The 72089-nt window shown below is 38.3% G+C and overlaps 1 pseudogene; it reads right to left on the reverse strand.

Moving 5' to 3' along the window:
- Positions 1 to 12531: 12531 nt before the first annotated feature.
- On the reverse strand, positions 12532 to 13601 carry LOC149154786 (protein trichome birefringence-like 36 pseudogene; annotated as a pseudogene).
- Positions 13602 to 72089: the final 58488 nt, after the last annotated feature.

The following is a 72089-nucleotide window of genomic DNA, read 5'->3' on the forward strand; positions in this document are numbered from 1 at the left end:
TTCCTTGTCCATAGTTTCCCTTTTGGATCACCATTTTCTACAGTGTTTTGTCTCACCTGTAGAAAGCCAAGAATTTTGATTCTTTTTTATAAGCACAGGCTTCTTTTTTATAAGCAGAGGCTTGGCTCTATTATTTACGGATCAGTTTCTTCTAGTAATTACATGGATCAAAAAATATATTGTGCTCGCTCAAAATTAGCCAAAAAAAAACATATATATCGATTTCAAAATGACTATTGATTGAACTACTCGATGATATGTAGCATCACGAATCCAATTTAAATTATTAAGTCATTATTTTTCACCTTTGGTGCGTACTCTAAATTATGATCAAATCCTATCAAGGCAACAATCTTATTTCCAAAAAAAAACAAAAAAACATTGAAAGTGCGGAAAAACTTAGCAGCTCTATGACTAGCAATTGTCCCAAAAGGTACAAAGAGAGGCCGATAAGATTATTTAATTGGAATTTTTGAATTTTTCTAGAAGAGTTAATTGGTTTGTGGAAAACCTTGTTTTCTTGGACTAGATCATTGTGCAATTACTTTTCTTTAGATGTTTTTTTATATCTATATTACAAGGAACACATTGAATGTCTTATTTCATTTCTGTTATCCTTACTAATATCCTTTTCATGCTTTTTCTTGATCAATTTGATGAAATGTTCCATTATCCTTTGGTCAAAGTCCTCACTTGCATATTAGTGTACATCCTGGTAAGTTAAAAGCTCGAAATCCAACCAAAAAAGTCAATCATAACCACCATGTGTTATAGACATTTTTGTGCCTTACAGCATGAAGCATGAAATGTCCATAATCTAAGGGATCCAAATTCCCTAAACATGTTGTTCCTACCCCTAGAGGAACAAGGCCAGCAAACCACAACACTGAACAAAAGTTCTCCACCTGAAAACACTCAAAAACAAGGCAATTCTGGATCATGTCAACTGCTCCACTGAGCATCTGCGCTGAATGTCAACTGCTCCACTGTCTACCTGCATTGAATGTCAACTGCAAAGAAGGCTACCTGCGTTGGGCGAGTTTGGACATGTGGCAGAGTCATTCCTCAACGTGTCAATGCCCAGGAAGCTTCCAAAATGACACTTGGATCAAGGAATTCGACTGGTGATGAGTAAGAGGTTCTAGATCTCCAAGTGGAAGCAAGAACCTCCAAGTGGACTCAAGAACTGAAGAAGAACTGGAGTGGGAGAGGACACTAGTCACATCTCAGCCTGACTCATCCTCTCTCCAAACTCCTATATATGGATCTCTCTCCCATGAGATCTAGAGGCTGGAATCTTGTGAATGTAAAGAATTGTTGTTGGTTTGAGTTTATAACTATTGGGTGATTTGCTTTGAAGGAGGTGAAGAGGAGATTTCTTTCTGCTGGGAAGGTGATGCTGGATTGGGCCTCTTATGGTTGTATCACTTCCTGAACCTTACTTCTTCCATTAATAAAGCATTTGAGGTTCTTCTATATGCATGTGTCTCAATGGTGTATTGTTATACTTGTGTATTTGATTTATTCTAATCCTTGAATCAATTATGAATGTATGCTTCTTGTAGTTTCCCTCTCTTGCCATTTTGCAGGATCTTGGTGTAGCTGGGCCAGTGAAAGAGCAAGGAGCTGGGGGCAAGCAGCAAGGAGAGAAGATTGGATCAACCATTAGCGAAAGACATCGGAGCTGAAGAAGGAAGTCCATTCTGTTGGGAAGGAGATGCTGGGTTGGAGCCCTATGGGTTGTATCTCTTCCTGAACACTGTTACTTTCAATAAAGCTATCTTGATTCTTTCCTATATGCTGGTATATTTTGTGTAATTGCATTAGTATATTTGATTTACTTCTAATCCTGAATCGTTTATGAATATGTATATTTGCCTTTGTATTGTGTTCTTCTCTTGTTGCAAGTAGTTGTTCTCTTGTCACAGGTAGCTGTTCTCTTGTGATCTCGTGGGATTCAAGTAGTTGTTCTCTTGATCAAGCGAGGGGGCAAGTAGCCATGGACACACAAGGAGAAGAGGATCTAGTTCGAGGGACAACCGGAATATAACGGTAAGTCTGCCGATCTCCTCTCTTTCATATTTCATAAAGGAAGAAATCATGATAGATGCATTCGTTTGTTGCTAAGGCGCTATCACACCTTAGGTGGATAGGATCGTCCTAAATAGGAATTTTTCCCGTCAACAAATTGGCGACCATACAGGGGAAGAACTTGTTTAGTGGATCTCTTTCTCCCTTCTTTTACATCTCATAAAGAAGTAATCTCAGATAGCTTTGCTTTGATTGTTGCTAAGGAACTATCACCCTTAGAGTGGGATAGGGTCATTCCATATTGGATACTTTTCCCAACAACAAATTGGCGACTCCGGTGGGGAAGAACTTGTTTATTCATTTTGTTTGTGTTTCCTTCATTTGTTTACTTCATAGACTTGGCAGCAACTTTGAACTGCAAAGTAAAAAGTTGCTGCTTTGATCCAGTAAGTTGGACTTGTCTATGATCTAAACTAGATCCACAAACGATTTGATTGATCCTTGTGATAGTCTTTAGTACCCTATCAAAGCATCCCTCTGTTTATACCTTGCTTGAGTTTCTGGTTTGGCCTGAAACAGTTGATTTTTGAGCATTTTATGACCCAGAAACCAAGGGAAACGAGAGTTTCTCTCTTCATTGTAGGCACTATGAAGGCAGTCTGCATTTCATCGCAGGTCCCGAAGGGGCTACCTGCGCTGAATGTCAAACTAACAGTGTTCTACCTGCGCTGAACCAGTGTGGCCTTGTGCAGCTGGGTTTCTTTGTCCTTTCTTGCCCTGTTTGATCTCTGTTTTTGCAGCCTTTAACCAAGTATAGGTGCTGGTCTGATAACCCTTTTCTTTGCCTGAATTCCGCCCCAATTTTTGTACAAAAAGATTGTGAATGTTTTTATGTGTTTGTGGCGTCATTTACAATCTTCCTTTGCATGAGTAAAGCAGTCTTTCTGTAGCCTTTGTTTCAGATCTGATTGAGATTGATCTTAGAAGAGAGTTCATTGGCTATTTGTTTAGATTGACTATAGTTTTACTTTTTCTTATTGGTTTGAATTTGTTCTTTTCAAAGTATCAAAAACGAGTCTTTATTTCAAAAATCGCAAAGTGATTGTAATCTCTTCTACCCTTGTTGATTTCGAAGAAAGTGAACTTGTTTATTTTGATCATTGTAAAAGAGAATTGAAATTTGTGCAAAAAGCTTTCTTTGTAGGCATTTATACTAAGAAAGTGAAAACAAACACCTGCATTGTGCATTTTGCATTTGATAAGTTTGCATGTTGGATTTAGGGAAAGTGCATTAGAGTGTGCTGATTGCTCTTCGAGAAAAGATAGTCGCTCTCTTTTCCCTTAGTAGCTAGGATTTTCAAAGTTGAAAGATTATAAAGCTTGCTTATCATCTTAGACTGCATTTAGGAATTTGTATCATACATCTCGTGGTGAACCTTGAAAGGCAAACTTTAAAAAGATCAACTTAAAATATATTGAATGAACCTAACAACACTTTGCAACATAATGCTCATCGTAGAGGTCTAGGTAGAGACATGTTCCGGCGTCGTTAAACGTAGTGACTGTCGATCTCTAAGAAGGTGGGTGATTCCTCCTGAGGGACGATTGCACTAATACGGACTTGTGCTCCCACGTACCGTCGCGTATATATTGGGAGACCCCTATAGGCATATATCTTTTATCCTTAGGAAGCCGTGTCGGCCGCCCTACTGATCGCAATGCAGTGAACACAGCATTCACGAAGACCGACCACTCGTACCGTAAAACGTATTCTGTGGTTTTGTGAAAGGTTTGGCACACCCTCTGCCTAGATCTACAGAGCAGTTCCTTTTGGCCTTTTTCAGACTCTATAACAGAAAAAGTCCATCCGAGCATTTGTCACTTCAGGCTCGTTAAAACATCGAAGGAGACTAGAGTCATCTTTAGCTTTTTCTCGACTCTTTAAAACTGAAAAAGCAAGTTGTGTCTAAAAAGCGTCGTTAACAATTTATTTTAAACGGAACAATCACCCTTTATTCCTGCGTTGATCTTCGAAGTTAGTCTACCTTCATCACAGAGTTCTTGTAGAATCGCTAGGAAATCTTTTGGATAGACTAAATATGTCTGAACAACCATCGACATCCAGGACTGTGTCATCCGACACAACAGCGGCAGAGCCTCCTGCTGCTACTCCAACGATGTTCGTCGGTATACCATCTGTCCTGGCAAATTGTCAACAACAAGCTGGAGTCCAATCAGAGACTGTTTCGACGACATGGTTAGTTCCTATTTCTTCATTCGGATTATCATCTGGTATTTCTTATGTTGAAACTCAACAAATTTATCTAATGTGTCTTCAAAGGCCAATCTACCCTTTAAGCATTGGATTGCCACCATATGGAGGGCAGTATGCTTTTTCATTGTTCCCCCCCGGAGAACAACCATATGGGAGTTTACAACAAAGTTCAGGTCAAACTGGAATTACATCCAGCGGATGGGTACCAATATTGCCTCAGCAACCAAGGGTTTCATATTCAATGCAACCAGTCCACCCTGTGTCGAATGTTGCCACTATACTTGGTATGTTGATTGCGTCGCAAGTACAAGCGCTACCTGTTGTATGTCAACCCCAAGTTTCTCAGGTTTCCATACAACAGCCTCTTGTCTCGACAACTCAATCACAACCTCCGCTTAGTGCCTCCTTATCTGGAGCGACTCAGGCTCAAACAAGTACTATGACTCCTCATCTTGGTCAATCATCTAGTATTCGACAACAGCAAATGGTCCAACTACCGGAGCTGGTTCAAACTCAACAACCGCAATTCCAGCAATCATATCAAGGACCCGAGCAACAAGTCTTTGTAAGTAATGGGCAACCGTATAATAACGGTTATGCCCATCAAACTTGTCAAAGTTTCCAGCATCAAATACATTATGCTGGTATGCAAAGACCCATTGCTCAGGCGATTCCATCTTATCCTGGGTATGCTCCGCCTAACCTGAATCAACAGTTGCCCTTTGTAGCAACTCTAGAATTACCAGATCTAAACCGGCTGACGAATGATCCAATTGCTTATGCCCCTTGGTGACCAGCGATTCCGCATAAACTTCCATCAGACATTCCTAAACTCAATGGAAATCCAGGTGAAGACCCATCGAATCACGTCATGACTTTTCATCTGTGGTGTTTGTCGAACACCCTAAACGATGATTCGATAAGGCTTCGCCTTTTTCAGAGGACATTGACGGGTCCAGCGGCTAAATGGTATATTGAATTACCTAGAGCCTCTTTCGACAATTTCACTTCCCTAGCCATGACTTTCTTAACCAATTTTCAATTACCGATAAGGTATGAAACTGGAACAGAAATCTTAACCAACTTCAAGCAGACGACGGCCACACATATATCCGATCATATACATGAGTGGCATCGTCGTCGCAGGATGGTAAAGACTTACGTTCCAGATCAGCTGTTAGTTGAATGGTTTATAAAGTCATTACTTCCTGCCATAACGGAAGATGTGGCCAAGGGGGGAGTCGTAACGGAGGAGCAAGTTATTGCTCGTGCACAATATCTAGACTTAGTATATACTCAGTCCGGCACGCTCTATGATAAAATACCTGACGCCCCTAGACTGGAATTTTCAATTCCTCCTCCTCCTAAATCAAATAGTGACTCTCATGCCGGCGATGGCGTGATTGGCGCAACAAACATGAAATCGACAAAGGCTATATCTAAAAAGGCCCGTATGATTTCCGATCAAAATGCAAATGGGGAACTTCTTGCCTCGGAAGTAAGTGCCGTGTCAAACGACAAGGGAAAACGACTGAAGCAACCAGGCGGCAAGAAGAAAAAGAAAGGGAGAAAAAGGAAACCCCCTACGGGGTGTCATATATGCGATGAGGATCATTGGACAGCAGATTGTCCATACAAAGCTGAGCTCAAAAGATTCTTTAAGAGTTCGAAAACCTCAGTTGTGTTGACTGATCCATTTCCAAGCCCGAGAACCGAACTGGTTGCTAATCAAAATGCTTCCCGATCCCAAGTGCTTATGTTGTCTATATCAAAGCAGCAAAATGATGCTTTGACGAGGAATAAGGATTACAGGAATCCAAAGTTGTCGAACAACAAGGCTAATGAACAACCTAGTAGTTCGACAACAACTTTGACCGAAGTTGTGCCACCCATCGTCCCTGAGCCAATGATAAATTCGCAAAAGGGAGTAGTACACAAATTTACATTTAATCCTTGTGCGAAAATAGCATAGATAGAGGACCTGGCCCAATCGCCGTCCGTTATGTCGACACTTGAGGTACCGCAAAATTGCTTCTCCCAAGAGCAAGCTTTATTATTAGCAATAGGTGGAATTGACCCAATGGATTCCAATCTTGTGGCCTTTGATCATAAAGGATATGACCCTCAGTTACCAGCTCAACTAGCTTTCCTTATTCAAGTGAAAGCCCTCAACAAAACTGTTCATCGAACAATTATTGATGAGGGGGCATCTACATGCATTATGTCGATGAGTTGCTGGAAAACTTTAGGATCTCCAACCTTGTCGAGGTCTGCGACGACGTTAAAAGCATTCGACGGAATGACATATACCCCATATGGTATACTAAATAACTTGAAAGTTGAACTAGAGGGAAAAACGGTAGAAATAGATGTTGAAGTCATCGATGGGAATCTTGATTACAACATCCTACTAGGAAGACCATGGATATATGCCATGGCAGCTGTTGTGTCGACCTATTTTAGGAAGATTGCATTTCCCTTCCAAGGAGGAATTACAATCGTTAACCAACAAACTTTTCTCCCCAACAGTTCGCAAGTTACGGGAAGCATTCCAATGATCCATGGAAGGAATCATTCGCTCCAAAATATCGGAGTAGGTCTCCTAAAAGACCCTGCCTTAATGGGTACTTTTTCCCTACCGCCTCCGAGTAATCTGGCGGAAGTGGCCACAGTGGAATATGAAACCTTCTACATCTAATGGATTTGGACGCCGAGGACGGTTCTTATCTTGTGTCAACCTCATTAAAAAATGAAACAAATCCCCTTTCTCAAAGGTAAACCTTCATTCCAACCACCGAGTTGAATGCAATGAAGCTTGGGGGGCGTGCACCTCGATTTGCGTTATTATGCTGGGGGCATGCAAACTTATCATCGAGCAGTTTTAGCATAAAGTTCATGCTCGTTAAAAAATAAACGCAAGATCCGAGCAGTTTTAACGCGGTCTTCATGCTCGTTAAAAAATAAATATAAGCAGTGAGCAGAGTTTCCTCCAGTGTTTAAGCTCATTTTTAACTAAAAAATGAACCTATCCCGGTAAAAAACCACTGTGATCGTAAATTTATCAGCCATAAAATCCTTGGTCGTGTTTGCACCTGCCACCTCCACTTTCATTTGGCCAATCGTTCACCTCCATATGATTGTTTACCTATTTTGAGGAACAGCTGCGAAGAGTGATTTCACCTAGCCATCCTTGTGACACTGTCGTGATTGGAAAATTCCAACCTGTACCTGGAATCAATTGCTATCCCTGTTTATCACTCGTTCCTCAAAAGACGAGTCTTCTTTAAGCTCTTTTCAACTGACTCGTAAAATATGAAAAGATTGCCGAGTTTTGGCCTTCCATCTCGTTAAAAGGACCGGAAGAGCTATCCCCCCTCTAGATTTTAATCTTTTTGGACCAGAGGGATTATTGCACAAAAAGGTCGAGCGCTTGTTTTATTCGGCTCGTTAAAGTTATCGAAAACTCATCCCTTCTGTATTATTTTATACTTTTTCGGACTTAAGGGATTAGATGACGAAAAAGGACCTTTGGAGTTAACTTTACGTACCTTTTCAGACTCTCTAAAAATGAAAAGGACCGAGTTGTCTTTGTCGCTAGACTTGTTAAAATGCATTAAATAGCGACAAACTTGTCTTTAGACGAGAACGAGTTTCCCTATCGCTAGGCTCGTTAAAACATAGCGATGGGCTTGCCCGAAGGGCAGGTTATAGAACAAGCATATGTTATCCTCCTCAAGCTTGACAAAAATAAAGAGGTACTGGTCAGAAATGACTGGGGAAAAATTGGGAGAACCTCAAAGCTTTAATGGTAGCAAGTCGCTCTTGAACATGACACTTTTCCTCCGTACCACATCGGGTTGGGTTGTTTCATTCACCGGTCTCATCACCATGGTCTCGCCAAATCATCCACATTTCGGGTAATGCTACCGATCCATCGCATCAGTGTCATTATATGTTCAAGAGATGTTGTTCAGAAAGAGTCAACCGTGTCCCATCCACTACCATACATCATCTTTCATCCTTTCATGACCGCCACCCTGAATCATATTTCACAGATCGTTTTCACCTTCATCACAATCATTAGCTCCATTCCGTGTCACTGATGTGGGATTCATTAAGGCCCTCCTTTGACAGATCGCTTCTTGTCGACTTCAGCTCATTATCCAAGAAGTTGATCTAGGAACAACCCCCTCAGTACTTTGAAGCTTGCATGCCTCAATGGCAAGTTTCTCACTTCCGGCGACAAGTATACATCAATGACCTTCGACCGAAAGATTTTGCGTGGTGTTTGACGCCAAGTCCCTTTATTCACACCACGTCAATTGTACTGTCGTACCTTGAGGGTCATCATCATTATCGGTGATTCCTCTCGCGCTTGTTAACAGTTTACATCATTGACTGGTAATCAAGCGATGTCTTTCCATGTTCGACTCCAAGAAATTCTCACATGGATCGACTTGTACTTAGAGTGAAGATCGGACGAGTTTGAAGACCCCGGATCTAGTTTCATCCATCCGGGCTGCGATATATATTCAGGAAATAAAGACATTAACATGTACAGCAGATGATCATCCTAATCAAAGGATGATAATTTCAACAGAGAATTATCAGTCTACCATCAGACGATTGTCCGTTCTATGTACAGAAAAATGTATTTATAAAGCTGAGCATGGGAATGCCCGCCTCAGCTAGATCATGAAAGCAGTATGAAAAATAATGTATTGTATTGTATCTTATTACAGGTCACCTCTCAGCGATTGAATGAACTTCGGATCCTCCTGATAAAGCATTTCACCCGATAAACGACCTCATACTTTAGGGGGCAACTGTTATAGACATTTATGTGCCTTACAACATGAAGCATGAAATGTCCATAATCTAAGGGATCCAAAGTCCCTAAACATGTTGTTCCTACCCCTAGAGGAACAAGGCCAGCAAACCACAACACTGAACAAAAGTTCTCCACCTGAAAACACTCAAAAACAAGGCAATTCTGGATCATGTCAACTGCTCCACTGAGCATCTGCGCTGAATGTCAACTGCTCCACTGTCTACCTGCGTTGAATGTCAACTACAAAGAAGGCTACCTGCGCTGAGCGAGTTTGGACATGTGGCAGAGTCATTCCTCAAGGTGTCAATGCCCAGGAAGCTTCCAAAATGACACTTGGATCAAGGAATTCGACTGGTGATGAGTAAGAGGTTCTAGATCTCCAAGTGGAAGCAAGAACCTCCAAGTGGACTCAAGAACTGAAGAAGAACTGGAGTGGGAGAGGACACTAGTCACATCTCAGGCTGACTCATCCTCTCTCCAAACTCCTATATATGGATCTCTCTCCCATGAGATCCAGAGGCTGGAATCTTGTGAATGTAAAGAATTGTTGTTGGTTTGAGTTTAGAACTATTGGGTGATTTGCTTTGAAGGAGGTGAAGAGGAGATTTCTTTCTGCTGGGAAGGTGATGCTGGATTGGGCCTCTTATGGTTGTATCACTTTTTGAACCTTACTTCTTCCATTAATAAAGCATTTGAGGTTCTTCTATATGCATGTGTCTCAATGGTGTATTGTTATACTTGTGCATTTGATTTATTCTAATCCTTGAATCAATTATGAATGTATGCTTCTTGTAGTTTCCCTCTCTTGCCATTTTGCAGGATCTTGGTGTAGCTGGGCCAGTGAAAGAGCAAGGAGCTGAGGGCAAGCAGCAAGGAGAGAAGATTGGATCAACCATTAGCTAAAGACATCAGAGCTGAAGAAGGAAGTCCATTCTGCTGGGAAGGAGATGCTGGGTTGGAGCCCTATGGGTTGTATCTCTTCCTGAACACTGTTACTTTCAATAAAGCTATCTTGATTCTTTCCTATATGCTGGTGTATTTTGTGTAATTGCATTAGTATATTTGATTTACTTCTAATCCTGAATCGTTTATGAATATGTATATTTGCCTTTGTATTGTGTTCTTCTCTTGTTGCAAGTAGCTGTTCTCTTGTCACAGGTAGCTGTTCTCTTGTGATCTCGTGGGATTCAAGTAGTTGTTCTCTTGATCAAGCGAGGGGGCAAGTAGCCGTGGACACACAAGGTGAAGAGGATCTAGTTCGAGGGACAACCGGAAGATAACGGTAAGTCTGCCGATCTCCTCTCTTTCATATTTCATAAAGGAAGAAATCATGATAGCTGCATTCGTTTGTTGCTAAGGCGCTATCACACCTTAGGTGGATAGGATCGTCCTAAATAGGCATTTTTTCCCTCAACACCATGCACGTTTTCAAATTCATAATGTAAAATTGTCAGACAGAGTTCAGACAAAGTACCTCCAAGATGGGTATCACCGTTTGTAGCCAAAACCTCAAAAGCTCTGTTGTCAATAGTCAGAACACTGACATCAAACGTGCCACCGCCAAGATCAAAAACAACAATATTTTCCTCTCCACCCTTCTTGTCGAAGCCATAAGCTATTTCTAAGGAAAAATATTTACAAAGCTAATAGTAAAACTGTACTTGCAGAGTGATAGTTCTACGTGATACAGAATGAAAGTTCTACATCATAAAAATTATGAAAGGCAAACCAAATTGCAAAAGGCCTGAGACCCAGTACTCTGAAAACCAACCAGATCGATACAACCTGAGACCAAGTACTCTCAATACCAACCAGATCAATACAAGCTTTTGTATGAGCTGAATATCCATGTATAAGCAATGAAACAATAAAGTAATAATTGTCCAACAAGGCTGCAATTTTTCTTATAAAAATATCTCCCACTGCAATGATTTCATAACAGAAATTTAATGGCACTCCCCTGCACTAAAAAATTGAGAGGTATGTGGTAAAAACAATACCCCTCGTGATTTTTAATTTTTCATTATTAAACATATACAATACAATTAAATCTGGTACAACCTGCCCCATACAATGAAACTCTCTTCAACTAAAATTGATATTTTGTCCATCAAATTTCTACAATCTACAGGCAAGTGAACCTTTCACAAAATTCTGCAGTTGCATTCACAAGTACACCCTCTAGTTATCCACAGAAATTTCCTAGCTCATGAGCTCTGGGTAGTTACTATATTCATGGATAATATTTAGCTTCAGAATAAGTGACAGGACATACCTGAGTTTAATCTGGCCTCAATCATTTGGGATATCTAATTTCTTTTCTAGTTTATAACAAGGGAAACCTCAACACCTGCCATACGAGACAAGTAGTAGCCAAAAACAGCAGTCGGAGTTGCTAGAATGCCTTAGTGTTCCATTTAAAGAATTAAAGGCTCAGTGAAGGCATTCGAGGTCGTTGGTGTATGTGGGCTGGTCGATGTATGTATAAAAATTAATCCCAATTCAACAAGTCCATTTTAACAAGTCGGTGTGCTATGCAAAAACACTAAAACCCAATAAAGAAATCCACAGAAGACCAAGCTAAATCACCACAATGAAATGTTAAAACTTCAAGCCTAGAAAAATACCAGAGTACTTTATTCAAATTCATAGCACCGGTATGCATGATTCTATATATAAACCTAGCCCAAAGGAACATAGTCGTCCATAGTCTCAAGTAGTAGAAGAAACTACAAATTTTCCAAACCTAGAATCTCCCTACAAAACTCTTATTCCTAAACAGAAAACCAGACTTAACCAAAATCTACACAAAAAATGTTAACCAAACACATTCAAATGTGTGAGCATGTAAAGTCAACACAACAACTAAGGTGAAAATTTTGCAGAATAGCCAAATCAAAACGTTGATAGTCATCATAAACCCATATGGTAACGAATACAAGTGAATAACAACTCATTCCAGAAATCTTCAATCTAGAGCAACCCAACAAGTAAATTTTTGTTTCCATCATAACCCAATACAGGAATAAGCATAATTTTGTGATTTTTTTCTTTCACGTTTTACTAAAATAAGTTCAAATCAATGTTTGCGATGACCAAGAAAGCTCAAGCTAGACTTGGAGTGCAAGCCAAGGAAGAGGCAAGGGAAGAGGAATGATGTGGCATGGGACAATTTCAAGGGGTAGCGGGGAATCGCAGGATCAAAGGCTTTAGGCTTTCATCCAGGTATGGTTTCTGGTGATACTTATGGCTTTGACAGGATTGGAATGGGCCCTATGGATGGGTTTGCAATGCCAGATATGTTTACTTCTCCAGCGAGTCAAGGCGGAGGATTTCCTCTTTATGGCCAACCAGGTCCCAGATTTGGCCCAGCTTCAGGGATCAATAAGAATTATCAATTCCCTACACCCTTGGAAAGCAAAGTGACATATAGAAGCTCATTCCATGTATCAAGGATGCCTGGTAAACACCAATGGCTACAATCTGCAAACTGCTCAGGATGCTGCTTCTCATCACTAGTAACAGTACTACTGTAAATTGAAGGGTGACCATCTCTGCGAAATTGGGATAGTCCTGTGATAGCTAGCAAAGTAACAAGAAAAATAATAGTCCCTATAACTTCCTTCACTATGGCCACCTGAGGAATCACTGGAGGTGAGTATCCTTCAAATTGCACTGGTTCAGTCTGACCATAGCATTTCTGCCCGTTCTTCTGATTCCAATAAATTGGGCTGCACATTTACATCAATTTTATGAGGAAAACCATTTCGTATACCTAAAATAAGAGCCATAGCTACTTGAATATATTTCATGAATATCTTGGAATTTGATCTATCATAACAACAATTATATTTTTTTAAAGCTTAAACTTCCAATTCCAAAATATTCATGAAAACTGCAATCCACATCAAAAATGCCCTATAATATATACAATGTGTGTTTGTATAAAGATTTACTTGTAATGTGTAGGGGACGAGGTGCTAAAGAAGACAAGTGATTTTTTGGGATCGATATTTGTAGGTATCCAGTTTGCCCACGTCGTCAATGCCCTCTTGTAAGCCACAAGTGGATCCATGTTTGTGTAAAGCTTATTGTTAGCCATGATCAGGTCCCATCTGTCCAACCACATTCCAAACTATTACATTTTTAATATCATTTACAACACTAAATTTGGTTGCCCCTTGTTGAAAATTTTAATCAGAAAGTTCAGAGTTTTGATACTTCCCACCTTTGATCTTGCCACCAATGGGATGACTCAAAAACCAATACATAACCTCCTTTCCAGTAAACACCATTATCCGCAAGAGTGTCCAGATTGAGAATTCTCTGGTTCTGACTGTTATTGTGCAGATCAACCAGAAGTGGAGCCCAGAAAAACTCCATAGAAGCATCATAATCCTTTTCAGAGAAAGAAGATTGTAAGACTTCATTACTCACCATATAATCAAATGCATAACTATCCATGGAAACTACATTTATTAGCTTACCAAGGCCTTGAATATTGAAGCTTGTTGACTAACAGTTTTCTTATTGCTAGGAATCACTACTTGAAGCATGCAGACCATGGATTCCCATTGGTTTTGACTTATTGAGTCTCCAACAAACATTAATCGCTTTCCTCTTAACTGCTCTAACAGATTTTTGGCATTGAAACTAAAACACCATATACAAAAAAGTCCAAATCCTTTTATTCTCATATATAATATCACCCTTTTTTTATCCATTTATTTTCATATGCAATATCACCCTATTTTTTTGCATTTCATTTCCTTTTAGCATAAGTGCAATGCAAAAGAGAACATACTTCTAGGTAGGCTAATTTGTTTGCATTTTTATTTGCGGGGTTTATTTTGATTTCTGAAATATTTTGGAATAGAAATGATTGAGGTAAAAAACTGATATTTTTTATTTTGAAATGGGATAAATAAGAGGAGATGTAGCACCGAAACTCTTGGCAATCCCCATAGACCCTTTGGAATTTCTCCACTGAACTTATTGTTTGCCAGTCTAAACCGAAGAAGACTTGTACAATTCCCATATACCTATGATATGCTACCATTTAGCCTATTGTTGATCACATTAGAATTTGAAACTTTCCCCCATTACAGAGCTGGGTTGGCAATGGCCCACTTAACTGGTTTTTAGATAAATCCAAAACCTCAAACTGGTTCTTGCTTCCAAGCTTCTGAGGAATTTGCCCAGTGAGCGAATTGCGAAACAATTTCAGAGTTTTCAACAAGGTCAGCTCAGCAATCCCTGGAGGAATCTCGTCGGACAATCTATTTTCAAACAAATTCAAAGATTTTAGCCTAGTTAAATTGCCTAAACCCTTTGGAAGTATTCCTGAGAGCATATTATCCAAAGCATCTAAAAATTCCAATGCCATTGTACCAATATTCTTAAGAATCTCACCCTCAAGTTTATTCTGGTAAAGCTGCAAACTAATCAACTTTCGAAGCCTGTTGAAATTATGAAAATCTATTACAGTCAATTTGTAGGTTAGATAAATTTCTAGCATTGCCAATATCTTTAGAAATGCTTCCTTCAAAGCTGTTAGAACTGAGATGTAGCACCGAAACTCTTGGCAATCCCCCTAGACCCTTTGGAATTTCTCCACTGAACTTATTGTTTGCCAGTCTAAACCGAAGAAGACTTGTACAATTCCCATATACCTCTGATATGCTACCATTTAGCCTATTGTTGATCACTACTAGAATTTGAAGCTTTCCCCCATTACAGAGCTGGGTTGAAAATAAATACAAAAACAAACAACTGTTACAGGCCTAAAACATCAGAAAGGCAATTTGTCCATCAAGTCAACCAAATTTAGAGATTTTTGGTTTGCCATACTCCTGTGACTGAAAATGAAGCGTTAAACTAAAATATCAGAAAGGAAATTTGTCCCTCAAATCAACCAAATTTAAAGATTTTTGGTTTCATATACTCCTATGACCGAAAATGAAGCGTTATAGTTTAACGCATAGCAACGCGTTTGGGAAAATCCCAAAATATGGTTGGTCTAACTCGTAGCCCTTGCGATTAGAGAATTTATGTATGGTTAGCATGCCATTCCATTCTTCTCATTGGGTATTGAGTGCCATAGATTTGTTTTTGTTGTTCTTAATTAGATTTGTTTTCTTTGAAACCCTCCCCATTTTTATTTTCATATCAACAGAGAAAAAGGTTTAAAAATAGATTTCAGGAAATCGATCTCTCATAACTGGGAGTATGGAAATCCGCGGCTCGAATGCTACATCCATTCAACATTTTCCAGTATTTAAGCCATAAAAATCAATGAAAAAAGCAATAGAAATCGTTGAACTAACACTAAGATTGCATTTAAACCAAAAAGAACATAAGCATTCCCAAATATTATGCTCTCCAATATCATGCATAACAAGATTATATGGAAAAAGGATGAAATAATAATTGATCAAAAATTGGGGAGAGGGGACAGTCTCTGTCACATTGTCTTTCTTGCAGAAGGAGATAAAGAAATTGCAGCCTAAACAACAATATAGAGTATCTCAAACATTGCATCGGCGTTAGATGCAGAAACTTGCAGGGTACGAAACGAGGCGCCATGTACCTGATTTTTGGGGCAAGTTATATCAGAGTGAGTGTTGCTGTTGGAAGTTGGATGATAATACATACATGATGTCTGAGGGCAGTGAGAATTGAACCTGGCAGCGATCCTTATACCCGCGTCCACCATTTCCATATATTTTGTCATCTCGGCCGATCCCGCAATAAATGATGCTGCTACTTCGATTACAAACAGACTGTAAGTAATCAGCAGGAGGAGGTGCCAAAGAGTGTAATAGGGATCTGAACAGAACGAAAACCGCAGTTCAGGATGTGACTAATTAATAGCAAATAGGCATCCACCACCAACAATGGCAGCCGGAGAAAGATGACTATTTGTGCATGAGAACATATGAAATGCAATCACATGTTGAGAGTGTGGAGATCGTCGAAGCTATATAAGGTTAAAGAAGGAATTGGCATAACAGTTTTCGGTTGAGGTTTCCAAATCCTTTTATTCTCATATACAATATCACCTTGTTTTTTATCCATTTATTTTCATATGCAATATCACCCTATTTTTTTGCATTTCATTTCCTTTTAGCATAAGTGCAATGTAAAAGAGAACATACTTCTAGGTAGGCTAATTTGTTTGCATTTTTATTTGTGGGGTTTATTTTGATTTCTGAAATATTTTGGAATAGAAATGATTGAGGTAAAAAACTGATATTTTTTATTTTGGAATGGGATAAATAAGAGGAGATGTAGCACCGAAATTCTTGGCAATCTCCATAGACCCTTTGGAATTTCTCCACTGAACTTATTGTTTTCCAGTCTAAACCGAAGAAGACTTGTACAATTCCCATATACCTCTGATATGCTACCATTTAGCCTATTGTTGATCACATTAGAATTTGAAGCTTTCCCCCATTACAGAGATGGGTTGGCAATGTCCCACTTAATTGGTTTTTAGATAAATCCAAAACCTCAAACTGGTTCTTGCTTCCAAGCTTCTGAGGAATTTGCCCAGTGAGCGAATTGCGAAACAATTTCAGAGTTTTCAACAAGGTCAGCTCAGCAATCCCTGGAGGAATCTCGCCAGACAATCTATTTTCAAACAAATTCAAATATTTTAGCCTAGTTAAATTGCCTAAACCCTTTGGAAGTATTCCTGAGAGCATATTATCCGAAGCATCTAAAAATTCCAATGCCATTGTACCAATATTCTTAAGAATCTCACCCTCAAGTTTATTCTGGTAAAGCTGCAAACTAATCAACTTTCGAAGCCTGTTGAAATTATGAAAATCTATTATAGTCAATTTGTAGGTTAGATAAATTTCTAGCATTGCCAATATCTTTAGAAATGCTTCCTTCAAAGTTGTTAGAACTGAGATGTAGCACCGAAACTCTTGGAAATCCCCCTAGACCCTTTGGAATTTCTCCACTGAACTTATTGTTTGCCAGTCTAAACCGAAGAAGACTTGTACAATTCCCATATACCTCTGATATTCTACCATTTAGCCTATTGTTGATCACTACTAGAATTTGAAGCTTTCCCCATTACAGAGCTGGGTTGAAAATAAATACAAAAACAAGCAACTGTTACAGGCCTAAAACATCAAAAAGGCAATCTGTCCATCAAATCAACCAAATTTAGAGATTTTTGGTTTGCCATACTCCTGTGACCGAAAATGAAGCGTTAAACTAAAATATCAGAAAGGCAATCTATCCATCAAATCAACCAAATTTAAAGATTTTTGGTTTCCTATACTCCTATGACCGAAAATGAAGCGTTATAGTTTAACGCATAGCAACGCGTTTGGGAAAATCCCAAAATATGGTTGGTCTAACTCGTAGCCCTTGCGATTAGAGAATTTATGTATGGTTAGCATGCCATTCCATTCTTCTCAGTGGGTATTGAGTGCCATAGATTTATTTTTGTTGTTCTTAATTAGATTTGTTTTCTTTGTAACCCTCCCCATTTTTATTTTCATATCAACAGGGAAAAAGGTTTAAAAATAGATTTTAGGAAATCGATCTGTCATAACTGGGAGTATGGAAATCCGAGGCTCGAATGCTACAACCATTCAACATTTTCCAGTATTTAAGCCATAAAAATCAATGAAAAAAACAATAGAAATCGCTGAACTAACACTAAGATTGCATTTAAACCAAAAAGAACAGAAGGATGCCCAGATATTATGCTCTCCGATATCATGCATAACAAGATTATATGGAAAAAGGATGAAATAATAATTGATTAAAAATTGGGGAGAGGGGACAGTCTCCGTCACATTGTCTTTCTTGCAGAAGGAGATAAAGAAATTGCAACCTAAAAAGCAATACAGAGTATCTCAAACATTGCATCGGCATTAGATGCAGAAACTTGCAGGGCACGAGACGAGGCGCCCTGTACCTCATTTTTGGGGCAAGTTATATCAGAGTGAGTGTTGTTGTTGGAAGTTGGATGATAATACATACATGATGTCTGAGGGCAATGAGAATTGAACCTGGCAGCGATCCTTATACCCGCGTCCACCATTTCCATATATTTCGCCATCTCGGCCAATCCCACAATAAATGATGCTGCTACTTCGATTACAAACGGACTGTAAGTAATCAGCAGGAGGAGGTGCCAAAGAGTGTAATAGGGATCTGAACGGAACGACAATAGCAGTTCAGGATGTGACTAATTAATAACAAATAGGCGTCCACCACCAGCAATGGCAGCCGGAGGAAGACGACTATTTGAGCATGAGAACATATGAAATGCAATCACATGTTGAGAGTGTGGAGATCGTCGAAGCTATATAAGGTTAAAGTAGGAATTGGCATAACAGTTTTCCGTTGAGGTTTTGCGAGACCCGGGCAATAGAACTCGCGCCAGCTGCAAAGATTCTCGGTTGAGACCATGCCAAGTAATTGAAGGAGACGCTGAATGCCCGCTGAAAAATATTAAAAAGAGGCCTAATACGAAAATTGTTTGCCCGCTGAATGTGGCTGACACGTGTCAACTGTAGAGACAAAAGGACGACGAAAGTCTCTTTCAAAGGAAGGCCTATCGGCCTAATTAACAAACAAAAACACTGAAAGTAGGGCATTTCGAGCAATCAACCTAATTTCATAAGTTATACAAAATGATTGCAAATCAAATCCATCACCAAATTAGATCCAGAACATGAGAAAATAGTGGATCAAATCAAGTGAATCCTAAAACAAAGGTGTTTAAAAAATCCTTGCAAGTCAACTTATTGAATCTATTCTGAGAAAAACCCATGTTTCCGATTTCTCATATCCATCCATGTTTGCCCAAGAAACTAAACCCAAAATCAGTGACTTGATTATGGTTTTGCCCAATAACCATTACTTGTAATAAGTGCAAATCAAAAAAATTTAAATGAAATAAACCACCAAAATTCGAAATCAATGGATGACCCATTGAGCATGAAGTGGCGAGCATTACCCATTTTTTAATATAATATAAATAAAATATTCTCTAGAGGAGAAGTCGGTTTGGTGATACATAGTGTTAAAATTATTACAATATAATCAATGGATTAAAAACATCCTGACCATGTTGGAATATATATATATATATAAAAAAAAAGGTTAACCTGTGATTTTCCATCATTAACATGCTGACCATGTTGCAGCATGTTGGAATATATATATAAAGGTTAATTTTCCATCATTAGGTAATTACCATTGATCGCTTTTCAACGGTAATAAGACACCATTTATACACCATTCCACCATGAGATAAGAATCGACAAAAGAGAAGACATAATGTTATGATAACCATTTATGAGCAACATAAACATAAGATAGGGCTACTACAAAATCATAGGTTCTGTAGCAACCCTTACACATTAAAATCATTGTGTTGAAAAGAGTGATAGTGTGTAAATAAGTTATTAAAAATAGCTCAAAAGAGATGATCTTCATGTTTTCCCATAAATAAGAAAATAATCGAGTAATTATCAAAAACACACGTTCATCAAAACTAATTAATACAACAATAAAGATAAGTGAGGTTATTAGTAAAAGTAAAGGTGTTTACATCAAACCACTTCCAATCTCATGAAAAGTATGTCCTAAGCAAATGTAAAGTTTGGGAGAAGGGCCCTTATGATTTTTTCCAAAATAATGTTACTTCTCTATGCTGAAGATTCTCCATGTACAAGAAAGAAAATTAACCAAAATTATATTAAAAAGTCTTATGGAAGCTTAAATATTATATCATTTTTCTTATTATTTAGAATGAATCAATAATAAATAAGTTCTTATATAAGTTCTTATACAAGTCATGTTTATAAAGGTTGAATATTGATTAAGTTCTTATATAAGTCATGTTTATAAAGGTTGAATATTGAGATCATGACTTGATGAAATAAGGAAGGTTATTATATCATTCAAATTATGCACATTTCTTTAGGATGTTTGAAAAATTGATTTTCATATAAGGGTAATTTTATTGTCTTACCTCATTTCTGAATATGCAAAACCTTATTGCACATGAACTTTTATTATGGTTGAGGAATGAAATTCATTCAATATGTAATAAAACAAATTGATTATTTAAAGATACAAAATTAGTACAAAAAGTTCAAACTTTACTCTCTTTTCTCTTTTTTTGTTTTTTATTAATTAATTACAAGTTCTTCACAGAGCATTAATTTCACATGTTTTCAAGTTTTGAAAATGTCACATGAAATCGAAACTAACCAATATCAAAGGAACTCAAAGGAAGAGCGCATTGAAGCAAGGAGCCATGAATAATCCACGACGTGAGCAATTGCATCCATTAAGGAATTGGCGAAAAATGTGAGGGTAGTAAAGAAACCAAAAATGGCATGCAAACTCACTCTATACCAAGCACTCATAACAACAACGAATAGGATATCACTTTGAGATCATGGTAACCTCATGAAAGCTAAACATGTAGACAGAAGAAATCCTTGATTGATTAAGTGCAAAAAGGAGGATTTTTTCCAAAAAAAATAAAAATTATTTTGGGCCCCTTCATTTGGTGAAAAATGCAAGGGGGTGTTGGTAGGCTAACACCAACTTAGATAAAGTATCTCTTAAGCTAAACCCTTTGTAGTAATGAGGTAGCTAATATCTCATTACCACACATCTTCCCTAGGGATATTTTTGTTTCTAAGATACAAGAATCAAATTTCTATGTTTTGTACTTATAATCCTCGAATACCCTAACCCAAAAGATGTTAAAGACTAGGGTTGAACTAATTATTTTATGTATTATTGAAATTCTAAAAAACAATTAAAGGGATATTTTGCTTCTAAGATACAAGAATCGAATTTCTATGTTTTGTACTTATAATCTTGGAATACCCTAACCCACAAGATGTTAAAGACTAGGGTTGAACTAATTATTTTATGTATTATTGAAATTATAAAAAATAATTAAAGTCTAATAACACCTCAAATTTTACTTCCACTATGTGAGGTACTAGGAATCTGAATATTATCAAACATCCTGAAATGGGCGTCCCACTATTACCTTTTAATGTTAAACATTACATATGTTGGTATTTATAAATTAGGATAAATGTTAAATACTAAGGTTGAATACAATCCTAGAATTCCCCTACTCACAAGATGTAAAATATCAGGGTTGCACTATTTATTTTATGCAGTGTTGAAATGCTAAAAAACAATTAGTATCTACTAGAATTGGAAAAACACCTCAATTTCTACTTTATTTTGTGAGGCCCTAGGAATCTCAAGATCAAACATCCTGAGATTGGGGATCCCACTTTTAATTTTTAATGTTAAACAATTATAAAATAGGGTAAATATTACATACTAAGGTTGAATAAAAATCCAATGAGAAAGATTATCTGGATCAACTTGACTTAGAGGTGGGCATGCAAGCATTAAATTATAGTTTGGGGGGCACCTCTAATTATTATTTTTTACTCTTTTTTTTTTGTTTTGATTTTGTGTTCTGGGGCTGTATTTTGGAGTGGTTTAGATTTTGGTTCAATTTGTTTAAATTCTCATGACCAAACCAACCCCATTTCTGTCTCTTGATCAGAACCAAACTGGTTTTTTACCAAACGAATCTGAACATAACTCTTTGAACCAAAACCAACTAATTTTGATAACAATGTTTTTCATTGATCCATAAGTTTAATTTGTTTTGACCATCTTCAAAGCTATGGAATATCGTATTGTATCAACTTTTTGTAAGAGGTTGGAAAATCATTGTCTTTCCTTCAAAGGAATGTGAAGGATATTTAAAGGAGGTTCATGGTTTTCAAAAAACATTGCATTATCCATATGCATTGGACCTTAATGTTTAAAGAGGAGGAGAAATGGAGAAATATCCCATTTGGGTTAGTCTACCCTTTTTTCCTTTTTCAATCAAACATTCATTGCACTTGGTGAGCACATTTTTATCCAAGGCTTCTAAATCTTCACCATAACAGTTGCTTATGGAATTTTCACAACCATACTAAGAGTTGTTTAGACCCCAAGATAGACCTTACAATCCAAAGCCCTAGCAAGGGATAAAATGTATCAACAATTATTTTTTTAGGGCATGCACCAATATCATTCAACTTACAAATATTATTAACAAAAACCCCAACATACAATATAGTCTTAAACATATTTGTCTCCATAGTCTTGACTTTAGAAGACTTAGTTAGGAATCCCTTCATTCTGAATAGGAATTTCAAAATTCAACGTAAGCTAGGAAAGCCAACACTCCAACTTTAGCTCCTATTGCCAAAGAGTCTAAAGTTTAAACCTTTTTGATAAATATCGATCCTAAATTTCAACTAATATAGTAGCTCAAGCCTCGGCCCTTAAGGGAGCCATATCTTGTTATGATGTCTTAAATCGTTTAAAATGTTATCCCAAGGAAGTTATCCCTCCAAGCCGGTATTGAAATTAAATCACACATAAACATGTCAATAGTGTTAACTGAGATATTGCTTCCCATAATTTTACGATTTTCAAATGAATGCATATTGCACAACATGTTGGACTTAAGCCTTAAGTAAGCAATACCCCAACAAGCATGGATTGCTTTTTCTCCAGTGCCAACAAAATCAAATGAATTACAATTCAACTAGCCTTGGGGAAAGGTGATGTGGATATGTTAAGATTAAAATCAAGTGAAAAATGGTCAACATCCCTAGCCATGGTGAGACAATCAGTGCCACATTTAACTTCTTGATCTCAATATCAAAATCAATGAATATCGAGATTCATGCTTTCAAAAAATTTAGCAAATTTTTAATATTGTCCAAGTAATTGAAGCTTCTACTATAACTCATATAATTCATCCATTTCTCTCGCTCAACTATGATACATTGGTAGAAATGGTGCTTTCTCTTATGATATGAAAGTGGAATAGGTGATTTCTACCTCTCTTTCCAAAATCAAATGAAACAAAAACTATTAGGACCATGTTTACACTTTGAAAGCATGGAAATGGGTCTTCAAAAGTAACATGTTTGCTTAGTGTCCCTTCAGGCATGAATTATTCCTCATATGCAAGTTAATAATAATTAACATAATACATATAATTCATGTTAGAATAGAGAAGAGAAACACAAGGTTTGCTAATGGAGTCCACCCCTCCTAGGCTACATCTTTGGGTATGTCAACGTGACTAGACCACTCATATTTCAGTGTAAAATTGAAGTACGTAAAGTATGTTGATGACCATGTGGCTATTTCCCTTTTAAGAAAATGTTCTCCTTTAGAGAACTCTTACATAAAAACAACATGACAACCTACAATCACCATGTAAACTACAACAATACAAGGATTCTTCTGTAAAGACCCTAGACCTCATTTGAAAAAGAGCATGCATGCAAAAAGAAAGGACATAATCCAAGCTTCCCTCAACTTAAGATAGAGAGAAAAATGTCCAAGAGCTTAATATTTCAAGTATTAGCTACTAGAAATGAATTATGAAGGTGAATAAACCCCTACAAGGTCTTCTTCATGCTCAATGCCCTCACAAAATGCTACCAATCCTTATTTCATCCATACACTCCTTAGCCTCCAACCTACAAAAACTCCATTTATATGTGCTCAAAACATAAAACAAAAGTCACCAATGGATTCAGAGCACCCATAAACCCCTAGGTAGCCTCTTTCTAAGCTCTAATTGGTGAAAAAATCAAAAAGTTATGAGTTCCAAGCTCATCCATGAACTTGACTGTTAACCATCCTACAATTTCGCCCTTTTTGATAACAATCCTACAATTCAGCCCTAAAAATCACTAACTTAGTGACAAATTTTCCCTTTGTAGGTGTAATTTGTTGGACCATTAATTCTCCCTCTAACACCTAATAGCCGAAAAATGTGGACATATGGGCCAAAGGGTCAAGGGCCAGGCTAACGTCCGTCCTTCCCATCAGGACCCTTTTCCTTCATCGCTAGGTCGTGTTGTGATGCATGTGCCTTGGGGATAGGCCTTTAGGGTTTGTCCCCCTTTTCACTACGCGCATTTGGTCACATAAAGGGTCATACAACTCAGGGTTGACCCCCAACTTTTTGCATCTGGTCGTTGGTGTTGGCTCTGAATTGTATTATGGATTGAGCCATGACCATGGGTTGGGCTAAGGCCTAACGCCTTGGTCCCCTGCCTACGGTCATGTAGCACTGGGGTGGCTAGGAGCTAAGTCTTAGCCTGATCCCCTCCCCCATATGTGCATTATGCAACATTTAAATAAGATATTTCGCCCATAGTTTAACAAGTAATACCTGTGGTGGATTGGTGTGGGCCTGTTGTTGTTCGGTGGGAGGTCACGAGTTCAACTCTTTTGGGGTGGATGTTTGACCCATATAAAATTTTGACCTATGTGGGGAGGCCACATGGCTTCCTCCCATTGGCCCATGTGGCTCCCTGTTATTGGTCCACCCAATACACACCATCGACCAATGGAAAACCTGAAAAGTTTTAACCAATGGAGAGAGGCCAAGTGGTAGCTTATCACTGGTCCTCAAAAACCCAAAAAACATAGTCAAAACCCAAATTTTTCCATTTTTTGCCTATTTGGGAAAACGCTCAGTGGGATACTTGAGCTCATGTTGTTGGATTGAGGTGAAATGAACGTTGTTGGATTCATAACAATGGAAAAATCGATTTGGTGTTGGTTACAACAAGTTCTGGTAATTTCATTTTCAAGCATAAATTTGATCACCTGATCACACCTCCCCACTAGGAACTTTTGGACTCCAAAAGTTTACTTCCCTAGTTCATATAAAGAGGTTGCAACTCAAAAATACCCAAAAACTCAATCCGAATTGCAAAATTTTCAATTGACAATATTGGCCTTGTCTACAAGCATAGTCATCTTATACAATCTTGAAAACAAAGATTTGATTCACACAAGTTTCATCTTGAATACTTGTATTAGTGAACATGTGACAATTTGTAGACAAACTTGAATGACAAACTTTGTACATTCACTAAAAATTCCTTGAACATGTGGACTTATAAAAAGCCAATACATACATCAATGAAAACATCTACTTGTTGAACATAGTGACAATGATGTTCACTTTACAAAAGTACCTAAATAGGTAATGACAACAAGTATTTACAAACAATTTACAAAACATCTTTACAACAAGTCTACCCAAATCTTGCCTCTCCTAGGCTTTTGGGTTCTCTTCTTGCACCATCTTGTTTTGAAGGTCGCTTAGGATTGTGGAGAGTCCTCTTTGCCACCTTTTGCATTATGCAACATAATTTCCTTACCTTTCCTTGCCATGTCCATGCACTTTGAAATGAGTGCAGAAAAGCTTATTCTTGTTTGCAGACATAGAAGCTCCCTCATACAAAAGAAATTTGGTATGTTTGATACCTAGAATTTCATTTGTTCTTTTAACCATTACTATGTGTTGCTCGCACACAGCTACACAATGGTCAAAAGCATCACAAAATGTACAAGGGTACTGATTCCACAAGTATTCAAAATTTCCATGCATTGGAAAAACTCTTGATAGTTATACATGTCTTTAGAGTTTCAACTTCAATGATTGTCACAAGGCGGTGACATCTCATGCTCAAATTTTTGATGTACCTCAAGCCTTTTGGAGCATTCTCCAAACTCCTTTCAGCTATATCCCAATCCCTGGTAATTTGATCTTTCTTCAACCATAATTAAATTGGTAATTCCTTGACCATTTTTTCCAAGACCTCCACCTTCACATCCCATCTTCGAAAGAAATCTCATACTTATACCCCTGGTATGTTGTTCAAATTCTTCAAATGAGTGATTATGAAAATGAATGGAAGGAGTAGTACTTGATATATTGATTACCTCTTTAAACTTTTCATGCATCCTTTCTGTTTTTCATGATGTCGATGACGGTCAACTTGTAGATGAATCTCACCACCCACTCATGTACATTGCAATAGGTTGTGCTTCTTGGAGATGCTTGCAAAACTCACATGCATCATCTTCTACATATGGTCCAAAACCACTATTTGAACCATGAGCACATATTGGCTTCATCTTAGAGGTCTCTTTTTCTAGTGCAGGAGTAGCACTTTCTATAACTTTCTCATCAAGCACTTGTTGCAACATAAATTGCATGGCATCTTCTCCTCTTTATTTATCTCCAACATCCTTCTCAACTCTATATTCTCCATCCGAAGAGCCAAATTTATCTCTTCAAGCTCTTGGATACTCTATTTGTTTCCCATCTTTCAACTTGGTCAACTTGCTTTTGATACCAAACTAATCTAAAAGTGGAATAGGTGATTTATTCCTCTCTTTCCAAAATCAAATGAAACAAAAACTATTAGGACCATGTTGACACTTTGCAAGCATGAAAATAGTTCTTCATAAGAAACATGTTTGTTTAGTGTCCCTTCATGCATGAATTAGTTCTCATATGCAAGTTAATTATAATGAACATAACACATATAATTCATGTAAGCATAGAGAAGAGCAACACAAGGTTTGATGACGGAATTCACCCCTCCTGGGCTACATCTCCAAGTTTGTCAACATGACTAGACCACTCATATTTTAGTGTAAAATTGAAGTACATAAAGTATGTTGATGTCCATGTGGTTATTTCCCTTTTAAGGAAATGTTCTCCTTCAGAGAACTCTCACATAAAAACAACATGACAACCTGCAATCACCATGTAAACTACAGCAATACAAGGAGTCTTCTTCAAATACCCTTGACCTCATATGAAAAAGACCATACTTGAAAAAACAAGGACACAATCCATGCTTCCCTCAACTTTAAATAGAGATAAAAATATCCAAGAGCTAAACCTTACAAGTATCAGTTGATGCAAATGAATTCTAAAGGTGAAGAAACCCCTACAGGTCTTATTCATGCTCAACACCCTAAAAAAATGCTACCAATCCTTGTTTGATCCATACATCCCTTAACCTCCAACCTGCAAACATTCCATCTAGATGTGCTCATAACATAAAAAGTAGTCCCCAATGGATTCAGAGCATCCAAAAACAATCAAGTAGCCTCTTTCTAAGCTCTAATTGGTGAAAAAATAAAAAATTTATGAGCTCCAAGCTCATCCATGAACTTGACTATTAACCATCCTACAATTTCACCCTTTTTGCTAACGATCCTACAATTCTGCCCTAAAATTCGCTAACTGAGTGACAAATTTTCCCTCTACATGTGTAACTTGTTGGACCATTAATTCACCCTCTAATGCCTAATGACTGAAAAAGGTGGACATATGGGCCACAAGGTCAAGGATTGGGCTAACTGCTCACCCTTCCTATCAGGCCACTTTCCCTTTATCACTGGGTCACATTGTGGTGCATGTGCCTTGGGGCTAGGCCCTTAGGGGTTGGCCCCCTTTGTGCTCTGCGCACTTGGTCACATAAAGGGTCATACGACCCAGTGTTCGCCCCCAACTTTCCACCTTCGATTGTTAGTGTTGGCTCCGACATGTGTTGTGGCTTGGGCCATAGCTGTGGGCTAGGCTAAGTCCTAGCTCATTGGCCCCCCACCTACGGTCACGTGGTGCTGGGGTGGCCAAGGGCTAGGTCTTAGCCCAGCCCCCTCCCTGATATGTGCATTATGCAACATTTAAATAAGATATTTCTCCCATAGTTTAACAAGTAATACATGTGGCATATTGGTGCAAGCCTGTTGTTTTTTGGTGGGAGATCATGAGTTCGACTCCCGTGCGGTGGTTATTCAACCCATATAAAATTTTGACTTGTGTAGGAGGCCACATGGTTGCCTCCCATTGGCCCACATGGCTCCCTGCTATTGGTCCACCCAATACACACCATCCACCAATGGAAAACCTGCGAATTTTTAACCAATGGAGAGAGGTCAAGTGGCAACCTGTCAATAGTCCTCAAAAACCCAAAAAACACAGTCAAAACCCAAATTTTGCCATTTTTTCCCTGTTTGGGAAAACGGTCAATGGGCTATAACTTGAGCTCCCGGTGTCGGATTGAGGTGAAATGAACGTTGTTGGATTCAGAATGATGGACACTTCTATTTGGCGCTGGTTGCAACAAGTTCCAGAGACTTTAATTTTTGAGCATAAATTTGATCACCTAATCATCTTATTCTTCAAAAATTATAAAAATATGAATATATAGAGAAATTTGTTTGTGAATAGATAGTATAATATATAAATCATATTAACTAATATAACAAAGTATTAAGATTAACAAAGTTTCATTCTTAAGCTTCCTGTCCAAGTACTTGAACACCAAAAAAAATAACAATGGCTTTTAACTTCAAGAAATCCAAGCCCTAGCATAAAGTTGGGACTTTTACCCTAAATCTTGAAAACCCAACTGATATTCAAACCCTAAAATAATCCTAAACCCTGAAATGATGCTTAAACCTTGAACTAATCCTAAATCCCTAACCCATTAATTTCATAATCTTATAGTAGTGAAATGTAATCTACCCATGAAAAATGCCTATTTACAAAATCATCTAGTGTATGTATTGAAGCAATAAGAACAAATCCAAACATGGTTCATATTAACCGAAATAAGGTGAATTATATGCTTGCTTCTTGAGATTCGATGGCTGCCCTGACCTACTCATGATGCCCCTTAAGAAGGGAAAGTAAAAATAAAAAACTTAAAAAGAGTGGATACATATAAAATGAAACTCTGGTAGCGCACTCAAGATAGCAATGTTGGTGCATATATAGCTATTTATCTTCAAAATTTTAGAAAGTGTTGGCATTATATAGTTACAAGAGAGAATATTTTTTTAATGATAAAAACATGGAGGTTTAGCATAAACATGGAGGGTAATCACAATATGCTCACCCCGCATACACTTTCATGTTGAAAACCCCCACCTTCCATACAAAGAGTTTTAGCCCAATGGTGAAAATAGGGTGAAGATGGAGTAGAGGGTGAGTAGAACATGCTCATCTCTCTGACATTGTGATCGGATATCTTTATCTTAGAACCTCATAAAAGTAATTTCTCCCTTTTTTAAAGATTTATTATTATTTTAAAAACGTAATTTTATTAAATAAAATTATGTTTTAGCTTCGTTAGAAATACTTTTGAACTTGAAATAAATCATCATAATTGTGTGAGATGTTGTGGAAAATCATAGAAATCTTAATGAATTCACGTAAAACTCTAGATTGAAGAGGCACTCTTTTATGGATTAGTAGTAGGGGGTATGGTGCCAATGGAATTTCTTGCAATGATCCAAGTATAATATGAAACTCTAATGATCAATGCTCTTTGTTTGTCAAATGCTTGGAAGAAATTCCTACAATGAAGTTGTAGCTTTCAACCTCTGGAAAGAAAGCATTACCCCTTTCTGAAAGAGGATTAATGGTCAAATCATTAGATACTAGCCATCCCCCGAAATGGTTGCTCTATGGATCCATAAATATTGGAAACCTTGTCTTAAAGGGAAAATCTAGCAATTTATTTATGGAATGGATTTATATGATTTTCTCTTTTAGCTGAAAGATGACTAAGATTTGATATTAAAAAGTGGCCCTTATTTTCTTAGAGCCAGAGGCATGTATATAAACAAATGGACTCTTAGCTTTAATCTAAAAAATGGTATTCCTTTTGTATACCCTATGTGAGTAATAATACTCCATCCTCCACCCTTCAATATTCTAATGACGACACTATAAAATGCATCGAGAATGCCTTAGGGAAGTGCATAGATAAATCATGGCCAAGAAAAACGAATGTTTTTATGTTCTTGAATCTATGTGGAAGTTAATTTGGAAAGGGGATTGCCAAAAGGAGTGTGATCTCGGTGGACATATAGAAGTACCTCCAACAACTATATTATGAAAAACTCCCCTTCAAGTGCAATATCTCTCATGAGTATGGGTATTTTTCTAAAAAATAATTAAAATCACAACAAACAATTGGGTTTTGAAAAGAAGATCTATGGACTCAAGTTAATAGGAAATTCTCAACATCTACAAATATGGGGGCAAGCTACCATGCGCCTTCCAATCCTAGCCCTTTTTTACTTATCGAGATAATTCATTGGAGTCAAACTAAGGGAGAACCTTCTAAACAAGCTATGATCCATCAACATAAAGAAATAAACAGAATAATCATGGAACCATTATATTTGATGTTATGGTTCAAGAGGATATGGAATCATCTTTAGTGTTAGAAATATGTTGTCATTGATGGCAAAGGTGATGATAATAATGGCAAAGGGAAAGAAGAATGAATATATATAGAGTATGGATGAATAAGATGCAGAGACTTTGAATACATTTCTAGTATAATGATAACACTCATAATAAATTGGGACCCACTTATATGGAAAGAGCTATGAAAGATATTTTCAATTGTATATGGAAGACTAGAAATGGTCTCCTGGATTGAAAGTTATGGTCAGTCAAAGGCAGGACCCCTAGAAGTCAAATATTGTAGAGCTAAAGTAGTTGGAGGACCTCTAGAGTTGATATCAAAGTTAAGATTGGCACATTGCAAAATACAGTAGTATTTATCTGAGCAGCCAAACCCAAGAGCTAGGCAAACATGGCATCAGAGAAAAGTGCAGTGGGAAGAGTTTTAATTAGCTCATGGTGGAGCCTTTACATAACACATAATCCTGGCAGGAGGATTTCCCAGAAGATCCAAAGAGAACAAGTAATGGAGGCTCAGGATGACGCAAGCCTAGCCCAAGAGGACTTCCCTGGAAGTGCAAAGGCGTGCATAAAATTTTGAAGGCACAATATGATTCAGAGTCGGGCTAGCGTAGCAAAGTAAGAGTCAATGGAATCACAACCGAGAAAATATAGAGTACAAGTGCAGTGTTAAGAAATGGACGGGACCATTAGAATATTTAACAAAGGAAATGGTTGCAAAAAATAAGCCCAAGCCCCTTTCTCTCTCCTCTCGGGGAGGACATGTGGCAACATTGGGCTGGTCAATGATGGTGTCAGCATGATGTATAGGGGGACATGTGTGTTATAGACATTTTTGGGCACTGCAACCCCAATCATAAATGTCCATAAATCAAGGGATCTTAAGTCCCTAAAAGTGTTGTTCCAACCTCTAAAAGAACAAGGTCAACTGATTACATCTTCTCCCAGAAGTTCTCCATGAAAAACTGCTCAGAACCGGTCAAAACTGGACCATCTCACCTGCTCCATGGTCAAAGTGCGTTGCATCCCACCTAAATACACATGGGAGGTGCGATGCATCTTGAAAAGCCCTTCTATGGGGTGCGATGGGCGAGAGTGGACAAATGGCAGGGTCAATCTGCAAGGTGGAGGATCATGGAATCTTCTAGAAACTTCTCTTGTGACACTTGCCTCTCTGCATTCACCCAGGGATGAGTAAGAGATCATTAATATCCAAGTGGAATCAAGAACTATCAGAGAGAGGACACTAATCAAATCTCAAAAGCTGACTCACCCCCCTTGAAAACATCTATATATGGATCCCTCATCCCAGAGATCCATAGGTTGGAATTTTGTATCTTGTAAGGAAATGTTGCTGGTTTCTTGGTGCAACATCATAGTTTTGGGTGATCTAAGCTTTTCATGAGGTGAAGAAGGGATTTCTTGCTAAGAGGATGATGCTGGGTCAGAACAATTGGTTGTAATCCTCTTTGCTATTCTTGATTATCAATAAAGCTACTCAAATTTTCCTCCACATTCTTGTATGATTGATGATATATGCATTTGTGTGGTCAATATATATCTGGTCCTATATTGTTTATGATAATAGATCTATGTTCTTGTATAGTGTTATGCTGCTTTGATTCTACAGGTGCTCTTTGAAGCTGGGTAGACGAGGAAGCTAGTGGCAAAGAACTATCAGAAGGGAGAGGAATCAAGCAAGGAACCAAGCTCAAGACAAAGGTTGGTCTCCTTTATTCCCCTCTTATCTATTTCTCATAAAGGAAAACGAAAGTGGTTTTAGTTTGTTTTTTTCTAAGGTAGCTACCAGCCTTAGTGGGACTAGCAGCTCTGCATAGACACTAGATTTCCCGATAACAAAATGGTGACTCCACTGGGGAGCAAATAGAATGTTTGTTTGTCTACATTTGTTTGCTTTATAAACTCACAGATGGAGCCTGAAGTCAAGCCAGCTAGCCTTCGAACTGCATTTTCTATGAAAGTGCAAAGTAGATCAATGTTGCTTCAGTCTATCTCCGGGTTTTGTTTATGAACTGAACAATCGATTTACAAGCTCTCTAATTGCCCTTGTGGTGGCTCTAGTAACCTCCTTAGATCTACCCCTATGATCGATTTACTGATTACCACTTTCTTGGCCTAAATCCCTGAACTAAGCTGCAAACTGTGACCCGGAACCCAGTTAAAGTCTCATCCCTGGTCCATCGCACTGTCTCTTCTATGGATTTTGGATGCATCGCACTTCCCGAGTGTAGTAGGGGCGCTGCATCTCTTTTCCCCTGTGTTATAGGTGCGCTGATCAGACAAGGCCTTTTCTGCTCTTAGATTTTGGTTTCTGTGTTCACTCTTTTCAGCTCTATTCAGGAGTTTTGCTGCCTGTAGTCAGTACACCTCCATTGAAACCCCCTTCCTTGCCATTATTCCGCCTCCATTGTGCAAATAACTGTAAATGTTTTTATGTATTTTGAGCCATTTTCAGTTCTCTTTTACAAATAAGTACCGTAATTGAACTGTCGTTTCTTGATTTGAAAGTGTCGCAAGTGTCGTTTTCAGTCATAGAAGAGAATCCGATTGTTCTTGATAGTCGATTACACTATTACTCTTGTATTCGATTTGAATTAGTAGTTTTTCAAGTGTCGAAAGCAAGTTTTCAATTCCAAATCATGAAATGTCGTCATTGTCTTCATTTTGTCTTGAAAAGAAACTTGTTAGTAATGTCGCTTTGAAAAATAATTTAGATTTGCACTTGGCTTTCTTTTTATCATTCACACACTAAGAAGGCTGAAAACAAATACATGCATGTGCATTTGCATTTAGACTGTTTGTTGGCTTCATTTAGGACAGTTCATATAGTGTGTGCTCTCTGCTCTATGTTGAAAGAATATCATCTCTCTTTCCTTAGTAGCTAGGATTCTCATTGCAAAAAGAAGATTAAACAATTGTTTATCATCTTAGATTGAATTTTAGGAATTGTACATCTACATCACGCGGTGAACCTGAAAGGCAAATTTATTAAGCAAGATCAACTATAAAATAAATTTAATGAATCTAAAAACACTTTGGAACCTAATGCACAACATTTAGAAGTCTAGGCTAGAGACGTGTTCCGGCGTCGTAAAGCCTGGTAATTTTTGTTTTCACTGATGGTTGGGTGATTCCTCCACTTTGAGACGATAAGTGCCAGTACGGACTTGTGCTCCCACGTACCGTCGACTATATATTGCGAGACCACAATAGGATTTATCCTTTATCCATAGGAAGCCGTGTCTACCGCCCTATCGATCGCAATGCACTGAACACAGCATTCAGGAAGATTGACTGTCGTACCATAAAAAGTATTCTGCAGTTTTGTGATTGGTTTGGTAATTCCTCTGTCTAGATTTCGATAGTAGTCTCTTTCATTCCTTTTCAGAATCCTTAAAGGAAAAGGTCCATCTGAGCACTTGTCACCTCAGGCTCATTAAAAATCTAAGGCAACTATAGTCATCTTTTGTTTTTTCTCGACTCTTAAAATTGAAAAAACAAGTTGTGTCAAAGCGTCTAAAATTCATTTAATCCGGAAACATATTTCCCCTTTATTTTTAGTTGATCGAGTAATCCGCAATCATGGAAGAAAGTCAATTGAAACCCCGTTGTTCGCGGAGGCTTACGAGTCAACCGTCTTTGTCTCCAGAATCGAAATTGTTATGAATAAAGTGAACTCGTTTAACTGGTTCCAAATCCCCTAGTAAAGTTAGAACAAGTGTTTCAACACCTTCAGAGATTCCGGTTACTCCAAACATTTCTGATATCCCTGCCTTTACAGAAGAAGTTCAACAGCCACCAAAGGACAGTAGAACTGATCCTAGTGTGAAGGTAAACACTTGTATTACTGAACCAGCTCCATCTACAGCTGATTCGGAAGGTGTTATTCCCCAAACATTTGTCGCTGCAGATTCTATACCTTCTTCGGCACCAGAAATATTTTACGAACCTGACGATCTACCTCTTCCACCTGGTCTGATTGCTATAGAAGAGATTGTGGAGGATCCTCCATCTAATACTCCATCTCGATTTGGAGTCGAGATCACTCTATATCCTTCTTCATCAGAAATTAGTCTACCGTCATCAGAAGCTCCTGTAGAATCGCTAGGCAATCTTTTGGATAGACTAGAAATGTCTGAACAACCATCGACATCTAGGACTGTGTCATCCGACACAGTGACGACAAAACTTCTTGCTGTCACTCCAACAATGTTCGCCGGCATACCATCTGTCCCAACTAGCTCTCAATCGCTAGAAGGGGCCCACTCAAGGGCTATTTCGACAGTATGGTTCGTTCCTGTTTGTTCATCCAGAATAGTATCCGGGAACTCTTATGTTGAGTCTCAGCAAATCGATCCTTCAGGGTGTCAATTTGGGCAGTCCAGTTCTCAGGGACAAACAATTCCTTTGAGTACTGGATTACCGCCGTATGGGGGGCAATATACCCTTTCATTGTCTCCTCCGGGAGGACAACCATACGAGAGTTCACAACAAAATTCAGGTTATGTTGGAATTACATCTAGCGGTTGGGTGCCGATACTGCCTCAACAACCAAGAGTTGTATATTCGATGCAAAAATGTTTACCTATGTCAAATATACCAACTACGCCAGCTATTGTGACGGTGTCGCAAGTACAAGCGTTGCTTGTTGTATTCCAACCTCAGGTTTCTCAGGTTGTAATGCAACAGCCTCTTGTCCCTACGACTCAACCACAATCGCCAACTAGTGGAATGACACAGACCCAAACGGGTACAATTACCCCTCATCTTGGTCAAACGGTCAGTATTGGACAACAACACATGGCTTCACAACCATGGCTGGTGCAATACCAACAACCGAAATTTCAACAAGTATACCAAGGATCTGAGCAACAAATCTTTGCAAATAGTGGGCAGCCGTATATTCAAAACGGTCAAAATCAACCTTACCAAAGTTACCAGCATCAAATGCATTATGCTGGTATGCAAAGACCAACTGCTCAGGCCATTCCATCTTATCCTGGGTATGCTTCGCCAAATTTGAATCAATAGTTACCCTTCGAGGCAACTTTAGAGTTACCAGATCTAAATCAGCTAACGAACGATCCAATTACTTACGCCCCTTGGTGGCCAGCGATTCCGCATAAACTTCCGTCATATATTCCTAAATTTAATGGAAATCTGGGTGAAGACCCGTCGAATCATGTGATGACATTTCATCTGTGGTGTTCATCAAACACCCTAAATGATGATTCGATTAGGCTTCGCCCTTTTCAGAGGACGTTAACTGGTCCGGAAGCAAAATGGTATATCGAGTTACCCAGAGCTTCGTTTGACAACTTCAGTGCCCTAGCCACAACCTTTTAAACCCATTTTCAGTTACCAATAAGGTACGAAACGGGAACAAAACTTCTTACCAATTTCAAGCAAACAACAGCCACTCACATATCCGATCATATTCATGAGTGGCGACGTCATCGTAGAATGGTAAAAACGTATGTTCCTGATCAATGTTTAGCTGAATGGTTTATTAAGTCATTATTACCTTCCATTACAAAAGATGTGGCAAAAGGAGGAGTCGTCACTGAAGAGCAAGTTATTGCTCGTGCACAATATTTAGACTTCATTTATACTCAGTCTGGCACGCTCTACGATAAAATCCCTAATGCTCCCAGACCGGAATTTTCCGTCCCTCCTCCTCCTAAATCAAACAATGACTCTCATGCCGGCGATGGTGTGATTGGTGCGATAGACACAAAATCGACAAAGGCTACATCTAAAAAGGCCCGTAAGATTTCCAGTCAAAATGCAAAAGAAGAACTTCTCGCCTCGGAAGTAAATGTTGTCTGGACTGATAAAGGCAAAGAAACCAAGCAACCAGGAGGCAAGAAGAAAAACAAAGGGAAGAAGAAGAAACAGGAGGAATCATCACCTGAAAATTCTTCTGCAAACCCTCCTGGAGATAGGAAACCAAAAAGTCCATGCTTAATATGTGATGAGGATCATTGGACAAGAGATTGTCCATATAAAGTTGAGCTTAGAAAATTCTTCAAGAATTCAAAAACCTTGGTGGTATTGACTAATCCGTTTCCAAATCCAGGGACAAATCTGGTTGCTAGTGAAAATGCTTCCCCATCCCAAGTGTTGATGTTGTCGGTTTCGAAACAGCAAAATGATGCTTTGATATCGACAAGGAATAAAGATTACGGGAATCCACAGCTGTCGAACAACAAGGATAAAGGTCGACCTAGTAGTTTGAGAACAACTTCGACAGAATTTGCGCCACCCATCATTCCAGAACTAACAATAAAACTTCCAAAGGGAGTAGTACACAAGTCGACATTTAATCCTTGTGCCAGAGCAGCACAACATTATAACATAGTGGAAGATCTGGCCCAATCGCCATCTGCTATGTCGACACTTGAGGTACTACAATATTGCCCATCCCAAAAGCAAGCTTTATTATCAGCTATAGGTGGGATAGACCCAAAGGATTCTAATCTTGTGTCCTTTAATCACAAAGGATATGATCCTCAGTTACTAGCTCAACTAGCTTTCCTCATTCAGGTCAAAGCCCTCAACAAAATTGTTCATCGAACAATTATTGATGAGGGGGCATCTACATGTATTATGTTGCTGAGTTGCTGGAAAACTTTAGGATCTCCAACCTTGTCACGATCTTCGACGACATTAAAAGCATTTGACGGACGAACATATACCCCATATGGTATTCTAAGTAACTTGCAAGTTGAACTAGGGGGAAAATAGTAGAAATAGATGTCGAAGTAATCGACGGAAACCTCGATTACAACATCCTACTGGGAAGACCATGGATATATGCTATGGATGCGATTGTGTCGACCTACTTTAGGAAGATTGCATTTCCTTTTCAAGGAGGAATTACAATCGTTGACCAACAAACATTTATCCCCAATAGTTCCCAAGTTACGAGAAACATTCCAATGATCCATGGAAGCCCCCATTCGCTTCAAAATATCAGAGTAGGCCTACTAAAAGACCCTATATTAATGGGGACTTTTGCCCTCACGCCTCCAATCAATCTGGCGGAAGTGGCAACAGTAGGAACCTGCAATATGATATCATTGATTCAAAATATCTCAGAAAACGATATTAACATGGATCATCCGCAGGTATTGCCTCCAAGCCCAATAGAAATATTGTAGCAATCAATTTTTTTGGTATGGGAGGCAGACCCGAATCAACTCTCATCAAGCGTTTGGATAGATAGGTCTAAGGAATATGGCACCCCTTCATATCCTTGGTCGCAAGTCCATTACACCGACGAAGGAATTGTTTAGTCAATGATAATTGAAGGGGCGCCATGGGAAGTTTACCACCATCGTTCCCATCTTCCGGATTGTCATGAAGATACTCCTGATGACCTTCATCATCCTTCAGTTTTTGATTTCCTATCAAATATTGTAAACACGATGGATTCCGAGCGAAACTTGTCCAATATTGAAGAGACTATCGCCATAAATATCTCAACCAAAATGGATGTTGTAGAGAATATTTATGTTGGAAAATGTTGTTCTCCTTCAGAACTGGAAATATATAACACTCTTTTTCGCGAATTCAGAGATGTCTTTGCTTGGTCATACGATGAAATGCCAAGCATTGACTCGAGTATAGTTGAACATGAAATCAAGATGTATCCAAATGTCAAACCGGTACGACAACGGCTACGGCAGGTGCAACCCAAGAAAGCCGCTACCATCAAGGCAGAAGTTGAGAAACTTCTCCATGCTGGTTTTATTTACCCGGTTCCTCTAACTGATTGGGTATCGAACGTTGTTCCTGTAATGAAAAAACAAGGAACAATTAGAGTGTGTGTCAACTACAGGGATGTAAATCAAGCTTGTCTGAAAGACAACTACCCTACACCCTTTATTGACCAGATAATTGATGAATGCGCCGGATGTGAAATCTTTTCATTTATGGATGGATTCTCCGGGTATAATCAAATAAATATCCGCCCACAGGACCAGTCAAAGACTGCAATTATTTGTCCCTGGGGCACATTTGCATATCGCAAATTACCCTTTGGTTTAAAGAACTCAGGGGCAACATTTCAGAGGGCAATGAATTATGCCTTCCATGACATCAAAAACATCGTTCAACCATATCTCGACGACCTTCTGACTCATTCGCGAAAGCGGACCGATCATCTGCATCATTTGAGAGCGATATTTCTATGTTTCCGACACTACAAGATATGACTCAATCCACACAAATGTGTGTTCTGTGTCAGTTCTGGTCGTTTGCTTGGCTTTGTAGTCTCAAAAGACGGGATTCGTCTCGACCCATGTAAGGTTCAGGCAATCATAAATTTTCCTCCACCTTCAAATTTGCTTCAAATTCAGAAACTCCAAGGGAAAGCAAGCTTTCTGAGGAGGTTCATTCCAAATTATGCTGAACTTGCTAAAGGTTATACACGTCTATTGAAAAAGGAAGTACCCTTCGTCTGGTATCAGGTTGCGCAAGCTTCCTTTGATGCTTTAAAAGAATCCCTAATGAAAGCATCATTAATGTATGCTCCTGATTATCAAAAAGACTTTAACATGTATCTAGCTGCAGCAGATACAACCATCGCAATGGTTTTAGTTCAAGAAGACAACGGAATTGAACATCCTATATATTACTTGAGTAGGAACTTAAATGATACAGAAAGAAAGTATTCCTATGTTGAAAAGCTGGCTCTCGCAACTGTTCAAGCGATACAGAGATTTCGACACTATGTCCTCTTTCGAAAAAATACCATTTTGTCAGATTGCAACCCCATGACTTATATATTGTCGCGACAGTTGCTGGGGGGAAAATATTCAAAATGGATAGCAATTCTTCAAGAGTTTGATCTGGAGTTTGTAAGATCCAAATCAAAGAAATCCCTGGTTTTCGTGGAATTACTATGCGATCTCCCATCGTCGTCCAACGATGAAACATCCGAAGAAACTATCGTGGATGAATCTTTGTTTCTGATATATTCAAGCAATCCGTGGTATGGAGATATAATCATCTATCTCCAAACCCAAAAATATAGGTCTAATACCTCTCGCTCGGAACAAAAACGTATTCGATACCAATCAAAAGACTACATGATAGTTGGTGATACGCTTTACCCTCGTGGTGTCGATACAATTCTGAGGAGGTGCCTCACCCACGAGGAGGCCGAAAAAGTCCTGAATGATTGCCATTCAGGCGCATGTGGGGGGCATCAATATGGTTACGCTACAATGCAAAAAAATTTACGAGCAGGATACTTCTGGCCAACAATGTTCAAAGATTGCATAACCGCAATCAGAAGTTTCCATGCATGTCAAATTTTCGATAGCAAAACCAGAAAACCACCCGCACCTCTGCAACCGGTAGTTGTTGTTGGGCCATTCGCCAAATGGGGCATTGATTTCATGACATGTAACCCCACCTTGACCGGGGGCATGGGTATATCATAGTTGCAGTAGACTATTTTACCAAATGGGCCGAGGCGATGCCTACATTAGATAACACTGGTGAAACAACTGCCCTTTTCTTTTTCAATCATGTAGTAGCCATATTCGGCGTTCCACAGGCTATAGTCACAGATCATGGATCGCAATTTCGCAATCACATGATGGTCGAATTGGCTGCCAAATTAGGGTTGTCCCACGACAGCTCTACTCCATATTACCCGCAGGCCAATGGACAAGTTGAAGCAATCAACAAATTCCTGAAGCGGATGTTGCAAAGGATGATTGGAGTCCACAAAAGTAGTTGGCACCTAATCCTATACTCAGCCTTGTGGGCATACCGAACATCGGTAAGAAATGCAACCGGGTTTACACCTTTTCAACTGGTGTATGGTCTAGAAGCAATCTTACCAGTTCAGTGTGAAATCTCGTCCCTCAAACTCGCAGTCGACCTTCTCCCTGGAACTTCAGAAGAGGAGGCTCATTTCTTTGAACTAATCCAATTGGATGAAACCCATCGTGATGCTTCTTTGGCTAACGAAGCCCATAAGAAACAAGTCAAGGCGCAATTTGACAAGAATGTCAAACCCCGTGTCTTCTCAGAAGGTGATTTGGTCTTACTTTATGACTAGGAATCCGATAAATTGGGAGCAGGTAAGTTCAAGTATTTATGGATGGGCCCCTATGTTGTTAAGCGAGTGTTAGCAAAAGGAGCCTACGAGTTAATGGATTATGACGGGATTCCACTGGCGCAACCCCGTAACGGGTTGTACCTTAAGCGTTACTACGCATGATTCAATGTGGTAACCCATATGCTTTTGTTACATTTTTGTTTTCGCTAAGAGAAATTGTTTTGGTCAAGTAATCCACCTTTTACATTTGTCGCAGATGTCGAACCTATTGGAATCTTTTTTTGGATATGTCGACGGAGCAAGTCATAGTTCGCGGAACCTATCTTCTGCGGCCTGGGCCATTTTTGATCCAAGCAACGAGTTAGTAAGTTTCAGAGGGGTATGTATTGGTCTGTCAACAAATAACATCGCTAAATATAACGCGTTGATAGAACTTCTCTCTGATGCCATCACACATGACATAAGCCGACTTGTCGTCAGGCTAGACTCACAGCTCGTCATGCTACAACTCATTGGTATCTACTCCATCTGAAATCCAGCTATCCATCGCATGTTCCTAAGGGTCAAGATTTTGGAAAGACAATTTGATTTTATTCATTATCAACATATTTCCATAAACTTAAACACATTAACGGACTCATTGGCAAATTATGTGTTAGATAGACATTTGCAACATTTATAAAAAGAAGCATTTTGTCAGTATTTGCATCAAGATCATGTAACTTAACCAAAATAAAACTCCGAAAACCAAAAATATATATATAACTGTTTATGGTTTACACATAATGTTCTGTAACCAAGAAAAAATTGGTCAAACGACCCAAAACTCAAAACACTAGGGGGCACCCTAGTCGAATGATGCTGGTGATAACAAGTCACAGCCTGTGCAATCATGCGTAAAAGCCTTGTCCACCGACTCGGCACGCCGGTAGTATGTCGCTGCAACCTCAGGGGCAGCTCGTGAGTCCTCACGTCCAAAATACCAAGAGTGAGGCCTTCAACCTGATCCTGCAATGCTGAAAGAGTCTCGGCCACATCAAGGTCACAAAGGATAGCTCTTCCCACACCCTCTCCTGCTGGAGCGGCAGCTAGCACTCTCAGGCGTACTACTGGCCGAACTGGTCCAACATCTGCATGAGCACATGAGTTTTTATTAGTCCTGATAGAAGAAAGCACAAGAACATTATAAAGAGAAACGATAAACAAAGATATGGTTAGAGAATTTACCAATGACACCCCACTGCTCGCCAGCGGGCAGTACCAAATCCAGATCACCCTGGAAATCCATACTAGCATATGGATACTCGGAAAAAACCATCTCCTGACGGTTGAACCACTCGAAAAAGGTATCAAAAAAGGAAACTTGGGATTGACCAGCATGTCTGGCCATAAGGTCAACCCATCTCTGCATCTGTGGCTCGGTCGGTGGAGGTAAACCAAGTGAAACATACTGCGGCTGCATCAACGGGATCTTTTCCAAGGCAAAAGATGTCAAGATAGAACCATATCCAAAGTTCTTCAATCTTCCATTTTTCACCTTGGTCATTTGTTCTTTCATCACATATAGTACTGCATCACACCAGTTGAACACCTTTGGTTCAAGGCATTCCAAGGCGTACTGCATATAAGACCTGTTGGCGACGTGAAGTGCCGCACTACCAACCAGTCTAGCAAAAGTGAAAAGAATGGTCCTCAAGGACTGGTCAGTGACATCTCAGATAATGGTCTTGCCGTCCTTACTCGGCTGAGATCCCTCTCTGCAATACCTGCGAATGTATTATCTCACAGATTCACCCCCACGGGCCAAACCTGATAATGAGATAGGGGCACCCTGCCTCGATAAGCCGGTCAAAAAATAGATGTCCACGACAGTCAAGGGGATGGACCCTCCCCTAATCTGGAGCACCTGGGTGGTAGGATCCCATGCATTGAGAAAATATTGCAACAGATTGATTGGTTGCCTCATGCAAGAGATGCGTAAAAACTTGAACAGGCCACAGGTCCGCAGTGCATTTACTGTAACCGGATCATGTAAAGCAAGCATGTTCTCTTGTTCATGCTCACGTTCTCACCATGTAACAGGAATTTTGCTCCAATGAATCTCTGAAACAAACAAGAGAAGAGTCAAGATCTTGATTTGATGAAAAACAGGCAAAACTTTCCATGAAAAATTGTGCATAAATGGCCCTCTTTGCACCCATCGCACCCCCAGCAGTGTTCTAGGTGGGATGCATGCTGACTGGCCAATGGCCAAGCCAGCATGCATCGCACCTTTCGATGTAGAAGAGGTTCGATGGAGCCAAGGTGAACTTTTCAAACCCTAGAGGCTCAGAAAAACCAGAAAACATGCTCAGAATGCAAAAAGGAAAGGATGAAATTAAATGGCTCAGGTTTAGCTCCTACCTGGTCCAGACGGTGCCGAGAATCGTCCACAAAATCTCCCAGAATCAGCTAGTGAAAATCAATGGGGAAAGCACCTCAAAATCTCCAACAAACCAAAGTTCAAATGAAATGGTAAAATGAGAGGTAAAAAGCACTTTTAAATTACTTTTCACGTAATTCAAGTAAAATATTAGTGTTTTAACTCATTTTTCAAACATATATTGTTCGTTTCTAACTAGTTTGATGAAGCAATTGAGTAGGTAGTACAACCTTTGAAAGAACAAAGTTGTCAATGGTAAAATCAAGACAATCAATGACCATTATATCGAGCAGTTTTAACGCAAAATTCAGGCTCGTTAAAAAATAAACATAAGCAATGAGAAAATGTTCCCCCAGAGTTCAAGCTCATTAAAAAATGAACCAATTTCCGGTAAATAACCATCGTGAATGTATTATCATCAGCCTTTGAAGCCTTGGTCGTGTTCTCATCATCACCTCCACTCTGTATTGGCCGATCATTCACCCCCATTTGATTGTTTACCCTTTTTGAGGAACAGCTGCGAAGAGTGATCCTGTTAGCCATCCTTGTGACACTGCCATGATTGGAAAATTCCAAACCTTACCTGGAATCAGCTACTAGCCGAATTTATCACTCGTTCCTCAGAAAACGAGTCTCCTTTAAGCTCTTTTCAACTGACTCGTAAAATACGAAAAGATTTCCAAGCCATTAGCCTCTCCAGCTCGTTAAAGGGACCGGAAGTGCTATCCCTCCTTTAGATTTTAATCCTTTTGACTTGAGGGATCATTACACAAAATGATCGAGAGCTTGTTTTGTTCGGCTCATTAAAAGTACCGAAAATTCATCCCTTTTGTATTGTTTTATACTTTTTCGGACTCAAGAGATTATATGACGAAAAAGGATTATTGTAGTTTTCTTTACGTCCCTTTTTAAAACTCTCTAAAATTGAAAAGGAGCAAGTTATCCTTGTCATTAAACTCGTTAAAACCGAATAGCGACAAACTTGTCCATACAGACAAGAACGAGTTTCACTATCGCTAGGCTCGTTAAAACATAGCGATGGGTTTGCCCAAAGGGAAAATTATAGAACAAGAATATGTTATCCTCCTCAAGCTTGACAAAAATAAAGAGGTACTGGTCAACAATGACTGGGGAAAAATTGGGAAGAAAACTTGAAGAAACTTTGTTGGTAGCAAGTCGCTCTTGAAAATGACACTTTCACTCCGCATCTGAGTCAGGTTGGGTTGTTCCATTCACTGGTCACATCACCATGGTTCCGTCACACCATCCATATTTGGGGTTAATTCTACCAATCCATCATGTTAGTGTCGCTGATATGTTCAAGAGAAGTCGCTCAGAGAATTCACCTGTGTCTCACCCACTGCAATACATTTACGCTCCATTCTTTCATGACCGCCACCCTGAACCTTATATCACCAGATCGTTTTCACCTCCATTAAAATCATTTTCTCCGTTCCGTGTCATTGATGTGGGATTCACTAAGGCCCTCCTATGATGGATCGCTTCTTGTCGACATCAACTCATTATCCAAGAAGTCGATCTAGGAACAACCCTTTCAGTACTTTGAAGCTTGCATGTCTCAATGGCAAGTTTCTCACTTCCGGCGATAGGTTTACATCAATGGCCTTCGACCGAAATATTTTGCTTGGTGTTCGACGCCAAGTCCCTTATACACACCACGTGAATTGTACAGTATTACCTTGAGGGTCATCATCATTACCGGTGATTCCTCTTGTGCTTGTTAACAGCTTACATCATTGGCTGGTAATCATGGGATGTCTTTCCATGTTCGACTCTAGAACATCTCTCACATGGATCGACTTGTACTTTGAGTGAAGATAAAACGAGATTGAAGACCTCGGATCTAGTTTCATCCATCTGGGCTGCGTTATATACTCAGGAAAATAAAGAAATCAAATGTACATCATTACTGCGCAGATAATCATCCAACCTAAGGGATGTTGGCTCTACCAGAATCATCAATCTACACTCAGACGATTGTCTGTCTTATGTACATGAAAATGAATTTATAAAGCTGAGCATAGGAATGCCCGCCTCAGCTAGATCATGAAAATATTATGAAGATAATGTATTGTATTGTATCTTATTACAGGTCTCCTTCCAACTTGAAAAAACTTCATATCCTCATGATAAAGCATTTCACCCGACATCAAAACAGATTAACGACCTCATGCTTTAGGGGGCAACTGTTATAAACATTTTTGGGCACTACAACCCCAATCATAAATGTCCATAAACCAAGGGCTCTTAAGTCCCTAAAAGTGTTGTTCCAACCTCTAAAAGAACAAGGTCAACTAATTACATCTTCTCCCAGAAGTTCTCCATGAAAAACTTCTCAGAACTGGTCAAAACTGGACCATCTCACCTGCTCCATGGTCAAAGTGCGTTGCATCCCACCTAAATACACATGGGAGGTGTGATTCATCTTGAAAATCCCTTCTATGGGGTGCGATGGGCGAGAGTGGACAAATGGCAGGGTCAATCTGCAAGGTGGAGGGTCATGGAATCTTCTAGAAACTTCTCCTGTGACACTTTCCTCTCTGCATTCGCCCAGGGATGAGTAAGAGATCATCAATATCCAAGTGGAATCAAGAACTATCAGAGAGAGGACACTAATCAAATCTCAAAATCTGACTCACCCCCCTTGCAAACATCTATATATGGATCCCTCATCCCAGAGATCCAGAGGCTGGAATTTTGTATCTTGTAAGGAAGTTCTGCTAGTTTCTTGGTGCAACATCATAGTGTTGGGTGATCTAAGCTTTTCATGAGGTGAATAAGGGCTTTCTTGCTGAGAGGATGATGCTGGGTCAGAACAATTGGTTGTAATCCTCTTTTCTATTCTTGATTATCAATAAAGCTACTCAAGTTTTCCTCCACATTCTTGTATGATTGATGATATATGCATTTGTGTGGTCAATATATATCTGGTCCTATATTGTTTATGATAATAGATCTATGTTCTTGGATAGTGTTATGCTACTTTGATTCTACAGGTTCTCTTTGAAGCTAGGTAGACGAGGAAGCTAGTGGCAAAGATCTATCAGAAGGGAGAGGAATCAAGCAAGGAACCAAGCGCAAGACAGAGGTTGGTCTCCTTTATTCCCCTCTTATCTATTTCTTGTTGGAAATAATACTGAGAGGGGGGGTGAATCAGTATTATCTAGCAATTTACCAAATCTTCCTTATTTGATCTTTTGAATTATTCTTGCATATCAGTACCATAAAACAATGAGCATGAATAAAGAAAATAGACAGTCACACCAAAGAACACAAGATGTAAGGTGGAAACCCAATGCGGGAGAAAACCACCTGCTGCAATATGTCTCTATCTTCTTTCAAGAAATTCTTTTTACAATGATTTTGTGCTGGTGCAGTCCTTTACCAGCATGCAGGCTGCAACCTGCAGAGAGCTACAACTCTCTCTCGTTTTCCAGTCTCTCCTGGAAGGGAGCTACAACCCCCTACTTCTTTTCATGAAGAATCAAATGATCAACAAGTATACAACAGATACAGTCCACTACAGATATCAGATCAGTGATTACAGAAATAACCCAGAACACCTTACGAATAGAAATATACAGTCAACAGATCATCTCAAGACAGGGACGCATATTTTATTTCTGTGGCCTGCGACTAGACGCAGTCTACCTTCCGCTGCTCTGCGTGCAGACGCACTGTTCCTCTATGCTTAGCTGCGACCGGCGCACCCAAAGACACTGTTGCGCCACGTCTTTTGCTTCAGAGACGCACCCAATAACACAGTCGCGCCGCGTCTTTTGCTTCAGAGACGCACCCAATAACACAGTCGCGCCGCGTCCTTTGCCTCAGAGACGCACCTGAGCCTTTACTGTACTACGTCCCGGCGCACTTTCCCTTCACTGAATCTGCGTCCCTTCAGATATAGAAGATAAGAGGACTTCAGAACCAACCCAAACACTCAGATCCACAGATCTGATCATGCGCCATAGAGATCACAGTCCATTAGAAGATTCGCCTTCATAGATCTGGACTAGATCTCACCAAAAGATATTCAACCAAGATGATACCCTAATCCAAATGAACTCCTTTGCTTTATATAGGCAAGCTTCTCCCCAAAACATGGAACAATACCATGAGCCAACACCATAGAAACACAAAACCGTCGGCTAGATACCACACAAGAAACCCCCACGTGCTTTTCTCTGCCTTGAAATGTGTGCACTGGGCGGACGCACCTCCTGAACGGCTGGCCTGCGTCCCTGGACGCGGGTTCTGTATGGTATACCTGCGGGGACGCACTGGTTGAACATATTTTCAGCGTCCTTCTTGATTTATCACCTGAAAGGGTTTGCCATCAAGGACAACACTATCACCTGAATGGGTTTGCCATCAAGGACAACACCTGAATCATAATGCCAACAATCTCCCCCTTTGGACTTGATGGCAACCTCATAATCTTCAGCTTCATTCTCCCCCTTTGACATCAAGGGCAAAGGGTATGCTCCCCCTATGCTCATGCATCTCCAGATCTGTAACCAGAAATCCATCATGAAGGAGATAGAGACATATTGCAGCTATTTCCAAGATCTCCTTCTCCATAATGCCAACAATGCATTATGTGCTCCCCCTGAGCCTATACCACCAATAGGAAGATGATCAATAGTAAGATGATGCGTCAACAACCCCCAGCTTTTGCCTGAGGTATTCAAAAGTGTCCCTGGGCAACGGTTTGGTGAAAATATCAGCAACTTGTTCCTTAGAAGGAACATACTCCAACTTGACCTTCTGTTCAAGTACTTGTTCCCGGAGAAAATGGTACTTGATTGGTATGTGCTTGGTTTTTGAATGCATAACCGGATTCTTTGAGATGCTGATTGCACTTGTGTTGTCACATAAGATAGGGATTGGAGGAGTACAAGTGATTTGATAATCCTGCAAATTCTGCATCATCCAAAGGAGTTGGGTGCAACAAGATGCAGCAGCAACATATTCTGCTTCAGCTGTAGACAAGGCAATTGAACTCTGTTTCTTGCTGAACCAAGAGACCAGTCTGGGACCCATAAAGAACGCACCACCACTTGTGCTTTTCCTGTCATCCACGCTTCCGGCCCAATCTGCATCTGTATAGGCATGAAGAGTAAGATCTGTATCTCTAGGATACCATAAGCCATAATTTTGAGTCCCTTGAAGATATTTGAAAATTCTCTTCACTGCTTGAAGATGAGTCTCCTTCGGATTTGCCTGAAATCTTCCAACTATTCCAACTGCATGCATGATGTCTGGTCGGGTACCTGTCAAATATAGTAAACTTCCAATCATAGATCTGTAGGTTGGTTGATGTACTGCTGCAGAATCATCATTTGCACTGAGACTACATCCTGTGACCATGGGTGTACATACTGGTTTTGCATCTTCCATGCCATATTTCTTCAAAATCTGCTTGAGATACTTGGTTTGAGATAAAAGGATTCCTTCTTTCTTTTGTTGGATTTGCAAACCAAGGAAGTATGTCAGTTCTCCTAGCAAGGACATTTCAAATTCTTTCTGCATGACTGAGGCAAAGCTTTGGCTCATAGCTTCTTCATTGCTGCCAAAAATAATGTCATCTACATACACAACAAGTATTAGCAATTTGTCATTTTCAATTTTTATATATAGATTGCTATCTGCTGAACCTTTTGAAAAACCTTGTTGATGAAGATATTTGTCCAACCGGTAGTACCAAGCCCTTGGGGCTTGTTTGAGACCATAGAGAGCCTTTTTCAATCGGCATACAAGATTTGGATCATTTCCAAGAATGAACCCATCTGGCTGTTCAATGTACACTTCTTCTTCCAAGTCTCCATTCAGAAAGGCTGATTTTACGTCCATTTGAAATACTTTGAAGTTCTGAGAACTTGAGAGAGCAAGGAACATTCGGATGGCCTCAAGTCTTGCAACAGGAGCAAAAGTTTCTTCAAAGTCTATTCCTTCTTGCTGTGCATACCCTTTACAAACAAGTCTGGCTTTGTTTCTAATTACTTCTCCATTTTCATTCAATTTATTTTTGAAAACCCATTTTGTTCCGATAACATTCTTATCCTTTGGTCTAGGAACCAGCTCCCAAGTGTTGTTCTTTTCGATTTGCTCGAGTTCTTCATCCATTGCTTTCACCCAACATTCATCTTTGCATGCCTCTTTCACATTTTGTGGTTCAGTAGAGGAGAGTAATGCCAAATAACTTGAAGCTTCTGCAACTGTTCTTCTAGTTTGTATGCCTGCTTCTTTTTGTCCCATGATCTGAGATTCTGGATGGTTCTTTTGAACATATCTGGATGGAGTCTTTTCTTCTATTCTTGTTCGTTCTTCTGCTTCTTCGTGAGGTTCTTCTTGAGATTCTTCTTGCGGTTCTTCTTCTTCATCATTCTGTCTTTGAGGGTAGCTTTCATCTTCTTCGATGTCTTCACGATGTATTTGCCTAGGAATGTATCCCTTCTCATCAACCACTACATCAATGCTGTCAACAATTCTGCCAAGTCTTTTATTGTAGCATTTGTATGCTTTGCTATGTGGAGAATAGCCAAGAAGAATGCCTTCATCTGCTCTAGGATCAAGTTTGCCAAGCTGCTCCTCAGTATTCTTGATATAGCATTTGCTCCCAAAGATTTTGAAGTGCTTTACCGAAGGAGTTTTACCACTCCAGAGCTCATGAGGGGTTTGAGTGCTGTTCACCAGGACATTTGTCTTGTTGAGAATAATAACCGCAGTATGTGCAGCCTCACCCCAGAAGGTTGCGGGGGTTCCTGATTCATCAAGCATAGCACGAGCCATTTGTTGGATTGTTCTGTTCATTCTTTCAACAACTCCATTTTGCTGAGGCGTTCTAGCTGTAGAGAATTCTCTCCTTATCCCATGTTCATCACAGAAATCGAAAAATTCATTTGAAGTAAATTCCCCACCTCTGTCAGATCTGAGGCACTTAATTTTGTGACCTGATTCATTTTCAGCCAAGGCTTTGAAGGTTTTGAATTTTTCGAATGCTTCATCTTTGTGCTTCATAAGCCCTAACCAAACAAACCTGGAGAAATCGTCAATAAATAATATCAAGTATTCCTCTCCTCTAGGTGTTCTTTTCCTGAATGGCCCACATACATCTGTATGTACTAGCTCAAGAGGCATGCTAGCTGATCCTTCTTTCTCTGGAAAGTTAGTCCTGGTTTGTTTTCCAAACTGACATGATCTGCATATGGTGTTGTCAGGAATTTTGATATCTGGAAGATCGCGAACTGCCTGATATTTACATGCTTTCCTTATTTGTGAGAAGCTTAGATGTCCCAACCTTCGATGCCATAACCAGTGCTCTTCATCCTTGCTTAGATAGCATTGTTGTTGTCCTTCTTCAAATATGTACAGATTATTTGGAGTTCTTTTCCCTTTGAGAACTGTTTTCCCTGTATCAAGATCACGAACAAGACATCCATTTGATCTGAATATAACCTCGGTTCTTTGATCACACATCTGGCTGACACTTAGTAGATTATGCTTCAATCCATCAACAAATAAAACATTTCCAGCCTTAACATCTTCTTTTAAAGGAGCAATACCTTTTCCTTTTATAGTTGCAGGAGTATCATTTCCAAAAGAGACTTTCTTTCCCTTTTCTAAATTAGAATAAGACTCAAGTTTTTCTTTATCACCTGTCATATGCTTCGAACATCCACTGTCAATGTACCATAGATTTTCTTGTCCTTCTGCATAAAATGCTATCCCACATCTTTCTGTTTGAGGTTCCTTTATTCTCCATGTTTTGGCGCCTGAGGCTTGTTCCTTTTTCTGCTCTTGTACCTTTCTTTCCGGAAACCTGCTTCTGCATTCAAAGTCTTTATGTCCAAAATTATTGCAAATAGAACATTCAACTTCATTTTCAAGAGCTGAAAAGTTGTTATAGGTCCTTTTTGTAATCCCTGTCATACTTCTTTGTTTTTGAGCTTCCCTAGTCATGATTGTTTTATACGCAACACATTGAGCTGCTTTGTGACCAAAGTTATGGCAAGAAAAGCATTGTCCATTGAAGAAGCTTCTGCGATTATTGGATCTACCAGCCAACTCATTGTAATTTCTATTTTCATCTATTCTTGAACCAAATTGAGAAGATTTTACCTGTGGCTGGTTGTGGCTTTTGTTCACCCTTGAGCTGGATTGCCCTTGATAGTTTCTGTTTGACATTTGTCCCTGCTTTACCTTATGATCTTCCTTGTGCTCTTGCTCATTTCTTCTTGCTGCATCAAGATAACTTTTTGAAGTGGATGCTTGAGAAGTTTCTCCATTATAGCCCAAACCTGTCTTATTTAGTGGAGACCGCTGCACACTGATAATCTCATCCAAAGTTTCAGATCCTTTGACAAACTTGAGATTAATAGTTTTTGTTTTCTCAATTTCTTTTCTAAGACCAACAATTTCACCTTCTAATTTTTCAAGATGTTTTTCTTTTTCATCAATTTGGAATTGTAGAGTATCAATAATCATGTTCTTTTCTTCTATGCATCTCTTGAGTCTAGTAATTTCATCATAAAGGTTATCCACATCTACAGCATCCTCATAATCATCATCTTCAAATGCCATTAACAACCTATATTTATTACCTTGTTCATCTTCATCACTGTTTGATAAGCCATCACTATCTTCATGGGTGTAGTAGCTTTTCTTATTTGCACTCTGTTTCTTGTTCCATCTAACTGGTTCCTTTCCTTTATCCTTATAAGAGCATTTTGCAGCATAATGACCTACTCTTCCACAAGCAAAGCATTTGAAAGGTAGCTTACCTCTGAACCTTCCAGAACCCCTTTGAAGATTTCTGACAAAATTTGATTCTTCTTCCTCTTCTTCTGGAACATGACTTGCTTCATAGTGATCTTCTTTGCCTGATGCTTTAAAAGCAGCTTCCCTTCTGTCTGATGGACCTCCCTTTCTCATTTCATAAGCAGTTAGAATTCCATGCAGCTGAGACATAGTGAGGACACGGAGATTTTCCTTTTCTTCTACTGCAGATACTTTAGATTCAAACTTGGGGGATAATGATCTTAGAATCTTTTGAACTACTATAGTCTCTTTTATTTCTTCACCCAAATTTTTCATACAATTAACAATCTCATCTACCCGAAGAAAATAATTAGCCACACTTTCATCATTGTACATCTTGAGAGTCTCATATTGAATCCTGAGAGTTTGAAGTTTAGCTTCTTTTACCTGTTCATCTCCTTCATAGCTAGTGATCATTTTGTCCCATATCTCTTTTGCTGATTTGAAGTGCATGACCTTCATGAACTCTGTTTGGGATATACTTCCTAATAGAGTACTGACTACTTTTGCATTTGTTTCATACTGCTTTTTCTCAGCTGGATCTGTAGGAGTAACTGAAGGAAAGGCATAGCCTGTTTCTACAATGTTCCAAACTTCTGTACCAAGAGATTGAAGATATGCAGTAATTCTTACCTTCCAATAATTGAAGTTTGTCCCATCGAAGACGGGTGGCCTGATTGATGCTTCTCTCTCGTAGTTGCTCATGATGAACGATCTACCTTCAAGCGATCAAGCTTTTCTGAAGGACCTGCTCTGATACCAATTGTTGGAAATAATACTGAGAGGGGGGGTGAATCAGTATTATCTAGCAATTTACCAAATCTTCCTTATTTGATCTTTTGAATTATTCTTGCATATCAGTACCATAAAACAATGAGCATGAATAAAGAAAATAGACAGTCACACCAAAGAACACAAGATGTAAGGTGGAAACCCAATGCGGGAGAAAACCACCTGCTGCAATATGTCTCTATCTTCTTTCAAGAAATTCTTTTTACAATGATTTTGTGCTGGTGCAGTCCTTTACCAGCATGCAGGCTGCAACCTGCAGAGAGCTACAACTCTCTCTCATTTTCCAGTCTCTCCTGGAAGGGAGCTACAACCCCCTACTTCTTTTCATGAAGAATCAAATGATCAACAAGTATACAACAGATACAGTCCACTACAGATATCAGATCAGTGATTACAGAAATAACCCAGAACACCTTACGAATAGAAATATACAGTCAACAGATCATCTCAAGACAGGGACGCATATTTTATTTCTGTGGCCTGCGACTGGACGCAGTCTACCTTCCGCTGCTCTGCGTGCAGACGCACTGTTCCTCTATGCTTAGCTGCGACCGGCGCACCCAAAGACACTGTTGCGCCGCGTCTTTTGCTTCAGAGACGCACCCAATAACATAGTCGCGCCGCGTCTTTTGCTTCAGAGACGCACCCAATAACACAGTCGCGCCGCGTCCTTTGCCTCAGAGACGCACCTGAGCCTTTACTGTACTGCGTCCCGGCGCACTTTCCCTTCACTGAATCTGCGTCCCTTCAGATATAGAAGATAAGAGGACTTCAGAACCAACCCAAACACTCAGATCCACAGATCTGATCATGCGCCATAGAGATCACAGTCCATTAGAAGATTCGCCTTCATAGATCTGGACTAGATCTCACCAAAAGATATTCAACCAAGATGATACCCTAATCCAAATGAACTCCTTTGCTTTATATAGGCAAGCTTCTCCCCAAAACATGGAACAATACCATGAGCCGACACCATAGAAACACAAAACCGTCGGCTAGATACCACACAAGAAACCCCCACGTGCTTTTCTCTGCCTTGAAATGTGTGCACTGGGCGGACGCACCTCCTGAACGGCTGGCCTGCGTCCTTGGACGCGGGTTCTGTATGGTATACCTGCGGGGACGCACTGGCTGAACATATTTTCAGCGTCCTTCTTGATTTATCACCTGAAAGGGTTTGCCATCAAGGACAACACTATCACCTGAATGGGTTTGCCATCAAGGACAACACCTGAATCATAATGCCAACATTTCTCATAAAGGAAAACGAAAGTGGTTTTAGTTTGTTTGTTTCTAAGGTAGCTACCAGCCTTAGTGGGACTAGCAGCTCTGCATAGACACTAGATTTCCCGATAACAACGTGGCAGGAAAATTCAGTCGTTTCAAGTTCCTTAGTGAGCCAAATCCGGGTGACATGTGTCATACTCTAAAGGTGCCACATGATGTAAATTATGTATGCATGACAACACCCCAAAGGCCTTTATCCCAGAAGGATCGTTCAAATGCATAGTTGTGGAGCACCTGGATGAGTTGGCAGCTAACAATGACAAAGAAGAACCAATGAAGAGAGGCACAGAGTGGCCCCACAGTGATCATGCCATGCCATAATGTCAATCCCAAAAGGGAAAAAATTGGCGTAGAGGAGAAATGGCTAGGATGACGGGCTTGGGAGACGAAAAAATATTATCGTGTGATGTTCCATCAAGAAATGGAAAGTGCATTAGGTCATAGTTTTTGTGAGGTTTTATGTGTATTATGACCAAGGGCCCTTGGGAAAGTTACAAGGTAAAACATCATGTGCACAATGAAAAAGGCTTAGCGCCCTATACATGAATGAGTTGACAGTCGATAAAAGAACTAGGGGCAAGTGTATATACATATATATATGAAGCATATTACATAAATCCCTTGAGGCTATAACGCAAAGGAGCTAAACTGGAGAAATAAGCTCACGATTATATAAATCATTGGCAGTGTGTAATATGGTGCCTTAGGGCTATAAAGCTTGAAATAGCCTAGTGGATTTATATTTGGAAAAGGAATATAATGGTGGTTGTTTAATATATTAAAGAACGAGTCATATGGCACAAGCATGTATATTTGGCAGTGTTCTATCATGAAATGAATCGATGACTTGATCTATCACTTATGCCAAATAAAATAAAGTGTAGAACTAAAAGCTCTAAAGGAGGAATGAATATATTAGTGGCAGTGTATTTGGTGGCATTGAAAATTAAAGAGGCATTTTTAGCGAAAACACCAACTTTGGAGATTTTCCAAAATTAGAAAATCTTAGCTAAAACCTGTTAAATTCCAGAACAACAAATTTAAGTAGATAAACTCAGGTTTTCCTACATAAACAGGTGAGAAGTGCTTGAAGATTTGGAGAACACATTCGGATGACTTAACGGACATTGGACAAAGGAAAAAATACAAGATCCATGCAAGTTTCCAAGTTCAAGAGAGCTAGAGTTTCAATTCTAAAAATATCAGTTCAAAATGTATATAATCATAATTGAATTCGCAATTTAAAAAAATTGTGTGAGAAAGTGTGTTGGTGTGTTTAGTGATGAAAATTGCTAAAGGTGTTGGTAGTGTTGGTTTTGGTCAGTGTTTGAGAGACAAATTGATTTATTTGGTAAAAGGAATGGCTTCATGATTTGTGTTTGAAAATAGATGAAAGATGAATCACTGAGGTTAGGCAAGTTGTAGCTTGAAAATTAGGGGTTGTAGCTCCTTTCAGTGGAAGTTGATAAACTTAGAGGTTGTAGCTCCTTTCAGTTGTAGCTAATAAATCAAGGAGTAGTTTCTTCCTACTAGTTGTTGCTAGAGAACTTTGTAACAACAAGTAGTAGCCTTCCTTGTGAAGTAATTTAAAGGAAATATTTGAAGAATTTGTATGTTCTCATTGTGATACATGTGTTATATCTTGTCATGCACATTTGAATTAATTTTTGAAGTATTTCTTGGTGTTCTATTATCATTGAAAGTGAAAGAAAGTTTTTAAAATATCCTACATTATTGATTCACCCCCCTCTTTGTATTGTCCTAGTTTCTAACAATTGGTAATGTGTGGGATGTTGTGGAAGAAGAATATCAAAAGCCTCCAGTAGCGATTATCAAAGATCAAAAGATGGAGTTCACATGCAATGTTAAATCCATGAATTCCCTACTTTCTAGCTTACCTGAATTAGAATTAATCAAGGTCATGGATAACATTACTACCAAAGCTATTTGGGACAATATGAGTAGCTACTATGAAGGGGAGAACAAGATAAAGCAATATAAACTTCAAGGCCTTAGAATATAATTTGAGTCTTAAAGATGCATGATGATGAAGATATTATGAAGTACTTATTGAGAGTTGATGAGGTTGTGAACACTATAAGAGGCCTTGATGAGAAACTAGAAGAACCTATTATGGTTCAAAAGGTATTGAGACTCTCAATGAGAGATTTAATCCAATGGTATCAGCCATTGAGGTGATCACTGAGTTGAAGACTCTCACTTTGGACCAATTACTTGGTACACTCACTGCTTATGAGATGAGAATTTCAAATGGCAACCCTACAGAAAAGGAGTCAGCCTTCAAAGCATATCATCCAAAAGAAGAGCATGTTGACTCTTGTTGTGAATTAAATGAAGAAGAATCCAAGTTCATAAGGAAGCTCAAGAGAGGCTCAGGAAAGTATAAATTAAATCTACCTTATAAGTTCTTTAATTGTGGCAAAGTTGGTCCGTATGCTTCCAAGTGTCCTGAAAAGAAGAAGAAGGAATATGATCCTAGAGAGAAGTTCATGAAAGTGTAAAAATATAGGAAGAATGCCAAAAACAAGAGCTTTTTCACCCAATAATCCAACTCATCTGAAAGTGAAGGCAACCAATCCTCTGATGAGGACATAGATGATGAAAGCACAAAAGAATTCATGCTTATGGCTATAGAAAATATAGAAGTTGAAGCCATTAATTTTGATGGTGAAGAGGCCGAGGTGGATTTAGAAGGAGAGATGGTTAGTTCACTTGAAGAGATTGAAAGGCTAAGAAAGAAAAATAAATATCAAAAAGAGTTGTTGATCAAAGAAAAATTTGAAGTTGTTGAACCATTACTCCTACAAATCGAAGAAGGTAAGAGAATTCAAGAAACCTTAAATCAAAAGCTCAGTGAAAAGAGTCAAGCATGTGAGAGGTTGGAAAGAGAATATTTTTTTCTAAGAAAATATTTTGAAAAGGAAAAAACTGAATTGAGCCTCAATCAAAAGTTTGGAAAGGGGATTGATAACTTGAATGAGCTTTTACAAGCACATAGATTCTCCACAAATCGAAATGATCTTGAATTTGAGGTTGGATCTAGCTCAACTATAGAATTAAAGGGAAACAAACCAATTTCCTTTGTGCAAGAATCCATAAATGGTGACAAATCAGTAGCCAATAATTTTTCAACACAACAACAAAAAGAAAAAGTGAGTGCATAGTCAAATATCCAGTAGCAGCAACACAATATGGAGAAAAAATTTTCTCAACAAAAGAGCAACACTAGAGAAGAAAATTGAAATATACAGAGAGTAGCCCACCCAATGTTTAAAAATAGGTTTTCTCCCAGGTATGATAGCATATTTCCTGGCTATTTATTTACCTACACTAACTATGGGCATAAGGCATCAAATTGTAGGGTAAATCTATCATATAGATAGCTCAGGCCGAGAAGAAGAAATTATTAGCAAATCCAACAGAGCGGTAGCAGACCTAGGTATAAAAAATATTTTTCTCCTTTGAAGAATTTAATTCAATACTTTAACTTTCAAAAATTTTGGCATAGAGCAGCTGAGTGTAGATTCAAGAATAAAAGGCTTGATCCAGTTATAGAGCAAACCAACCAAGAGCCTAAAGTCTAGAAAGAAAAGAAGAATTTAGAACAATGTGATTTTATTTTGCATGCTCAGAATGAAGGCTACCATTGGTATGTTGACATTGGATGTTCCAGGCACATGTCAGGAGATAGAAGTAATTTTTTGACATGGAAACTAGTAGAAAAAGGTAATGTAGCCTTTGGTAACAATGCAAGAGGCAAGATTACTAGAAAAGGAATTGTTAGTCTATCCAATGGAAGAGGTAAAGATGAGAATGTTTTATTTGTTTATGGGTTGAAGCACAATATTCTTAATGTGTCTTAGATCTGTGACCAAGGATATGATGTTCTTTTTAAGGCTAAAAATTGTCAAATCAAGTTTGCATGTGTTGGTGAAGTTATAGTTGAAGTTGTGAGAACAAATAGTAATGTATATGTTTTAAAGAAAAGACAGAGAGGTGTTACTTGTCAAAAATTGATGAGAGTTGTTTATGGCATGGGAAACTTGGACATCTAAATTTTGATTAGATAGTAAAAATGGACAAGAAGAATTTTGTTAAAGATCAGCAAAAGTCATCAAAGCCTGAGAATACTATTTGCAAGTCTTTCTAGGTTGGAAAGAAAGTGTGATTGCCTTTCAAGTCCAAGGAAAGCTCATCAACCAAGCCACTTCATCTACTACATATGGAATTGTGTGGCCCAACAAGAATGAAAACACAAACAGGTAAATTGTGTTAGTTTTGTAGCATCAAATATGTGTTCTAGTCTTTATTTGTGTCAAAGAGGCTAAGAACACGAGATATTCAAAACCCAGGAAAGGTTTGATGAGACAATCTTGTGAGATGCCTTAATTAGATCAATTAATCATCATTTAAATTTTTCATAAGTCTAACTTAGGAAAATTGGCTAATTAATAGTAGTTAAATAAGAAAGGTGAGAAAGATCTAGAAACTCACACGGATTGATTTTGAGATGATATTATCTATTGATGGAGATATGATCATGGTCATTGGTTCACCAATGAGAGATTATAAGAGTAGGTCGATGGGTATGGAGAAGACATACCAGAGACACAAGTAGAGTGAGTTCCTTGGCAGATCAAGTTATCCAGCTACAGAGGCAGAGCAAGAAAGAAGAGTTTGATCTAGAAGGAATGCAGAAGTGAGATAGAGGGAGCAGCAGTAGAGTTTTCCAACAAACATTCCCAACAGTATACCAAGGACGCTAAAATATTTTTTCAGGAAGGTCGAATAGCCAACGTGAGTAGCCAGAAACCTAGTTTGAGTTGCCCGAAGAGTGTTTACAGTGTTGTTGGAGATCAGATCAAGCTCCAGAAGGCTAAACAAATTTATTCCACTAGTAGAGGGAGGAAGGACTGTTCATTTGGAGCTAGCTAGAAAGTCATACAATTTTCCTAGGCTAGGCAGTGTGAATTCCTAGATGTCGAGTTTCTTAGTGGGGTTTGAATAGGTCAAAGGGAGGCTGAGATAATTTACAGAAGGGAGAAATTTTCTCAAAAATTATTTGATCAGATTATGTTTTTGGATGAATTCTAGTTTGGAATCCAGATGTTGTACTCATATTTTTCTATTGAATATAATAATAAAACCCTCATTTGTTCCACCATTTTTCTCACATTAGGTTTTTCTGGGGAAATTTGTCCAAAAATAACAGTGTCAATTTTTATTGTGTGTGCTCTAATTTTCTCAGTTTCCAATTTATTTTCCGTAGTAATCTTATTGTGAATAAATTTTAGTGTGATTTATTCGTTCTTTTTTGTAACAAAATAAACTACATAATTAATTAGTTAGAAAAATGAATTCTAGTTGTTGGATTTCAAGGAATTTTCACATGGTATTAGAGCAAGTTTGAAGACAAATCATAAGCTCAGAAGACGAAGGAGAAAATTTTGCAATTCAAAGGGAGTTCTAAGAAAAAATTCCAGATACGAGTAGAGGCAGAGATTCGATTTTCCAGTTGGAGGTCGAGGAAAAATTTGAATAGCATCAAAAGAAGAATTTGAGGCAGTGAAAGTGCTAGAATGTTGTTTCAGAGAGAAAATCCATCAATTCATTGAGAAAATATGGGTGTAGTTGATTTGTAGTAGCATATCAGCTCTGGATGGAAGAGAAAAGCACATGGAAGAGGAATTTCCAGAATTTCTCAAAGGGTTTCGAGAGCAAATCTGAGATATCTAGCTACAATAGCTCGTAGAAATTTTTCCAGTCATCTAGTGCGAGCTTCAAAGCAGTATATCATGTGTTAGATTTCGAAGAAGGAATCCTGAAGGGTTGAGTGAGTTACTCAATTGAAGTGTTACAAGCAATGTGAGGAGTAGAGAAGTATTTATGGAGGTAAGAAGGAGCATATATGTGCATTTACCAAGGACGTGTGAGTAGCAGAAGAGAAACCAAGCAGGGAAGAGAAGGAGATTTCTAGTTTTAGTCTCTAGATTATTTGAGTTTTCAATTTTTTGCATCTTTCCAAATATGATCATATGATATTTCCATAATAGGTCATGGGAGTTAGCCGGAACATAGATCTGAGTAACAAATCGACATCCGGTTGTCAGAGACAAGTGTCGGAAGAAGTGTGAGTTGTACAATGCAAGTTGCAAAGCGAAAAAGGGTCTCGAATATGGATAAGTCTTGAAAGAAGATAGTACGACACTAGATCCAAGAGGAGATTGATACTCTAGTGTGCCAAATGGGCAAGATCCAGTCTAGAAGCAACAAGGAGATCAGTGAAATCAACTCTAGTTATTGCAGCATGATCATCAGGATCATCACCTTTACTACGTGGGGCCTATAGTATTATAGTAGCAGGAGAACAATCGTTCGGTGTCAGTAGGCATTGTAAGTTATTCAGACGATAGTTTCATAGCTAATTGTTATTACTAGTCGAGAGACAATTGTAGAACTAGTTGTAGTAACACAAGAAATGAGAATTTCCTAGTTGTAGATAGTAGGTGCAGTTATAGACAGAGAGGGTTGCAATTTTCTAGAGGAGGAAAGGAGGTAGAGTAAATTCCAACGGATGAAGTCGATGGAGGCAATGCGACTTGGTCAATTGAGACACAATTCTATCCAGAAACAATTGACTAGTCCATGTTGCAAAGGCTAAAAATCATATCCCAATACGAAGAGGAGATTCAGAGGCAAAATGAGTAGATTCAGTATGCAATAGGAGGAAGAGTTTTTATCAGAAACGGTTTCTGAATACAATATTGAATTTACCACAGCAAACGGTTTCTGAAGTTAGGCATGTAGACAGGAGTGTGAGTTGCAGTAGAAAGGATTTTCTAGAAGGTGGAGGGATTTCCCAGTTCTGTTTTAGAGGGAGATCGAGACTCGTAGGGAATCTAGCTTCAAAGGAAGCATCCATGTAGAATCACAGTACTTTGGGATTTGAGTTGATCAACAGATCATTCTCAATTGTAGTAGTTGCAACAGCAGCAGGAGGATGAGATGAGATCCAGTGCAAGAAATGTTGGTAGCAATGCGGGGTGGCACAATGTAGTGTCAACGGTAGTGCAGATGCGTGATGATTCAAATATAGATTTGGAAGTTTAATAACAGTATGTACAGTGGCTTGATGGACATGTTTGATACGTCAGCAGCGTGAGGGAAGATGTCGAGGGAGAAAGACATAATAACACCTTCCTCGCTAAGTGGGAGTGTTAGTTTTTGTAGCATCAGACAAGTGTTCTAGTCTCCATTTGTGTCAAAGAGGCTAAGAACATGAGATATTCAAAACCCAGAAAAGGTTTCATGAGATAATCTTGTGAGATGCCTTAATTAAATTAATTAACCATCATTTAAATTTTCCCCAATTCTATCTTAGGAAAAATAGTTAATTAATAGAAATTAATTAAGGAAATGTGAGAAAGATCTAGAAACTCACAAGGATTGAGTTTGAGATGATCTTAGTCGTTGATGGAGATCTAATCAAGGTTGTTGGTTCACTAATGATAAATTATAATATCAGGTCAATGGGGATGGAGAAGACACACCAAAGACACAGGGAGATCGAGTTCATTAGCAGATCTAGCTATCCAGTTGTAGAGGCAGAGTAGGGAAAAAGATTTCATGCTAGAAGGAATGCAGAAGTGTGATAGAGGGAGTAGCAGCAAAGTATTCCAATAGAGATTTCCAACAGTAGAGCACGGACGCCAAAATATTTATGCATGAAGGTCGAATAGCTAGTGCGATTAGCCAGAAACACAATGTGAGTTGTTGAAATAGGGTTTGTAGTGTTGTCAGAGCTTAGATAGAGCTCCAAAAGGCTAAGAAAATTTCTTCCAGTGGCAGAGGGAGGCAGGACGGCTCATTTGGACTTAGCTAGTAGGTTGTATGATTTTCCTATGCCAGGCAATGCAAAATCCTGGAGTTCGAGTTTCTGAGTGGGGTTCGAGGAGGTTAGAGGGAGGTTGAGATAATTTGCAAAAGGGATAAATTTTCTCCAAAATTATCTCATCAAAATATTTTGCTATAGGATTACTAGTTGGGCATCCAGATATTCTACTCAAATTTTGCTGCTGAAAATAGTAATAAAAGCCTCATTTGTTGCACCGATTTCCCACATAGTGTTTTCCAAGAGACATTTGTCCAAAACTAATGGTGTCAATCTATATTGTGTGCGAGCTCTAATTTTCTCAGTTTCCTATTTATTTTCCGCAGTATTTTTATTGTGAAGAAATTGATTTATTCATGATTTTGCCTTAACAAAATAAAATGCATAATTAATTAATTAGAAGAATAAATTCCAGTTGTTTCATTTCAAGGAATTTTCACAAATTATATTTCATGCTTATTATTGATGATTTCAGTAGAATGATGTGGGTTGCTTTTCTTAGAGAGAAATTTGAATCCTTTGAGAAGTTTAAGGACTTCAAAGCCATGGATAAGAATGAGATTGATCATAAAATCAAAAGGGTAATATCTGATAATGGAGGTGAATTTATTTCAAAATAATTTGATGACTTTTGCAAGAAACATGGCATCAAAATGAAATTCACTATATTTGAAACTCCATAGCAAAATGGTGTAGCAGAGAGATAAAATAGATTTGTTCAATAGTTAGCTAGAGTCGTCATGGGAGAAAGGAATGTTCAACAAAGGTTTTGGGTTGAAGCCATTCATAAAGTAGTAGTGATTCTCAACAAAGCTCATTTCAGACCAAATAGTGATGAAGGTATTTTTCTTGGATATTCCCATAATAGAAAGGCTACATATGTTACAATAGGAATACCAAGAGGTTTATCGATTGTATTGATTTCAAAATGGATGAGTATATTGAATATAAAGTCAATAAACCAGTAAATACCATCTTTAATGAACCAGTCAACAATGATGAGAAGAACAATGAATCACTTTTAGATGAAGACAATGAAGAACCCCTCAATCCTCAAGCCAAATATCCTTCAAGGTATGTGCAAAAGCACCACCTAGCTGATCAAATTGTTGGTGATTTAAACACAGGTCTATAGACAAGAAGGAAGCTGCAAAATCCCCCTACATAAGTGCATGTAGTTGTGTTATCCATGGAGGAACCGAAGGATGTTGTGTACGCTAGCCAAGATGATAATTTGTTACAATCTATGCATGAAGAACTAGACCAGACTGAGAAAAATAAAACATGGGATCTTGTTCCTAGACTAACAAACAAGAATGTAACTAGCACAAAGTGGATCTTCAGGAATAAGTTGAGTGAACATGGTGAAGAGGTAAGAAACAACGCAAGTTAGTCTGCAAAGGCTATGCTCGAATTGAAGGTCTATACTTTGATGAAACCTTTGCTAATCTTGCTCGATTAGAAGCGATCAAATTTTTTTTGGCATCTGCTTGCTTCAAGAAATTCAAGATATATCAGATGGATGTCAAATATGCCTTTATAAATGGAGATTTACAAGAAGAAGTTATATTGAGTAGGCAGATGGTTTTCAACAATCAAATCAACCTAATTATGTTTGCAAGTTGAAAAAGGTCTTGTATAGTCTCAAGAAAGCTCCACGAGCTTGGTATTCTAAATTGGACAATTACATGCACAATTATGGTTTAAAAGAAGCACAGATGATATTAATTTGTATGTTAAATCTAATGATGGAAAATTAATAGTGGTGATTTTCTACGTTGATGATATTATATCTGGTATGATTAAGATAAACTAACTTGCCAATTTGTAGCTAATATGAAGGTCGAGTTTGAGATGTCTATGCTGGGAGAACTCTATTATTTCCTTGGATTGTAGATAACACAAACTCTTAAAGGAATTTTTATCTCACAAAGAAAGTATCTCAAGGAAGTATTGAAGAAATTTGCCATGGAGGAATTCTCATTGGTGAGCACACCAATGGTTATAGGTTGCTTAGCAAGACTAATGAATCATTTTAAGTGGGCAAGACTTTATCCAAGTCTATTATTGACAGCCTCATATATTTGATATATTAAAGCCACGATGGAATATGGACTTTGGTAACCAATAGGTAAATATTTTTTATTAATAGTTTATACTAATGTTGATTGGGAAGGTGATGTAGATCATCGAAAGAGCACAAGTAGTGGTGCTTTCTTTCTTGGATAATGTCTAGTTTCATTATTGAGCAAGAAGTATGCTTCAATCTCTCTATGTACCGTTGAAGCAAAATATATAGTAGTAGCTTCTTGTTACACTCAACTCATATGGATGAAGCAAACTTTACAAGATGTTCAAGTGGTCTATGATCATTCTATTCCTATTACTTGTGACAATACAGGTGCCATCATCATCTCAAAGAATCATGTTTTTCATTCAAAGACAAAGCATATTCCAATTAAGTACCATTTTTTAAGAGAGAATGTTGTAAATCAGATTATCAAGTTGGAGTATGTAGCTACAAAAGAGTAGATAGCTGATATATTCACTAAACCTCTCCCAAGAGATCAATTTGAGTATTTAAGGCAGAGATTGGGAGTAGTTTCTCTTAACTCCCTACACTAGATCTTCCTTAACGAGGATGAAAGGCAACTAGCTAGCACATTCATCATATCATATTAAGCTTCCAGATCCACATGATCAACAAGACAAGGCAAAAATTGTTGACAATGGGAGCAATATTGCAGGGGGAGCTCATTAGTTTATTTGTCATTGATGTGAAAGGGAGATAAGTATTATGATCAAATAAAAGGACAAGAAATTCATACAAAAGGGGAGAAGCATTGGTGATCAAAAAATAGAAGCTAAGAATTCAAGAGAAAGGAGAAGTTCACCAGAAAAAAGTTTATTAGAGTAGTTGTACAGCTGAAGAAAGTGCATCATAAGGGAGCAGCACCCAAAAGAAGAGAAGAAATAAGAAGTACCCTTTGTTTTTTTTTGTTTGATCATGGTGTTTCCATCAATGCCAAAGGGGTAGAATGTTAGAAAAATGTTATCATTGATGGCAAAGGTGATGAAGATAATGGCAAAGGGAAAGAAGAATGAACTTTCAACAGAGTATGGACGGATAAGGTGCAGTGATTTTGAAGAAATTTCTAGTATAGCATAACACTTATAATATAGTTGGGACCCACTTAGATGGAATTATCTCTAGAATAGATTTCCAGTGGTAAGTGGAAAATTAAAAATGGCCTCCTAGATTGAAAGTTATGGCCAGTCAAAGGTAGGAGCCCCAAAAATCAAATATTTTAGAGCTACAGTAGTTGGAGGACCTTCGGAGCCAATAATAGAGTTAATTTTGGCACATTGCTAAATGTGGCAGGGTCTTTAGTGGAGCAACCAAACCTAAGGGTTGGGAAAACATGGCATCAAAGAAAATCACAATGGGAAAAGTTTTAATTGGCTCATGATGGAGCCTTTACATAACACGTAATATCAACAGGAGGCTTTCCTAGAAGAGCCAAAGAGAGTGAATAATTGAGGCCCAAGATGACGCAAGACTAGCCCAGGAGGACTTCCCTGGAAGTGTCAAGGAATGCATAAAATTTTGAAGACCTGGGATGAGTCAGAGTTAGGCTAGCATAGCGAAGTATGAGCTAATGGAATTACAATCGGGAAAACATGGAACGCAAGTGTGGCACTAAGATAAGGTTGGGACCTGCAGAATATTTAACAAAGGAAATTGTCATAAAACACAGGCCTGGACCCCTTTCTCTCTTCCCTTAGGGAGGACACATTGTAGTATTGGGATAGTCATTGATGACAGTAGGGTGACATATAGGGGGGACACATAGTAGGCAGATTCGGTCATTTTAAGTACCATAATGGGCCAAATTCAAGTGACATGTGTCATACCCTAGAGGTGCCACGTGGCAAAAATGATGTATGTATGATGACACACCAAAGGCCTTTATCCTAAAAGGAACATTAAAGTGCACAGTTGTGGAGCATTGGAATAAGTCAAGACCTGACAACGGCAGACCAAAACCAATGAAGAGAGGAGCAGGGCGGCCCCATGGTGATCACATCATCCTGAAATGTCAATCCTAGAAGGTAAAACAATGGTGCAAAGGAGAAATGGTTGGGATGGTGGGCCTAGGAGACGAAAAAAATATTGTTGTGTGATGTTTCATCGAGAAACGGAAAGTGCACTAGCTCATGGTTTTTGTGAGTTTTTATGTGTATTATGACCAAGGGCCTTCGGGCTAGTTACAAGGTAAAGGGTCACATGCACGATGAAAAGGCTTAGCGCCTTATACATGAATGAGTTGGAAATCGATCAAATAACTAGGGGCCAAAATATATACATATACATGAAGCATATTACATAAAATCCCTTGAGGCTATAACTTAAAGGAGCTAAACTGGAGAAATGAGCATGTGGCTATATAAATAATTGGAAGTGTTTAATAAAGTGCCTTGGGGCTATAAAGCATGAAAGAGCCTAGTGGAATTATATTTGGAAGAGGAATATAATGAAACTTGTTTAATATATCAAAGAATGAGGCATATGGCACGGGCATGTAAATTTGGCAGTGTTTTGGCATGAAATGAATCGGCAACTTGCTTTTCCATTTATGCAAAAAAAATAAAGTGAAGAATTAAAATCTCTAAAACACGTATGAATATATTAGTGGCAATGTATTTGGTGGCATGGAAAATTAAATAGGAAGTTTTAGCGGAAACACCAAATTTGGAGAATCTCCAAAATTAGAAAAGCTTAGCTAAAACCTATAAAATTCCATAACAAAAGATTTAAGAAGTTAAACTCAGACTTTACTGCAGAAACAAGTGTGAATTCCTTGAAGACTTAGAGAACACATTCAGATGACTTGACAGAAGTGGGACAAAAGAAAAAATACAAGATCCATGCAAGTTTACAAGTTCAAGATAGCTAGAGTTTCAATTCTAAAAATATCAGTTTAAATTTTATATAAGCATAATTGAATTTGCAATTTTAAAAAAAATTGTGTGAGCAAGTGTGTTGGTGATGTTGTTGGAGTGTTTAGTGATGAAAAATTATTGAAGGTGTTGGTAATGGTGGTTTTGGTGATTGTTTGAGAGACAAAATTATTTATTTTATAAAAGGAATGGCTTCATGGTTTGAGTTTGAAAATAGATGAAAGATGAATCATTGAGGTCGGGCAAGTTGTACCTTGCAAATTAGGGGTTGTAGATCCTTCCAGTAGTTGTTGGTAAATTTCTATGGGTTGAAGCTCCTTTCAGTAGAAGTTGATAAACTCAGAGGTTGTAGCTCCTTTCAGTTGTAGCTAATAAATCAGGGAGTAGTTGTTTCCTGCTAGTTGTAGACAGAGAACTTTGTAACAACAAATAGTAGTTTGCCTTGTGAAGTAATTTGGAGGAAAGATTTGAAGGGTTTGTGTGTTCTCATTGTGATACTGTGTTATCTTGTCATGCTTATATGAATTAATTGTTGAAGCATTTCTTGGTGTCCTAGTATCATTGCAAGTGAAAGAAAGTTTTTAAAATTCCTACAATATTGATTCACCCCCCCCCCCCAAGTATCTTCCTAGTTTCTAACATTTAGAAACCCCCAAAAAATATTCCTTATATGTCACATGAAACAATCAAGGAAGGGTATTCCCCTTTAATCCAAATTCCAACTGAGGTTGCTCATAAACTAGACATGACTCCACATGAAGAATTGAAGGGAAGTCACGTTTTATTGATCATATAATTTGATGAGAAAGGTGAGTCTCATTTTGGAGTGAAAGATGGGTACAACTACAAAAATAGTAAAGTTCAATTTCTAGATCAACCAATCATGGAGTCACATCAAGGGGACTCCTCATAGGATGATAAGGGAGAAGGTGCCTCAAAAAAACAACTACCTTATAAATCAATAAGGAAGATAATGAAAAAGATAAGAAATGAAAAGAGTACAAAGAAATTCTATTGGGGTCCTAGAAAGTTTTTCAAAGATGATAAATTAGGAATCAAAAGACTCAAAATCATACTCTAGATAAGTTCCCCCAAAATAGGGGTCCTCCAAACCCCATCCTAAGCAATGATACTAATATCTTGGAAATTCAAAGGTCTAGGTAGCTCCATCAAATCTACATCCATCAAAGACATAATTAGAATAAAAAATCCCATGATCCTTATACTCCAAGAAACAAAAATGGAAGTAGAATATGTCACAAGAATCAGCAAACAAATTTGGAAATAAGAAAAATGTATAGCATAAGCTTCATGGGGTGCATCTAGAGGATTATGCACCCTCTAGAACATGAATGGGATAAATCTTAACCTATTCTTTCAAACTCAAAATTGGATTCTTACCAAGTTTAAAAATTTCCAAATGAATCAATCCATCATAGTCTTCAATAGTTATATGTTCACTTATTATATCGGATAAGAGATTTAGTTGAAGTCAATTCAAAATCTAGGATGCACTTAGTTTTCTAGAGACTTTACCATTTCAAGGGGCATCAATTTCACTCTGCACAACTCATAAAAAAGTGGGGGAATCCATTCTCAAAGACCCTTTCAAGGAAAATCTTGAGGATCTGATTATAGAATGGGATCTTCTAGATCTCAATCAATTAGGGGTATATTGAAATAGTATAATGAAAGAGTAGGTCTAGGTCACATTTTTGCTATATTGGACAAGTTTTTAATTCATAGAAACATGTTACTTCAAGATCAAATTCCTAAATCTAAAATCCTCCCCTTGTCCACTTCTAACCACAAGCCTATTTCTTTACAACTCCAAACCCCACCATACTTTGGCCCTTTATTTTTCATTATAATTCTTTTTTGGGCTAGCTCCCCTAATGCCATAAAAGTGATCAACAAGCCTGGAAATTTTGGGTCCCTAGAACTCAACTACAATTGGGAATAAAATTTGATATTGGTTAAAAAGTATCTCAAAAAAAAAGCAAAACAATACTTCTCCCCTTCGCACACGAAAAAAAAATAAGAATATGCACCATGCTACATGAGCTTGAAATGTAGATGGAACCAATTCCTATCAAAAAGGAGCATTTTTTTTCCAAGGAAAAAAATCATAATTTTATTCACAACATAGCATAAAATTAAACACAGGGGAAAAAACAGTTTCCCTTCAGAGAAAATCTAGAAATACAAAGAAGACCTGGAAGATCCACATAAAAACCCAACATGGAAAACTGTCCGACCAAAAGCCTTGAGAAACAACAACAGACATAGAATAGTCCACAGAAAAATAATACAGGGGCTAGAACATCCTCCCATTTTTTCCTTGTTTTCTTTGATGATATATTGGTCTACAAGAAAACTTGGGAGGTGCATGTGGCCCATGTTAATCAAGTCTTACAACTTCTTTGCTACCACCAACTATTTATTAAAAGATCCAAATGTGCTTTCTATCGAAAATTCACCCATTTATAATGCAATTTAATTAGTAAAATGATCAGGAACTCAAAATTTTCCAAAAATTAAAAGTTGTCAGAATGGTGTGGAACATAAACGACCACATAAATCTTGTCATCCTGAATCTGTCGCAACTCATTTCACGTGAAACGGGCACCGTATGCTCCCAGAAACGTGTTTTGTTCACTTTGTCAAATAGGTAAAAAATTTGTTGGTGCTGATAAGGATGTTGATTGCGTATTTGTACAGCCCAATCAGCAAAAGGAATATTCTTGGTATATTCCTGTGGTATATTCCTTCAGCATATTCTTTAGAATATTCTCCAAGCTCGATGGCATCACTCTATTGGTCCACGTAACTTTTTGGGGCCAATGAGGAGGTGACATGTGGCTAAGCCTGATGCCGCCACATGTCCTCCTCGTGGCATGGAAAAAATTGTTATGGTGAATAGGGCGGAGGTCGAGCTCGACCCCGCAACCTCTCATCGTATAAACCAACCACTTTACCATTGTGCCCGCACTATGTTACTTAACATGTAATGGGGGCGGGTTCTTGTTATAGTTTAATGACGCATGGTATGGGGGGGCAGGTGAACTTAATCGCCCCCCATGTGAACACTTGAGCATCATTTAATATGACCTCCAATGGTCACCGCCAACACTAACTGCTAACAATGACAGTTTGGATCCGAATGTGAACACTCCTGCAAAAATTTCATGTGACCATCGAAGGGAGGGGGCCAGCGTTGGGGGCTAGCCCCTGGGCGCATGCCCCCCCCATATGACCATTATTTTGGTTTTTAGGCCTCGGCAGAAAAATTAACGTTCCTACAAATCCGCCCGAAAATTGGCGAAAATGGTGCTCTGTTAGAGTGCTTGGCAGGCGAAATTGTAGGATGATGTTGGATTTTGGGGAAAATGTAGAGTGAATAGTGGGGAAACAAGGAGAGGTCATAAATTCTCTAGTTTTCGACCAATTTGGATGCAAAAAGAGGCTAGGTAGAAATTTTTGGACATTCTGGACTCATTGGAGTAGGTTTTAGAATCAAAGGAACACTTATAGATAAGATTTTTGCATATTGAAGTCTATGGATGCCATCGTCAACTAGAGTGTTGAATCAGTTTATGGAGGAGTTTGAAAATGGAGATGATATTGCAGGGGTTTTATAGCCTCCATGTGGTTTTTGCAATAGCTATTACATCAGTGTTGTAGCTTTTATTCCTCTTTTCTCTATGTGTTTTAGAGGAGAGACTTGTTTATGTACTTCAAATAGATTGTGGTATTGTTGATGCTCTAAGAAGTTGGAGTATGGGGTCTTGGTGCAAGATGCTTTTGTTTGCTGAAAGTTTACATGTTTTACCATAGGTTAACATCTATTTGGAGTGATAACTCTTGCAAAAGTTGTTTCTTTGAAGGAGAAACTAACCATTCCATTTCTCAGTACTTTATGTACTCTTCATTTTCTAAACATTGAGCACAATGAGAAGAGGTCATGCCATTAGAGTTGATCCAAGGAGATGTAGCCCAGGAGGGGTGAACTCCTTTAATAATGGTTGGTGTATTATTGATTGATGCATGCTTCCATTCAATGTTTTGATTTCATGTTTAAAGTTTTTCATGAAATTAACATAAGAAAACACACATAAAAACTCATGTTTTTACTTGTTATTTTAAAGTACAAACCTCAAGCACATTTTTGTATTCTGATGAGGATCTTAGCATAGAAAACTAATATTCCACATTCATATCAAGTTGGTATTAGAGAACCAGTTTTCTTTGTGCAAGGAGGAATTGACTGTTGTTTACAAGTAAATGTGTTTTGAAGCTTAAGTGACGAGAACGTTTTGGAAAGGAGAGAAAGATTGTTACAATCTCTACCACTAGTTCTACCTCAAGTTGCAATAGAAGCTTCAAGAAAAGCATGTCCCAGGAAGGAGAGCCTACAAGAATGTCAAAGGATGTGAAGTATTTTAGAAAGGCTTTCTTAGACATGGCAGAAATGGTGAAAGTCCTCTATGAAGAGAGGAATACCAAATTGCAAGTTGAAAGCTCTAGACCTCCAAGAGGAGAATGTTATCTAAAGGAAGAAGGAACAATGTAAACTTTGAAACAGGAACTCATACTGTTACCCGTTTTGTAGAGATAGCAAAAAAGTGAATCGATTTTGAAAAGTGGTGATGCAGAACACACGTGTTTTTTAGAGCATAGTTTTTGGCACTATAAATTTTTTTATGTACATTGTTTTTTAGAATGGTAGTGTTTTTTATGCTGATTTAAAAAAGTGGTAATTCTACACCAGACCCTTTTTTTAAAAGGTTTTTGTTTTTTTGTCTTTTTGTTTTTTTTTTTCTAATGTATAAAATGTAAATAATTATTTTGTAAATTTAATAATTTTTTAAGTGGTCGTTTTCTCCATGTTTTCTTGTTTTTATTTTAATTTTAATTTTTTTGTAGTGAGCTTTTTATTGTTTTGCATTTTTAAATTAAAAGGTCGATATTTTGAATTTTCGATATTCTACATATTTATACATCGTTAATTAATTTTTCAATCCACATGAAATAATTGTATCTAAAAAACATTATTTTTTAACAATGGACATAAAAATAACCAATTTTAACATAAATATAACCAATTTTAACATAAATATAACTAAAAAACTACACATTTTGATAATTTTTTGCTAGAATTGACATGTCAAAATCACAATTTTTCTACGAAAATTTTAACTAAAAATGGTTAAATAATATTTTTTATGAATTTCATGTCAAAAAAATAATAATAATCACTTTTTTTTTCAAAAAATAATGATTAACTTAAAAATTAATGTGAAAATCACATATTACAAGGATTGAACGCATAACAACCTTAATTGAGTGTTTATTCTTCTCATAAAATGTCAAAGTCAAAACATTACAAGTATAACTACTTAATAGTTACAAAAAATGAGCCTGATTTCCAAGGATAACTTAAATTTTAATCAACAATGTCACGTAATCCAAACTCTTTGTCCTCTAGAGTT

The sequence above is a fragment of the Pinus tabuliformis genome, chromosome 9 (genome assembly GCF_031772625.1).
Source record: "Pinus tabuliformis cultivar Carrire ecotype Pingquan chromosome 9, CPIR1, whole genome shotgun sequence".
In the NCBI taxonomy this organism is placed as follows: Eukaryota; Viridiplantae; Streptophyta; class Pinopsida; order Pinales; family Pinaceae; genus Pinus; species Pinus tabuliformis.